The sequence below is a fragment of the Dermochelys coriacea genome, chromosome 6 (assembly GCF_009764565.3).
Source record: "Dermochelys coriacea isolate rDerCor1 chromosome 6, rDerCor1.pri.v4, whole genome shotgun sequence".
NCBI classification, from domain to species: domain Eukaryota; kingdom Metazoa; phylum Chordata; order Testudines; family Dermochelyidae; genus Dermochelys; species Dermochelys coriacea.
In genome coordinates, this window is record NC_050073.1 from 38,642,596 (window position 1) to 38,714,684 (window position 72,089).

At 40.4% G+C, this 72,089-nt stretch overlaps 1 long non-coding RNA gene across 1 annotated transcript; it reads right to left on the reverse strand.

Annotated features, from left to right (window-relative positions):
* Window positions 1-20,548: 20,548 nt before the first annotated feature.
* LOC122460695 lies at window positions 20,549-24,336 on the reverse strand. Its single transcript, XR_006282160.1, has 4 exons — window positions 24,220-24,336; window positions 22,241-22,397; window positions 21,278-21,436; window positions 20,549-20,611 (listed from the first exon to the last, which is right to left on the reverse strand). It is a non-coding gene; the product is annotated as an uncharacterized LOC122460695 (long non-coding RNA).
* Window positions 24,337-72,089: the final 47,753 nt, after the last annotated feature.

The following is a 72,089-nucleotide window of genomic DNA, read 5'->3' on the forward strand; positions in this document are numbered from 1 at the left end:
CAGCTGCCACCCTGTGACATGATTTCCACCTGGGACATTCCAATGGCTTGCACATTACTGCCAATATATATGAACTGACTCGCCTCTGGTATTCCTTTGCCTTCTTAGTGCTTGAGTTGGGAGTGACTGGGGTGCTCATTAAATCTGTGTTCTTCATAACTGATTATTAACCCCGTCTTTTTTTTATGATGCTGGACAGTCTTTCATTCTTTCATTCAGCTGTCATTTAGAACATCTCTGTCATTAGAAAAATCGAGATCTTCCAGTGTTGAGCCACTGGATGCCTGTGCTGTATCAGTCTACACTTTTTTCTCATAAGGTAGACTATGGCAGTGCTAAACAGGAGAGGTGAGAGAATGCATCCTTCTTTGACACCAGTGTCAATGTTAAACCATTCACTCAAGTATGTATTTACTTTAACTGTGTAAGCAGCACCTTGATATGGAGCCTTAATCATGCTAATTATTTTTACTGGCATACCATAACACTTCAAGGTATTCCAGAGTGAATTGCAATAGAGATTGTCAAATGTTTTACTGAAATCTATTAAGTTTATTATGAGTGTTTTTTTACCAGGATCAAATTTTGCTCTTATGTAATCAAATAAAATAATCAGAAGATTGGTATATATTTGTCTGAGTGAACTTCAAAAAGGTTCAGAGGATAGAATAGGTACGAAAATGTTAGGATACTTCTCTAAACCAATTAGGATCCCAGTCCTGAATTTCCTACTGAAATTAAAGGGAAATTTTGGCACACAAGGAATGAAGTTCAGGACTCTTCTTCTGGAAGTTAGGGCCTGTATCCTACTCCAGCTCCTACTGTAATCAATAGTAAAACTTCCATTGACTGCAGTGGTAAAGCCCTTAGAAGAAAGACGTACAAGAACATAACATTTTCTGGTTCCATGAGGAGCTGGCGATAATGGAGCCTCTTATTCTACACCTGTTTCTAGTCCTTGTAAAAACCAGTAAATGCAGATAGGTAAACATTTCAAAATCAAAATTTAACTGAAATGCTTTCATATCTCCTAAAGGGTTGGAATCTGTTTGGATAAAATTGAAGACTTCACTCAAAATTCATCTACATCTAGGGTCATATATTGCCTTTCATGCATGAACAGGACTGTCACTAACATCAATGGAAAATTCACACGGATCAAAGGAAGCATGTATCAGTCTCCAGAATACATCCTGAATAGCTTTCAGACGGCAATTGGCAAAAAAAAATTCTGTTAATAGATGGATAGTTCAATAGGTGATAAATGACTTTCCTTGCAAAAGGTCAGCTCTGTTACAAGAGGAGCCATGCAAAATCCAAAGGTTCACTTTGCAGGGGTCAAAGGGAACTTTTGCTTCTGTTTCGGTCTCTGTAGCCTCCTTGATATTTACCCTGAAGTTTGCTAGATTCTAATGAGTTCTGCTTTGAGTTTTTGAATGTGTTTCATTCTTAATTTTGGGAGCTTCTGGTAGACTTAATCTTATTGAACAACACTTTATGCCATGAGTGTGCTCGAGAGCATGATTAAGGTTTCTAGAAGCTGGCCTAAAGTGCTGGAGTGAAATAAACATTCGGGAAATGTTTCTTTATTCCATGAGAAAAGTGAGACAAAAATTAACAATGTTACACTGTTGTCAACATTTTTTTTTGAATTTTTTGTAGGTTTTGCCAAAAAAATCTGAAAACCAGATTCTTTACACATTTCAGCAACCAAAATGTGAAAAATATCAGCCAAACACAGTACATGTTCAATTTGAGAGGGTTGGGGTTTTCTCCCACGAAAACCATAAAATTTCTTTGCAAATAGACTTTTCCCACAGAAATTTCCATTTAAACAAAAAAAACAAAAAAACCGCCATTTTTGGTTCAAAAAGTTTGATGGAAAATTTTCAGCCAGCCTTAGAAAAAAATCCAAACATTTAGAATGAAATTCAGAAGAAACTTGCAAATTTCAGCCAATTTCAATTCAAAATGCTAAATCTACTCAAAACAGGGCCTAGATTTGGGAACCTCTCAGTGAACCTGGGCTGAGTTTCAAGACTGAAACAAAACACCAAGCAGACAAGTTCCACGTCATTTCGGATTTCATTGTGAACATTTCACACAGCTGGATTTACAAGACTGCTATCTTCCTGACCACTGTTTTCATTGCTTTGCTTACATCATCTAATACAGTTTGCACTATGATAAAGAAACTATCCTCACCATCACAGACTTTCATAGTGTTTCAAGATTCATCATGGCTGACTAGCTTGAAGCAGTTCTCTTCCATTTAGCTTTTATTTCCCACCAGGGTGGAACTATCTAATTAGAAACATCAATACAGGAGAATTTATTTTATCAAAACTGGTTGAAACATTTCACAAAGGTAGAAACATTGGTAAAATTGGTAAAAAGTTTATTTTCACACACCAAAAATCCCTTATTAATTCATCCTGCTCTTGTGAATTTCCTAAGTGCAATAAAGCCCCAGCTAGACTAAATAAAATATGCTATCACTGGGAATCAGGAGAGGAGTCAGGAGTGAAAGGATACAATTCACAGGACAAATCTTGTATCCCCTATTCAGTCTTTATTGATGGGTTTACCCAAGTAGGGAACACACCACTTGACTCTAGGTGTTCTCAAAGATAAGACTAATCAAATCACATGCTTCTATGTACAAGTTCATCACTTGCAGGGATTAGAAAGAAATGTTCTTCCCTCCCTACAACATACAGCACTGCACCATTAACTAGGTGCCAGACTAAATCCTGGACCCTGTGTGTGTTGGGAATGTCCCTGAGGATCAGAGGGAGGGTGTCAGCAAGCCCACAGTTGTTGCAAGCTCACACCTTCCCCATCAGACAATGAGTCTACATATTCTGGGATCCACTGAATTTCCAAGCACATCCTAAGATGTGCTCACCACAACTGTATGCAGTGGGTCCTTGTCTGGCTGGCTGGGAGAAATGGGGTTCTTGCCCCACAAAGAGCTACCTATGTAACTGGTTGCAGAGGAAAGAGGAAAAATTAGCCAGATGGAGCAGGTAGGGGCAGAAAGCAGTTGGCGACTGTCCTTCCAGCTGACCAGAAGATTGGGTTGGTAATTATACCACAGGCACTCTGGAAGAAGCTATCTTTGAAAAAAAAAAGGTAGGCAGAACTTGAGAGTTGGTGCAGGAAACCAGCAAGGAGCCCATTCAGGAAGCCTGGTTCTTTATTAACCAAGCTATGTAGGAAGAATGGGGTATACCTATTTAACTGGGAGAGAAATATATTTTTGTCTGCTATTAAGGAAGGAAACAATAAATATCTGAGAACCTAAAGAAGGATGCGGGGGGGGAAGGCAGCCAAGCTAAATTGCCGGTATCTCCTTGTGGAGGATGGCCAGTGCAGGTACTCATTATGGAAGGAATACAGTAATCTGATAAAATGGATTTAAGAGAAAACATCCATCAAGGGAGCTGAGGAAAGGGGGGTTCAAGGTTCCTATGTCTGGAACAACAGGCAACCAACCCCTTTCCTTTTATAGTCCTCTTAATCCCTAATATGAGAGGAAGGTGGCAGATTCCCAGTAAGAGGATGGCTGGGACCAGGGTGCTGTACAATTTATTGCCAGGTACTCCCAGATATTTTAAATGAATACAGTTGTGGCCTAATCAAACCACATCTGTTGCCTCCTGTCTTTCTTCTGGTGTGGCCACACAATACCAATGAAGACAGAGAAAACAGGAAGCTCCCAAAGATCTCCTTTACTCATCTTCACTGGAGTCCCTGTACATCTTTCTGGGGGAGCAATATTTGTCCCTATAAATGTTCCACCACTTTGTGTCTAGTCCAACCTACACAACAAACCAGGAGAGGTGGAACTAGAACAAGCATTTTTCTGAGGAAAATAGAAGTCCAGTTTCCCACATCCCTGATTGCTGCCAGGATGGCAAGAGGAAGGGAAGCCTCCTTGTGACTTCTGTTTCTCCTTCCAAAACTGTATAGGAGAAGCCACATCTACCCTTATGTGTCCATACACATTCTTTCCAGCAAAAATGCCTGCACAAGGCAAAGACATCACTTTGTCTCCACTACTGGTATAGTTCAGCCAAAATAGAAGTTCTTCATGGATCAAAAGATGCTCCAGTTGACAAATTTCAGGAGATAGCTTAGAAAAGCTGCTGCCTTGAACTCAAGAAGTAGCTGTGTTTCACATGTAGGTTAAGTGATCCCTGTACAGAAGTGATCGTCACTACACTTGCACAGCACTTTGAAACCCCTGAAGTGTACCACAGTACATTCACCAATAAACAACAACAGAGTCCAACTTAAAAAAAAAGAGTCTCACAACGTTTAATTTCCAGAAGGAATTGTAGGCTCCAAATTGCCCAAACCTCAGGACATAGGATAAAATTTTCAAAAGCTTCTAAATTATTTAGGTATCTAAGCTCCATTTTCATAAATGACTTAAGGTCAGATTTTTAAAGGTATTTAGGTGCCTAAAGATACAGATAATCATATTAGGATGCCTGACTTCCCATCTTTAGACATCTAATACCTTTAAAAATCTGCCCGTCAAACACTTGAGAGACTATAGGCATGTCTACACTTACCGGTAGATTGGCACTGCTGCAATCGATGCAGCAAGTGTCAATTTAGCGGGTTTGCTGAAGTTACTCTAAATCGATGGGAGAGCACCATAGACTTCTATGTAGCGCAGTGTAGCCACAATGGTAAGTGGATCTAACTACTTCGACTTCGTTACATTATTCACGTAACTGAAGTTGCGTAACTTAGTTTAGCATGGTAGTGTAGATCAGTATCACTTCAAATTGCCTTACTCACTTTTGAAAATGGAAGTGAGGTGCATTTGAAAATATTACCGATAGTATCCCCTTATTCCACACTGCAGGAATCCTAATGGGTTTGGATGATCTTGTGGTTAAGGTGCTAGACTAAGATTCAGAAATTCTGGGTTCAATTCCCAGCTTTTCTGAAGACTTCCTATATGACTTTGGGTGAGTTACTTAGCCTCTTTGTGACTCAGTTCCCCATCTGTAAAATGGTGATAAAACTTCCAGTCTTCCATGTCTTGTCTCTTTAATTCATAAACTCTTTGGGACAAGAACTGTCAATTACTATGGGGCCCAGATCTCCATTGGAATGTCTACATGATAATGGAATACAAGTAGTAGTAATTTCACATGAAAAACTTGGGAAGGATGCTAAGGTTCAGGACACATGGAAAAGTTTGCTATCTTTTGGGAATAGGAAATTTGCAGCCTTTATACATAATCTGTATTCATTCTAACCTCTTTCATGAGTGAAATCCCTGGAAAATCTGCTTAACTTTTAGGTAATGAAGGGGAACCCTAATCCGCATGGAATTTTACATTCTTTAATTAAACCAGCAAAATGCTACTTTAAAGCCATAGCTTCCAAGAAATAGATACCGCCCAACAAATCTACCAGGATGACATAACACTGCCAGTTTTAAATATCATTTGAAAAAGGCATTACAAAAATATCTAATGAACAAAAGAAAAAATAGTGTTTTTGAAACATAGGACCCTTTAACACTGAGTAAGCTTCTCTAAACTGAAATCTTTTATAGGTATAGTTTTCAGTAAGGGTCAGGAAAATTCATTCATCAGAATTACAGGAGATTAAAATTTTAATGTTCCTATAATATTTATAGGAAAAATGTCAGCAGTATAAAATGGATTTAAATCATATTCATTAATTATTCAACATTTCTCTACATTTCTTGAGTGAATTTTTTAATGGAATGAAATCTCCTCAACTGCAGTAACGTCACTGCTGTCTATTTATAGTTAAGTTGTCTTTGGGTATGGAAGTGCCTTTTCATGTTGGTATCAAAGCAAGTTTTCCCTTTGTAGCAAAATTTCTAATCTTAAATTAAAGTAATCCAGTACTTGGTGAACAAGAGAGAGAACTGAGAATGCCTACTGAATTTAATAGGATGCCAGGCATACATTTACAATACTATTGTTAAAACAAAGTCAAGATTGGGTGGAGGGATCCCCTAAAGGGATAATATACTCTTTTTATTTATATTTTTAAAGGTCTTATCAAGATCAGGAGAAATGGTGCCATGGGGTTTCTTCTTTTCCTTTGAGTTATTTCCCCTAGGCCAATACCATTAAGCACTTCAAGGGTCAAAGTCCTGAATGGGGCTGCATGAAATTATCCTTCCTTTACATTCAAGAAATACCTCAATCACCCACCAATCCTAATCCTAATGTTCAGTGTCTGTTTTGTGCATTTACCTGGTACATTCAATCCTGTCTCTGCAATTTCTTTAAAAATATTAACAAGAAATGGTGATACAGAAAATTAAGGAGATTCACCTTTCCAGCACAGTTATATGTACAGAAGGCCTGAAGCAATGACAACTGAAGTCAATGGAAAACTTCCATTGGACATTGGATTGAACCCATATTTTCCAGCAGTTTCATAGGGTCACTGCTTTGTGTGCATGCATATGTGTTTGCACATATAATACCGGCACTTGCACTTGGATACTGGGTAATTCCCTGTGGAAATGAGCAGTTAAAAGTATAGTGGACTGACAACTCAAATCATTTTCCTTACTTACAACTTGTCTTGAAGTTAAGAATGAATTTATTTTTTTTAATTTTCTCTGGTTTCTGTTTTATATATATAAGGAAGAGTACTTAAGGAAGAAGAGGGAGTAATTAAGGAGGAAGTCTAATGTGATTGTGACTGAAAAACACTATTGTAACACCACTGAGGTAGCAGGGGAAAAATCCCTTAGGTCTCTGGTCTTTTTACATACAAATATAATAAATAGTCTTAAGGTAGCAGTGTAAATAACTCTCTCTTTAAAACTCCATATTTCCTTGGGCTGGTCAGCTTTGGGTCTGCAGAAGCTGCCAATCACTAATTCTGCAACTATGTTCTTAAGGTTAAGGATATTCAATGGGACAACTCATGTGAACTAAACTTGTGTGTTAAGTCTTTGCAACACTGGGGCCTTATTACATACTTCAGGCTAAAAATTCAGTAGTCCTTTCAAAATGCACCCACGTATATCGTGCCCAGCTACCATGGGATTTGCTACTCCTAAAGAAACTCATGAGATTCCATCATGACTGCTGAGGCTAAAGGAGGTCCAGAAGAAAGCTATTCAGCACCAAGAAATCTACTGCAGTCTGAAATTAATGCTGAAATTTATAACAGAGAATAGAGAATCATCACCCGTAATATATACTAACATTTTGCTAGTACCAGTTTTATCATCATCCAATTTATCCACCGTTTTCAGCTTCACTGAATTAGTTATTGAAAGAGGTGGTGTTTGTTTCATTGTTTCTGTGTCCATATCAAAAAGTAAGAGCCAAAGGAGTCATAGCCATATCTGTACCAATGGGGTCCATCAAACCAGTTCCAGCATGGGGGCTGAAAATGCTGCTTCTTGGAATAGAAGGAGTGAAGTGGGGATGTTCAGAGAGAAAAAGACAGGGGACGGCCAAAAAAAGATTTTCCCCAGAAAGGTCTTCTGAGGCCTAGTATTATAGATCCTGAAAACTGAGCGGGGGGAAACAATTTGAAAAGAATCCCATTTAGTCTCTATTTTATCTTCAAGTTCTACAGAAAATCAAGAAAAATAAATACATAGTGTAAACTGAACACTTCTTCAAAGAGAGGCAGAGTAAATACAGAGCTGTTATGTAAGAAAGTGCGTTAGTACAATTCCTCTTGATTACGTATCTAGAGGATGAAGTCTGTTTTCAATGGAACAACACAATGGTAGCTTGGAAATGAAAATATAATGCAGCTCCTGCAGCATAACAAAACAACTGCAGCTTCAAATAAACTGCCAGAGGTAAAATTTCAGTTACCTCAGCTGGTGCTGTCTTCAAGAAATCCAGTTTTCATTCTGATCTCAGCATTTGTGTGCGTCAGCTCTTTCTGTACTATTTTTGTTCTCCTTCTCTCATCTAGTAATAGTGGGGTCCTTCAGAGATCTGTCTGGAAAAACTAAAGACTCACTTCCCCAACTTCTCTTTGGTCCACAGAGGTAGATGTAGCTGTGGTGTTAAACTGTAATGGATCAAGACCGCAATCAAACAAGTCTGACTGATGCCAGATTAAGATAATAAAGGGGAAAAAATCAGCACTTTCAAGGTGGAGAAAAACATAGACTGTGTTATTTTGTTATCTTTGAAAAGTTGTAAGGAGCTTAGTATTATTATTCATACCAATTAAAAATAAAATAACTACAATTCACTAACATTGAGACAAAGGGACATAATCATATCACACAAAGGGGAGACCTGCCCTACTAGGCCAGCCGGGAATCCCGTGTCCTGGCAAGCACTGGGTAGAAAAGCAGTCCCTAGGTGTATAACAGGAGAGCTATTTATGCTGGGGTCCACCTTTTTTCTTTACCACCCAGGTCCTGCACCAAGCTCATAAGATTCCAGGATCTTGTCCACTGGAGGGCTAGATTAGAACAGCAGATATCACTTTTAAAGCAGTTAAAAATGAGATACAACTAGCTTAGAAGGAGACTCATGCACTACCTCACACTTTTTTTTTTTAACCAAACACAATCAGCTATTACCTGGCAACAGTACAGCTGTTGCCGAAAATAAGTGGTGGTTCTGATCACCCCTTGCCATGTAACAGAGTGGCTCCTCCCTCCCCAAATCCCCTCTCTGTTGATACAAAAACCTCACCAACAGGCAGCACAAATAACCAGAGCCCTCCCCACCTCCACATGCACCTTCTCCCCCTCAAGTGGGCAGCAAAAACCCCCTTTTTGCTCCCAATGGCCAAAAGTCACCTTCCCTGGGCAGCATAGATGACACCCTCCTCCTGTAGTCCCATAGTCCCCGCCACTCAAAATCTCACTGACCCCTCTTCTCTCTGCATGGCAACAGAAACCTCTCCTCCCTCACTGGTTCACACATACATCAGGTAGCAGAGCCCCTGTACTGCTGAAAAGGCCCCCTCCCATCAGCTGAAGTATTTTTCTAGCGGGCAGCAGAGCACCACCAAGCCTCCATCAGTCACCAGATTCCTGCAGAGGTCCTTCCTTCCAGACTGGAGATTTATGAGGATTTATGAGGCCCAACTGGCCTGCAGGCCTCCCCTGGGCTATGGAACTCCCTAGACCAGCTTGATTCCTCTGCTCTTCAAATTCAAAGGATGGTGCTGACCAGCTCCTCTGCCTCATTCTCTCCCATAAATACTCCTTATATAGATACAGAAGTGTGGGTGGGGCACTCCACTGGGGCTACTCAGACTTTGGGGCAAGCCTGAGAAAACACACTGATCTTAGCCCTGCTTGTAATTTCAGTATGGGGAGAGTTCTCTTAAGGACTGGAAATCACAAGCCCCACCCTCTCCACACTGCACTCTTTGGTGCTGCAGCTTCACTTAAAGGGCTAGATATTGCCAACTCGTCTCTCTCTCTCTCTCTCTCTGGACTGCATTCAAAGGATTAAACACCATCTGCCCCACTAGCCACCTCCTCTTTCTTTCAACCCAGACTGCACTTGTGGAGGAGGTAGTTAGCAGAACCCTTTTTGTAAGGGGCGTAGCTGGTGGGGCTTGGCCCGATCAGTACCAGCCACCTCTGCCAGTCAGAGAAAGGTTGTGGAGCCTCAGTTAGTGTATGCTGTCATTAAAAGCAGTAGCAGCTGGCACCAAATAGGTACAACTTTTACCAATATGTAGCAGTGGGGTAAGAAGAGGATTGAAAGGAATCATACTCACTGCAATTCCTGTAAGTCGGCATCACATTTAGGGGGCATATTTGATGTATGTGTGCATTTAAGCAATATTAATGTCTAATATGGAATGCCTTGCTTGGCAGAAGGCGCTGAAAGCCTTAGTCAAAGCCAAAGGCATTTAGCCCAGCTAGTCAATGGGCCCTGTATTCATATCAAATAGGTCCATTTTAAAAAAATCCATAAAGTTGAAGGAGAAAATCCTTTCCTTACTATTAGGAAAGATGCAGAGTGAAAGGGAGTGGAGTTGTGCTGATCCAGATTCTGCAGACCTTCCTGGTAGTGAGTAATCTCTTATTCTGTGAGTGGTTGCATATATGTGGTCCAAGACCCATTTTGATGGCAGAGGGCAGAATGGCTCAGGGTGGGGCTGAAGGACCTGGTACTAGGTGCACCTTATTGAAGTTCTGAGGAGAAGCAGATTTACACTCTCTACTGCATCATGTACATGAGCCTGCTAGGGTCCTGGCCTTGCTTCTCAGCAGGTAGACCAGGCTCCCATTCCACTAAGTACTGCTGTTATTCTTAGCAAAATACAACAGGGACAAGTATTAATTTTACCATTAATATGACATAATGCGACAGCATTACCACAGGATTCTATGAGTTAACACTTGTTATCATAATTGGTTTTCAATATTAATATCACTTTCTCATTACTGCATTCAGGCATGATATAGGGTGTAATACCCACAACTTTTTGTGTGATTGGTGATAATACTCATAACTAATAGTGAGGGGAAATTTTGCAAAGAAACTCCTAACCACATGAAATAGACTTCCCCAGTTTCATGATTTGTTACAAACCCAAAACTCAGATTGCATTTCTGAAAAATATTCTCTAAGATGCTCCAGTCTTTTAGGTGAACGTGAGCCCAGTTTTGAGCAAACTTGGATGGATGTGTCACAAACTCAGTTTCGCAACTCAGCAATTTGAACACAGTAGTAACTTACAATTTTGGGTTTATGTGAGCCTGAAATTCTGTGGATGAGAACTCATGCTGATCAAAACACAAAGAAATGGTTTTCATTAATCCTTTTTAACTGAATCTGCTGAATTTCACATTGCTGTACTGATAATGCCAATAAACCATGGACAATCTTTATGCCATTTATTAGTGAATTGAGTCATGAGACTCATATAGCATACAAATCACAAGTGAGTTTTGAACTTTTATGCTTTAATAAATTGCCATTCTGAATAAGATGCTGATACTGGAATCCTACTAATATTGAAGCCCACTGCTATAAGCTTTAGTGCTGCAGTGTGGGTGCTGACACTGGAAATTTAAGAAAAATGATACCATTGACCAAATGCTTCCATGCACCAGCTACAAAATATGTATATTAGATGAAACAGTAATTCACCAGTAGGGGGAAGAAACACTTCACCAAACTATCAGGAGTTTAGCTTTCTATTTCCTAAAGTGAAACTGCCTGAAGTTTCCAAACTACATGCTTTGGTCTGTGAATGGAACACGACTGCATGATCTGCCCAATATAAATACAATTGGTAGAATGCCATCAGTCATGTCTCAAAGATACATGAAGCAGTACTGTTCCCAAACAGCCATGCCTAACCACATGAAAGACAAACAGAATTTAAACTGACACAAACATATGATGATAAAAAGGCTTTTTCAACCCCCTTTACAAAGGGAATTAAGTGTAATGTTTATACAAGCCATAGCGAAATAAGAAAGAAAAAGAGGTGACTGTTAAGGGCACATAAAAGGCCAGAAGGCTGACACACTTTCAGAGAAAAAGATAGAGAGCTGTGTATTTATAAATGCATTGTGTTGTTCTGATTTATCTCATGTCAGTCGAAGATGTGAGGATTTATAGGAAATCAGAGGCTTATGGAAACCTTTAGAACTTTTATAAAAGCTCGAGATGTTTGGCCCAACATTCTGGAACTACTACAGTTTAAAAAGCAAAAGAAAGAAAGAAAAACTAGAGCTGAATTCTGCACTCAAACTTTGGACACAGACATTGACTTAATGGGAGTTTTGCTATAGGAAGGACTTCAGGATTTTGACCAGGGCAAATTGTGTGTGTATATTTAAAATAAGAATTGGGCATATAGATTTTCAAGGGAAACTGAGATGAATGAGCCCAAAACATGGTTAAGTAACTTAGGGCCTGATCCAAGCCCCATTCAACTCAGTGGAAAGACTCCCGCTGACTGCAGAGGGCTTTGGATCAAGCCCTCAGTATATTACTTTACCGTCCTGTGGCAAGAAAATAATATAAAAATATAGTTAAAACTTTGTTTATAGATTTGTTAATTTTTGATGGGATAGACTCTGATTTATATATTCTTTTGTGGTTTTCTGGTTTTATCTCTTCATTGTCTCATTTCTTTTCATGTTTCATTAGGGCAGCTAGTATGGACGAGCTGCTCAGATAATAAACTAATAGTGTTTCCTGCTGTATATATTTTAGTGCTTTGTCCTGACCAATCATTTATACCCTAATTTTAGTGATGTGTCTTCCTTCCTTCATTTCCCTTGGGAGACTATTTCAGTCTAATGGTTAGTGGTGTTAGACATTTTTTCCTAATTTTTACCTTAAATTTTCCTTTGCTTAACTATATCTCATTACTCCTAGCTAAATGTTCTTGGGCCACCCTAAGAAATGATGTCCCATCTTAGCGTTTACACCTTTCATCTATTTTGTAGGGAGTTCTCATCTATATCCCTGTTAGCTGCTTTGTGGCCAAACTATACACTTTCTTGGATGAACAATATAGAATCCTGAGTGGATCAAAAGGACTATTCATCCACAAAGAAATTAGAAGAGGATTGTACAGAATGAGCTACGATGGTTGCAAATCTCCAGTTATGGAGATGTTACATAAGAAGGAGAAGGTACACATTTAGGTTTTTTGAGGCCTGATCCAATGTCCACGGAAGTCATGGAAAGCCTCCCATTGATCTCAATGGGATTTACATCAGGCCCTTAATCTCACCAAACAGATCAGTCCCTCTATACCTTTAAATCATGTTATTTTTTTTTCTCCTCTAAGGTCTGAAATGTCCAGATTTGAACACAGTGGAGGAGGAGTCTCAGCAAGTGCCCTACAGAGAGACCACAGTGCATTGTCTCTCTATATGCACCCTAAATCACATTAGCTCTTTTGCCACCATATGGCATAATAATATTCTTGTTTCATTCCCTCCATCATCTCTGTTTGCAATATTGCAAACTTATTTTGAATGTGATTTCCATAATTGGATTGGAAGGCAGGACAGGAATGCAAGAGTAAAACTGTATTTGTATTGCACTAGCAACTCAAGGTCCCAACCAAGATCGGGTTCTCATTGCGCTAGGCACTGTGGCCTGGAACCACAAAGGGACTTAGGCTATTCAACACTTAACTTTTAGGTGCCTAGAAAATCAATGAAACAGTAATGTGAGCCATAAAGCCTCACTTAGGCACTGCATTGGGAGAGTCAGATATCTTAGAACGTGAGCCACAAAAGCCAGCATGCTAGGTGAGGAGCCACTTAAGCTAGCTCATGGGAGATACTGAAACTATGGATTGAGTTCATTTTCAGTCTCAGGATTAGAGCTTTCAAAGTGACGAGGAGTTCAGTGGCACCTTAAAGACTAACAAATTTATTTGGGTATAAACTTTCGTGGGTAAAAAACTGAAGTGGGTTTTTTACCCACAAAAGCTTATGCCCAAATGAATTTGTTAGTCTTTAAGGTGCCACCAGACTCCTCGTTGTTTTTGTGGATACAAACTAACATGGCTAACCCTCTGAGCTTCTAAAGTAGGCACCATTGCTTATATGCATGAAACCTAGTTGTGTGTCCCAGCCAATGGAAGCGCGCACACATAATTCTTAAATCTGGCTGTTTTAAATGTGCCTTTAAGTATGTATGTGCCATCTTGTGTATCCCTAACAATGGGCATTTAGGGGCATAACTAAGACTATAATTACACACTGCTGCTAGCTGTTTTCCTCTGATGAATGTGTGATCCTGTGCTCACCCTTCCGGTTGAGATTATTGATGTATGTGGGGTTTTTTTTTCAAAGTCTGACAGTTTGCTGCATATTCATGCCTGCACATAGATTCCAAGTTCAGCAGAGACTATTGTGATCATCTATATATATATAACACAGGCCACAGAATTTTCGCAAAGTAATTCCTAGAGCATATTGTTTGGAAAAATATCCAATCTTGAGGGGTGTGTCTTAACTCAGGGAGTTAAATGTCCAAGTCTGGGTTGCAGGAAGGCACCTATCTCTACTAGCAGTCCACATATGGGAACCCCTCTCCAGAGTCCGACTGCTTAGAAGCCTAAAGCAATTCTTGCATGAATGAGTTAAGTGCCTGCCTGCCTTCCTCCACATACCAATGGCCAGAGGAGGAGGTAGTAGTGCCACCCACCTTGTAAATTTTATCCTGGTAGTTAACACACTCCCACTGGGATGTGGGAGACCCAGGCTCAATTCATCCCTCAAGCAGAGGAGAGAAAGGATTTGAACAGGGATCTCCTGCCTCTCTGGAAAGTGTTCTAACCACTGGACTGTGGGAGAATCTGATGTGAGAGGCCCTCAGTCTCTCCTTTTGAAGCTATTGTATTGTGTATAAATACTTGCAGTCACTGGGTCAGAAAGAGAGAGAGAAAGAGAGAGCCACTCTGCAGGCCAGTAGTCAGGGCACTGACCTGGGAAGTGGGAGATGCAGTCCTCTGCCTTCAATGAATCTTTATTTTTCCAAAGTGGAACAGGTTCAATAGGAGAGATTTCATAACTCAGGGGTGAGAGCATGTTTGTAAGTGGCAAGAACTCCCCTGCCCTGCATTCAAATACTTTCTCCTTCTCTGCCTGAGGGGGAAATTGAACCCAGTTCTCCCATATTCCAGGGGAATACTTTAACCACTGGGAATTAAAGCACAGAGAGATTAAGTGATTTCCCAAGGTCACCCAGGAATTCTTTTGTAGAGCCTAGAATTGAATCCAGATCTTCCAATTCCTGGTTTTCTGCCTTAGCCACAAATCCAACTTTCCTGATGAGGCATAATAAAGCAGAAAGCATGCCAACAGCCTCTGTTTACAAAGAATAGTTCTAATTCCTTAGCAAAATGTTACCATTCCTCAAAAACAGCCATCAAAATCAACAACCAAGTGACTAAATAAATAATTTCTCTTCTAGAAATCAACAGCTGATCAGTTTCTATGTTGATTATGTTGAAGACAAATTAAGAAAATTATGTACAAATCTGTTTATCATATGATATGCAGGTGTGCTTGATCAAATTATTAATATCCTACAGCTTTCCCATCTGTCCAATTCTGAAATCACCTCAACCGAGGGTTTGTTTATTACTAGATCAAAACATAAATCTTCAGTTTGAGGCTATGAAGGGTATGAAATGCACCGTGCATTGTGCCATTTCCATGAGAAATAAGAGTTCAACTTCCACCTGCAAACTGCACCAGAGTCCACTGAACATTTATAGTTTGGGGAAGGGGTGCTCCACTGCTATTTTTTCTTCCTTCTGCAATGTCACAGTAGAATTACACAGCACTTCTGGTCACAGCAGATGAAGACACAGAAAATGGTTCTCTTCAGCTCTCTGGCAATACACACAACTAATTAAGGTGCAAAGTCAGTTTTATTTTTTATGAGTGTCTTTTTTTTCTTCTGGCGTTGTTCAGGCTCCTGTAACAGGGTATGAGTTTAGAACCTGAGAAGTCAAGTAATAGGGAAAAAAAACCATTCAGGGGACAGAGAAAGCCAGAATTTTAAGTATCAGGTGGTAGCTGGTAGAAAATCAGAATTTTAAGTCATCGCTGCATGCAGAAAAGTTGCACACACCCAGAATGAGGGCACTCTTTTCAGAACCACCACCCCCAAGAAACTGCACATACACACACATACACACACACACCATTAACATAGCCATGCTTAAGATGAGTTGTGAATGCACCACTTAAAGCCAGCAGGGACACAGTGCTAGGGAGACAAGAAGGATGCTGATAAATTGCAGAGGGTTCAGAGAAGAGCCATGAGAATGATTAAAGGATTAGAAAATATGCCTTATAGTGACAAACCCAAAGAACTCAATCTACTCAGCCCAACAAACAGAAAGATATGGCATGATTTGATTATAGTCTAGAAGTACCTACATGGAAAACAAATATTTAATAATAGGCTCTTCAGTCTGGGAGAGAAATGTATATCATCCAATGGCTGGGAATTGACACTAGACAAATTTAGACTGGAAATAAGGCATAAAATTACAGTGAGAGTGATCAACCATTGGAACAATTTACCAAGTTTCATAGTAGATCCTCCATCATTGACAACTTTTAAAATCAAGATTAGGTGTTTTGCCAAATAATATGCTCTAGGAATTACTTTGGGGAAATTCTGAGGCCTGTGTTATACAGGAGGTCAGGCTAGATGATCACAATGTTCCCTGCTGGACTTGGAATCTATGTGCAGGCATGAATATGCAGCAAACTGTCAGACTTTGAAAAAAAACTTCGCACATTAATAATTTCAACCGGAAGGGTGAGCACAGGATCACACATTCATCAGAGGAAAACAGCTAGCAGTAGTGTATAATTATAGTCTTAGTTATGCTCCTAAATGATCATTGTTAGGGATACACATGATGGCACATACATACTGAGGCCCACTTAAGCCAGCCAGATTTGAGGACTGTGTGTGCTTCCATTGGCTGGGACACATGGCTGGATTTCATGCATGTAAGCAATGGTGCCTCTCAATCCATGGTCTTCTGTTTTGAAGGGGCATTTAGTTAAGGGTTCCAAAGACTAAGGCTTCTAAGAAGGTTCATTAAATGCCCCTTTTCCCTTCCCTAGGGGAGAATGTGCTATGGTAAGGATATCTTTGACAGCCTGTTAGTGTATAAAGCCTGGCCTTTCCAGAGACAGATTAGAGTGATACAAGATCTGTTGGTGGGGAAAGGTGAAGGCAACAAAGAAAACAAAAACCTAGCTTCAGTTCTTCAATTCTGCTGTTTGTTAATGGGCTGGGAGATGGTTGTTTGTTTCTTTTGATTTTTAATGAATCTTCAACTAGTGGGTCCGTTGCACATTTTTCAGGAGCTCTATCCAACACCATGTCACAGCTCCCTTTGCTTTATGCTCACTACTCTCAAGTGGTGCCTCATATTGTATGGATTACAGAGAAAATATGTCAAATATTCTAATAGCACTGAGCTCTTAGACCTTGAAAGGGCAATAAATAAATATAAATAAAGACTTCTCGGCAGACATAACTCTCTTTTCTCTCTCTATTCCAAAAGCCTTTCCACGGAGTCCAGTGCCCAGAGTACAATGATATTTAGGATTGTTAAAATTCTACACCTCTTTTGAAACAGCTTCATAAAATGGAAAATTCTGCAGAAAACTATAGATAATTCAAATATAATGCCCAGCGGACTACATCTCTCCTCAAAGAACTCATATAATTCCTAAAGATTTCCAATCATTTGTGGTATTTTCTGTCTGGCTATTTTAAAGGATGATTGTATACATTTGCCTCTCTGTTTTGTATAGTGGTTTTTTTAAAAAATAAAAAAAAAAGCCTTCATGCACATTTCCCTGAAAATTGTTGTAATTGTTTCAGTGCCACTACAAAATAACATGTTTATGCTCTTGTTATACATAAAAAAGGAATTAAGTATGCTATTTTCTCTCATCCAGAATATCTATTAAATGCTGAAGGCAGCTGTTTCTACACTGACAAAAGTACAGTAAAATGAACTGCTCCCATTAGAACTTGTGCTGTTCTAATTAAGGAGTTTTTACATAACATAGGAATTGTCATACTGTATCTGGCCCATGGTCCAACCAGTCCAGTATCTGTCTCTGACAGTGGTTAGTTTCAGAGGAAAGTGCAAGAACTCCCTCAACAGGCAGATGTGGGATAATCTGCCAAGTCATTAAGTCCCATCCTGGTCTCTGATAGGCAGAGATTGTCTGAAACTCAGAAGCACAAGGTTTAACAACCCTTCCAAAATGTCTGTTATTCATTATAACAACTCTGTATATCCTTGCAATTCATATAAATATCCAATCCTGTTTTGAATCTTATTAAATTCTTGTCCTCAATTACTTCCTGTGGCAATGAGTTCCACAGTTTAACAACACATTGTGTGAAAAAAATTATTTCCTTTTGTTAGTTTTGAATTTCACACCTTAAAATTGTGGTGCTTATAAATGTGACACAAGGAGAAAACTAGTTAGAGAATAGATACTGCGGAATAATTCCACACACAGTTCTGCTAGTCTACCTCAATCCTGACCTATTTGGTAATAGCTTTATAAACTGGACAAACATACACTAGGAAAAAGCACTAAAGTCATTTTTAATTAGGTGTGAAAGCATACTGCAAGCGCTTTCTGGTGGACTAAATATCAAGTCTGAAACATCTAGGTTCCCTGAAATCACATATTCAAATCCCAGCACATTCAGCTCAGCCCACCATCCTTACAAGGCAGATACCATGCAGTTTAATTTAATACATGTCAATCATTCAGATGACACTTTAAATTAGGTATCTTCAGCTCTGATTGGACACTAAAGAGCCCATGTCATTTTTTAAAAGAACAGAGATTTGTTCTTGTATCCTTCGGGAAAACTCTTTTGTCCCTCTCCTATCATGCAGATGGCTGTGAACTAACTAGCTGTTGTTCTCCGCCATATTTCAGTCGGTTGGTGTATGTATAGGGTTGGTGACGTTCTATATTAGTGTAACTTAGTCATTATTATTGTTAGTGAGCCAAACCCAAAAGTTCTCATTCAGTTTGATTTATTCAGCCTTTCCACAGATGAAGATTTTACTGACCTCAACAAGAGCTTTATCTTAGTAAGGACCAAGTAAGGATAATTATTTTGATATTCAGCGGTGAGAAAAATGGCATTCTCCTGTATCTGTGCTGCTGGAAACATTCATTTTGCACTAATGCTGGTACTGTATATTATATCAAATTTTAGATGGATGGCATGTAGATTAGTTAGCCATGTAATTATGGAAGTTACAGCTTTGTACAATTACTACAATTAACCTATTGTTTATTTAGGTCATTATTATACCTTGCCTAACAATTCCAGTACATCATTATGACTTAAATTGTGCCATTAGTGACAGCCCAGGGCAGTGTGGAGACGCAGCAAGAAAATTTTGCAGAACTTCCAGCTTACAAGAGGGAGTTCACTAAACCTTTGTGGCCTGTTCCTTATGCTGTATGCATCCCTCTTAGCAGGCCAGTGCAGAGGAAGCACCTTTGTCCTGCCCCTTAGAGTCACTGTGTAGCCCTCTGGGAGTAGGGGTGGAGCTTTATATGGATTAAATATAATAATACATGGTGCATTTGTCAACTGTCATGCAACAAAAATATTTATTCTTTACATATGAATGATTTTTATTGCACAATGGCTGCTTGTGATCCTATTATATGAACAAATCCTGAAGCATTCTCACTGTCATTTTATTAACAAAGACACTAAGTATGAGCTAACAATGTAAGACCTCTGTTCTGACAAATGCTTTACATGTCTCATAATGGATATTTTCAGTGGTTTCACATTAAAGATTTTCCTCCCTTACTAATGATTTGCCTATAATAATCCTGTTTCTTAGTGTTAATCTAAAATGTACCAAAGCAATGAAAAAGAAATGTTTACACAGATGTTTCTGTTTATTACCTTTTTCCCTTGTACAGTTATATGATTTCTCTGTCAACATAATGATAAAAGTTTTTGCCAAAGCTCAGTAAGACGTTATTACTGGAAGTGTTGATTTTGTTACACACAGTGCTTATCACAAGGGAAAGAAACCATTACATTGTACCTGAGTTCCATGTAGGACAATAAGCCAGCTGTGCTGTTGTCAAGGTATCAAGAACTAGATAGAGGAACACGTCAGAAACTTTAGCTGGAAGGAGCAGCCAAAGCAGGGACTGCTGCACTAGGGGGTGGGGGTGGGAGAGACAAGGGGTAAAATGGGGCCCAGCCAGGGCCACCCTTCCCCATGCACCTCATGGATCCAGAACTATGAAGGGGAGACCCTCAGAAAGTAGGAAACTAGGACTCAGCTCTCCTCCCCCATACCACATGACCTTGAGGAAAAATTTCAGAATAGAACCAGCCATACACTCCAGCCAGTAGGAGCAGCTGCTGAAGCAGGGACCTCTGAACATTCAGAGAACTTTCTATACTTTTCACTGGACTTTCTCTGCCCTGTGCTGATTGGCTATTTGCTCCAACCCTTTCCTTCCTCTTCCCCTCCCTCACAATCTCTTTACCTTAGCTTCATTCTACACAACCCCTTTTCTCCCCTGCCCTGTGCCCTTCACCCTTTCCCTTCAAAGTCCCATCTCCCTTTACTTTTCTTTCCATTTATTTTATCCCCTTCTTAAGCAAACCCATCCCAAAAAGAAATTGTGGAACTAACATGATGTTTGCTGCCATCCCATTGTTCAGTTTGCTTGTGTGTTAAACCCCCTTCCCCAACTCTGTGGCTGTTTTGTCTATTTAGATTGTACATTCTTCTGGGCAGGGACCATCTACTACTCTGTGTTCATACAGTGCCTGGCACAATGTGGTCCCATTCTTAGTGGGCCCTTAGACATTGTGTAATAAACATCATCATTGTTATTAATAAATAATAAATAATGATAATAATAATAATAAATACAAAACCTGTTTCAGTTTGTGACCAGTTTTTATGTCACTGAAAGTCCTGATTCAGAACATTTGCCTTACCCTAAGCACATGGGTAATCCCACTGAAGTTTAAAATTTCTTGCTCATCCAGGGCCCATCTTGCAAACACAACTCGTTCTATTGCAGGATGGAATATCATGCCTTAGGAAATGAAAAGAACTCAAACTACTATTCTTATCATACTAAAGGCATGTACCTTAATCTGAAGAGCTACATTTTGTGGATAGATATCAGGATGTTTTCTTAAGCAAAAAAAATTGGTTTGTATATAAATATCATTAGTTAAATCACAGATGGAAGTGTAATTTGGTAATAGGCTTTTAAGTATCTCTGTTGTTTGTGTGACAGTGCACCACTCCAGAAGACTGATATAAGATAGATGCTCGGATCATGTTGGAGTTGCTGTACTTCGCTTGCTACGCAGATGATACTAGAATCTAGTGAAGGTGTTACCAGCTGGTGTAATTTAGAGCCCTGAGGTTATTCTAAACTACACTGTGGGACACACTGGCCCCCAGCAGCTTAGTGAAATATTAATTATCCGCAAAAGAGAAGGATGTTGGCTGAGGGAACAATGTCTCTTTTTTGGGTAGAAGATGAGGCATTTGCAGGATACTCATTTATATTACTATGTTATATAAACTGGTTGTCAAATACAGGCACATAGTGATTAATCCACCTCTGAGATACAATTACTTTTGGCTAATTAAAGGAAGTTTAAATCAAAATTTTAGGGCGAAGGGGGGCTCTTTTTTTACCTTTGTGAGTTAAGTGGAGACCATAATAAAACTGATTAGACCAGCTTACCTTCACCTCTTCTCATCGATACTCTTTGCAGGAGGCAGCATCAGAGTCATCCAAAGCAATTTTCCATTTTCTCCAGTCTTATCATTCACCCCTCAACCACGTGCAAACAAATCAGTGATGCTTCATGGAAAGTGTGGCTTTTTAGCTGAATGACGGCAACTGCAGACAAACATAAAACATATTGCAAAACAGAAACAGAAAGTATCATCTATGAAATCAAGACAGGGAGACTCGCCCTTCTTTTGTAGAGTGTTTTGAGATGACAAGCACTATTTAAGAGCCAAACACGAATATCATCATCATCATATAAATATAACTGTTTTCAAACAAGTCTATCACACTTAGAGCTGGTCTCAAAATAGTATGTTCAATGATAAATTTCTTAAGAAATGAAAAATTTAATTTTTTTCAAACATTTTGAAGAATTTATTTTTCAATGAAATACCAACGGGGGGTGGGGGAGTTCACTGAAAATCCAGAAAAAATTGGAAAGAAACAAAATTTTAATGGTTTTTTTATTTTGAGAAAAGAACATTTTTTGTTAAAAAATATTTTTGAAAGAAAAGATTCAACCAACTCTAACTGATTCCTTTGCATTATGGTGAACATTCCTTATCCAGTTCTACAAAGAGATTATTTTTTGTTATTACCATATTTTTCTAGACTTTGAAGTTTCAGAGTGAAATAGATTTGTCAGTAAAGTTCTTGAAGTGAATAGATACTTTTCACATCTAGGAGTAGACTGGAATGGACTGCAGCAATAGCTGCTAGCAACGAATCTGTCAGCAATTCTATTATAAAGCCTGACTCTCAAGGGCTTATAATTATTCAAGCATGAAAATTTGTTCAGGAATAACATTTGGCCTACAGGACTCCTGTCTGAGATTTGGAGTATTTTCTTTCATTAAACAAATAATGGTAATTACTCGTGCATAAGAGGGGAGAAGAGAAATTTTATCCTACCCTACCTCCTCACATGCTGTTCTCAGCCCCCTGCACTGCCAGAAGACCTTAGGGCAAGCCTAGATTTCAACTCTTCAAGCTTCTGTGATGTTTGGATTCAAGGTTCCATATCAGCCCATTATAAATCCCAATGAAAAATTTAGATCCAAGTTGTGGTCTGAATTTTAAAAACAAATGCCCCAAAGTTTAGGAATGTTGAGATTATAGGTTCTTATGCACATTAAACTCTTATTTTCAACCCTCTGAAAAAAATCAAATAAATCCAAAAATATGTGAGTGAATTTTGCCTGTTTCATTAGAGTTGTAGTTTATGCCAGGCAAAGAAGAATATCATTGAAGGTTTATCTATGATTGAACTCAGTCAGCAAGAAGTTCCTGGCTCCAAAGTAACTTCTTTTAAAAGTTAATGAAATTAACATATTGTGTTTTTGTACCATCTTGTTCCAAGAGTAATCCCAGCAATGCAAAAATACTCATTGCTTGGGAAAGGAAACAAACACTATTTGACCACCAGTCTATGGCTTGAATTGAAATTCCTTAGAGATTAGGATATGTGACTTGAACATTAGTGTTCTAAATCACTACAGAGAGTGTGACAAGTTTTTCTTTGTCGCAGTTCTATAAAAATAGCCTTCATATTTCCACAAAATAGAAAAAAATATCAAATTTCTGCCTTTTGTTATATTTTGGAGACTTGAAATGAATTAGCATATTAATGAAGACATGCAAAATGTTCCATGCTTCTAAAAGTCTGTTAACATAAATTAATTTCATTTTCCCTCTTCTATTGAAGAACGTTGCAACATTTTATTATGAAGAGAAAATGGCAATGTGAAAGACTAACAGACAGCAAACTCCAGGTGGGTACATGTTCTTGCCCAACTGCATTTTTTTATTCATTGTTTAAAAAAACAAAGTGATGAGAAAAAGGATTGAGAATCTCAGTGTTCTTGTATTATTGAATGGACTGTCACACTTCACAGCAAAAAGATTATCATATCAATGGGCTGACCTTCTGGAGCTCAACAGTTTCCTACCTCATGTGCAGGTACAGACATGAAATTGGAAAATACAGTTCTTCAGGTTGTGTGGCTGTGAGTAACCACAACTTACCTAAAGAACTACAATGTCTAGTTTCACTCCTAATTTAAGTCCTTTCTATGGAGTGTAGACAACCACTAGGTTGCCAACCCTCCAGGATTGTCCTGTGATGAAACTTCCAGGAATTCGTCCCACCAAAGTTGGCAACCCTAACAACCACTGAACTATTGGGTCTGCTCATTTATATGATAATCCTTAGCATGTGAGGTGATAGTGCTAGAATCATAGAGTTTAAAGCCAGAAGGAATCACTAGATCACCTAGTCTGACTTCCTGTATATCAAAGGCCACCAATACCACCCAGAACCTGCACACTAAATGCAACAATGGAAGTTAGATCAGAGTATAACAGCCCTCAGGAGACTAGACAATTGTATGCCACAGGGCAGAGAACAGAAGGTTCTCAAGATCCTTTCATAAGCTTTCGTGAGCTACAGCTCACTTCATTGGAAGCATCCGAAGAAGTGAGCTGTAGCTCATGAAAGCTTATGCTCTAATAAATTTGTTAGTCTCTAAGGTGCCACAAATACTCCTTTTCTTTTTGCGAATACAGACTAACACGGCTGCTACTCTGAAAAAAGATCCTTTCAGTATGCCAGAGTGTAAGATTGATTAAACCTTTTTCTTTGTAATTTTCTTCCTGATTTGCCTGAGTAAAAACTCAAACTGCACATATCAGGTGGTGCTCTCAACACACTGGCAGAGCAGGTGAAGACCAGCTCACACTAACACTCAGGGATTGGTTTGGAATCTCTCATACAGCTTTGGAGAGAGCTACTAGCTCTCCCCGCCACAGAGGTATTATGCTATGCAGCTGCTGCTAGACTGGAAAGAGGTGTGCAACTTAGGAAGGAAACTATTCTCCTTGAAGAAGTGTACCTGAATATGACTTTAGCAAGCCCATTTACATTGCTTGGATCTTGGCAATGAAGGAGGAGAAGTTCCTCTGTGTGTTTTTCCTTCAGGACAGGATGATTATGGAATGGTATACAAGGTCTCTCTACCCTAAGCTGGTTTCTTCAGGCAACAGAATGAACAAGGGGAGGAAGACATACATCTCAGATGCTCAGTATCCCCAACAAGATACACATTAAAATGTTAAGTCAGATATCATTTCACTGGAAATCTCTTATTCATGGACATTATGTTACATTTTTAACACTTTTAGACAATTTTAAAACAAACTAATGTTTCAAGAATCCTTCTTCCCTCCATTACCAGTCCATGGGGTTACATGGGAATAAATTGGGCACATATTGGGCCCATAGCTGACATGAAGAGTAGAGAAGATGATTATTGAGTGGTTGACCCAACTGACACAAGGACTCATTTGTTGTCTGCAGACCACACCAAATTTTTTTTCCTCTATCCAGAGCAATTGTTGATGAATGAGTTGGGCAGGAACTTGCTATAAGACATTCCATAGGCTTACACACTCATGAATACCATGGAACTCTTCCGCTGACTAGAACCATAAAAGCTGTCTCCTGCCTTTGATCCATGCATGGAATTCTCTGGGATTTCACTGGAGTTCCATATTCAGATCAAGGGCAGAAGTTTGGACAGTATAATACAATTAAACAATTTTTAAAATTTATAAACTTTACTGGATGTTTTTGTACTTATGAAAGGTGGTGGTTAGCACCTCTGAAAAATAAGGTCCTCCTTGATTCACAGAACAAGTGCAGCTATGATACAAATAGCTCAAGCTTCCCCACATTGTCCCACCAATGTGACTATCTTTAGGAATGTAGAAATATTTGTAACATGCTTATTAAGGACCTGATCCAATGTCCATTGAAATAAATGGAAAGACTCATATTGGCTTTAATAGGTGTTGGATTACACCCTAAATCCTTGGCTGCTCTCTTTCAAATATTACAAGGTCGTCAATTGTAGAGTGACGTGAACATTTTGCCCATGGAGGACTGAACGGAGAACATCAAATGTCCATGTGAGAGACCATTTCCATGGAGACCATTTCACATCGGCCCCTGAGTCAGCAAGCATTTCACTGAGTTAGCTTTTTTTTTTTTTTACTTACTTTTAACAAGGATTCAAAAATATAGTTTATAAAGGAAGCTAACCATCAACTTTCAAGTATAATGGCCTGGTCCTTTTGGTAACTAATTATGCTGAGGATCTATGTGCTTTTTAAACTCTTTTTCAGTAACATTAAATACAAATTTTGAATACTTTATAAAATAATTCTTGCCCTAAATTAACATTGTTGTTTTTTTAAAAAAACTTTAAACAAGCTTGAGTCTATCTGTATTATATAAGAAGACAAATATACAGACAGCAGAATTATGCTGTCAACAAGTTTTGAAAACATCAACAGCCATGAAATCAAATGTTACTCAAAGTTCTTGAGGGAATGATGATGTCATTCCTTATATATGGTACAAATTCCACTGTATAGTTCCAGCATCACTTTATTAATGTGTTCACTCACAACAATGTAGGCTGTTTTCCATAGATTACAGAACACTAGCTGTGCAAGAAGTTCATAGAATTATATATGGGCATTAAGATGCTGGTAAAAAAGGTTTTGGGATTCACAATGGAATACATGTCCAAAAGCTCTGAACACTGTAAACAATAGCTTCATCCATAAAGAATGGAATCCAGAGCTGGCAGTTATGAACCCTTGCAAAGATTCTTGCTGCAAATTGGGCTGATCAGAAATATTAGAGAGAGAGAGAGAAAGAGAGAGAGAGAGAGAGAGATTTACTCAGCTCACAAAATGACAGGTTTCAGAGTAGCAGCTGTGTTAGTCTGTATTTGCAAAAAGAAAAGGAGTACTTGTGGCACCTTAGAGACTAACAAATTTATTTGAGCATAAGCTTTCGTGAGCTACATGAAGTGAGCTGTAGTTCACGAAAGCTTATGCTCAAATAAATTGGTTAATCTCTAAGGTGCCACAAGTACTCCTTTTCTTTCAGCTCACAAAGTATCCTGATTAGTAGAGCTTGCTGAAATTTTTCATTTGAAACTTTATTTGTCAAAAAATGATTTTTTATTTAAAAATGAACATTTTCTGCAAGAAATATTCATTTTTTTAAAAAATTCCAATTTTTCAACTAAAGAACAAAACAGATTAAAATAATTGTTTTCAAGTTTTATTTGTCTACTCCTCCCACTTTTCCCTCTTTCTCATTTTGCTCATTTTCCCCCGCTCCCCTTTTCCATTTTGCAACTGAAAGTGGAAGAGCAGACGAAATCAAAATCTGAAAAGCAAATAATTTGGGGTTTAGTTTTTGGTTTTCTTATTGGAAAAAAACAGAAAATTTTGAAATTTTTGAAAAAAATAGAAAATTTTCAAAATGTTTCATGTAACAAACTTAATTTTTCCATAAGCTCTACTAAGTTACTTTCTAACCCATTTATTCTGATTCAAGCAACACAGAAGGCCTTCTCTAAAGCATCCTGTCCCATCAAGAGATTCAACCCACTTGTTTTCGACTGTTCTTATTGTGTAATTAAAAACGAATAGGAAAAAAGAAAATTAGCTACCCAGAATTCTCAGACCAAGAATCAGACTAAAGCTTTTTGAATGATTAATTGCAAATAAATTATTCAATGAATTTAGCCCTTTTTTCTGCTTAAGAATCATTCAAAAAGACTTTCACATATACTATTGAAATTCCTTTTTAGAAATTGTATGATAAACTAACATGAACAAATTTCAGATTATGTGAACAAATGGGCTGTTTCTGATCTGTTCATTTCAACTGTCTTTGTTTTGCTGCTGCTGGAATATGGTTAGTTACCTAAGCCACATGATATTGTCTCTGCTCCTTGATGGGATGTTTTAGACAGCTGATTAAAAAATGATAAATAGCAAATGATGAACAACAAATATTCTTGTTTGCACATGGATACCATTGCTGGCATACCAAAATGGATATTTGTGTGAAGGTCATCCATTCCCCAAACATTTGTGTAAGATAAAATACTGGTTTTGTAGTATTTAAGCACCTCTGTTTTAGACTGTGACCTTGTCTATTTTGAGAAGAGATCCATGCTATCTACAGCTGTGACAATCTAATCTATCTATCCATGGCATTTGATTTGTAAAGCACCTGTCACTATAGTTAATAGGCACTTAAGTTGGACTTTTGGAACAGGATTTTTGCATGGCTTTTTATATAATGTTCACAGGGATATTTTTCAGAAAACAGTGCTATTCAAAGTATGTTATAGATTACTCCATGAGTCCATAATTTTTGAAAATATTTCCAGTTGTTCTTTAAACCTGGTCCAAGTTAGCAATGAAAACCATGGCAGAGCTCTGCACCCAGAAGCCATGTTTCTTCCCTATTAACTTTTTACACACACACACAAACTATACATAAACTTCTCATAATGTGTTAACCATTTGCTCTCTAATCTTAACTATACTCGTAACACGGGATTATATATAATATGCATAGTTAAAATATAAATCAAGTATTTCTATTACACAGTTTACAAACAGCCATGTTTAAGCACAATTGTAGATAATATATTGTAGTTCTGCTACAAGAATGGGCAGGACTTTGGTGAGAATATATTATGAAGAATTTGACTTCATGTCTCACTTATATGCTAATCCTATAAATTAAATCAATAAAGCTTAACTGCTTGCATATAGGATGAAAGTCTAAATGAGAAACAAGTGGAAATAGTCATGTCTCATCTCCTACAGGTTAGAGCCATCCAATCTCAGTCTTTCAATTACCTTAATCTTCGGCTCCACTTGCTTTGTGGATCTTTTTCAGAAAAGATGTTCAATATAGATTGCCATTTTCTAAAAACTTGGTATAAATCAAAACTTTGGAATATATGTAATGAACTGGATCCCCTATACTGCATGGAATCAGAACTGCATAGGTCTGTGCTGCTAAGAGTGAATGAAGATTCTCCTGAGGCCAAGTTTGAGGGCCCTGTTCTTTCAGGGCAAGATGATGACCTCACCGCACATTAAGTGGCAGGGTCTATTGTCTGGCTTGCTGGAAAAGGTGTGTGCCCCTTCAAGGGCTAGAGAGCCAAGGAGTGACTTTCTGCTGGAGCTGCAGACCAGGTCAATGTGGGGACTCTGACCCATCCTCCCCCAAGAAGACTGGAAGAAAGGGGGTACTATATAGGGCCATGCTAGTGCAGGAAAAGACCTCTTATCTGGACGAGGCAGAGCAGCACCCTTCTTCCACTCTTCCCTTCTTCCACTCTTGGAAATGGTGAAATACTGGGTTTTGTCAGGATCCACTGTGGGCATAGTGCTAGTTGCTCCTTTCATGAGCGGGTGGGTAGAGGGGCGCTGAGCCTCACCGCCAGATAAAAGATTCCTGCCCCTTGCCCCACCTTAATTCTCATTTGAGGAGGAAAGATGGTGAGGTCTCACCAGTGGGGTGGCTGGTGACCAGAATGGGTAAGGAGGAGGGCTGATGGAAGCCCCCCGTGTATATATTGAAAGGATTATGGCATTACCTTTGTACCTTTTTGTTTGCCTGTGCTCCCAGACATTTAAGAATAAAGTTGTGGCCTAATTAAACCACATCCAATCTCTCCTGTCCTTCTTCCAGCATAGCTGGACAATCTCAGTTATATTTCGGCTTTTGCTGTGCTTTTCCAAGGGGCCATGGCATGCAGCAGAGCAACAACCACAGGGATGTGCAGGCTCCTGCTTCCCGGGGCTCCTATTGGCCGAACCACGGCCTCTGGGAGCTGCAGGCAGCCATGCAAATGGAAAGGTATCACAGCCCACCAGTGGATTACTGTGATGGGCCGCATGCAGCCTGCGGGCCGCAGGTTGCCCACCACTGCTCTAGGTAGTGAGCTATGGTTATTACTATCTAATGGCCTACAATATATGAAATGACCTATTGGTTTTTGTCTTTCTATCCCTAGCAGAAAGATGTGCACATCACAAAGCCACCACCTCTGTAGGCGTGAATCGTTAGTCGTAGCAGAGGCCAAGGACAGAGTGGGCATATAGGCTGAAGCATCCTCACATTTCTAGTGACAGGGCTGAGGCATATTGACAGGCCAGCATGAAGCAGCTTAAACAGTCCCTGCCCTGTGCTGCACTTCTTCTGTAGATATGAAGAAGACTTTAGTCTCCAGGGCTCTTAATCCGGCACTTTTCAACAGGAACTAAAAATCCCTTTATAGACTGAAAAGAGAAGGGGTCTTGGGGCAGCACAAGGGTTATGGGGGCAGATTCTCAAAGAGGGTAAATGGTCATAGTTGCATTTACTGCAATGTACACCATCTCCAGATCGACCCTGGGGAGTTTAACTATTTCAGAACATCAGAAAATATTGCTGAAGCAACATAAACTAAGCCACCTTTACTTCATGCAGCTGAACCACAATATTACATCTGTCATATTACTCAAGCAAGGCCACTGTTGAAGTTCTTCCATATTCTATGCATTACAAGACTAGTTAAAGTGGCGACATATTCTTGCATGAGGATAAATCAATTGTTGCTCGTAGTTTGGTAATAAATAAGGAAATATTAATATTTATTATTTATTTATTAATCATATGGTATTTTCCTTTCTAGGTACTTATTTGGCTCCCATCACCATAGTATCTAAGCATGCCTGCTTACATAGTCAAAAGTAGTTACATAATAATATAGATGACTGCCTGCCAATATTTTCAAATCATTTTTAATTTATACTCTTCAAATTACTATTGTGTAAAAAAGCAAATAGCACTTGAAAACACAAATTCATATTAGTAAAAACTGTATCAAATTCAGAAAGATTAGATGATAGATATATACAAGTAGATTTTAAAACTCTATAACTTTAAATATTCATGTTATCAGTTTAACAGGAGCACTGAGTGCCTCCTATATGCACACAAACCACATGCCTAATCAGAAGCCTAAAAACCTAACCTGTGACAAATGTACATACTTTTAGGTGAGTCTTATTTAAGACAATGTAAAATTAACCAGATCTCAGACTAATCCTCCTGGACAAAGGGGGGAGGAATGTAAAGAGACTTTTAAAGTATTATCATATCATCTGACTAATTTCATTTCCACATAGAAAGTATCTCTGCACTTAGAAAATAACTGAAGACAAATACTGTCAGACAAACAAGGCTTGAGAAATGAATGCTGACATCTTCCATGGCACCCCAATAAAAAAACCTTGACAAGCTCATTCCTGCAAAACATTTCAATAGAACACAAATGCGATATTGACACCAGTTTATCAAAGAAAGGACAGAGGACAAAAAACAGGATAATTGAAAGAGCTTTGTGAGCCTGCATAACACAGTGGATTTAACAGAATCAGCTTGAAAAGGTGACGAATACTGAGTCTGTCACCATGCAAACTCTATGACATATGGCCAATAGGTTGTTGGTAAATATTTAATAAAGTGAAACATTAGTCTCTGACGCAAAACCTCTAGTATTACAAAGAAGTAAAAGTATTGCAACAAAGCATGTGCTCTCTTTTGACAGTGGTGCTGTGTTACTGGTTGCCCATATCTACAAACTAAAATTAAAACTCTGTCTGTTAACATACTGTAATACAATTTAGTGGAAGAAGTCTCTGTAGAGTTTCTTTTTAGTTAAACCTGTCTTCTATGGTTCAACAGCTTTACAGAAGAGTAAAATTATAGTTTTTGCTGGAACATCTGTCGTCCACAGAATGCATATTGCTGTTTCTCCTTTAAAATCCTTATTGTAAAAGCCATTAGAGCTGTTTATAATCATCACACTGATCCTGTTATGTGCATACCATATATATAAAACTGACACTTAGCAAAGGAATGGCGCTGTTACAGTAATACAAGACTACAAAAAGTATCCATGCTTAATAAGCAGAGCTACTGAGGAATGTCTGTGATTAGACACTGGACAGGGCAATGGGTTAATATAATAGTCTGTTACCTCTGGGGCTATGAGTTCAAATCTGGGTTACAAGTAAAAACGGGTTTGACAGCCTGAGTCACTAGTGGATCTCTAGCCATATGAGGCTGCATTATTGGCAGGTTTCAGTAAAGGAGAGACCTGAATTACTGGAGTGTGGGTTGCCAGGATTGAAGTGCATTGTGCCAGAGCTGAATGCAGTATTTCCAGCTCCAAACATTCAAAAGTCAGGAGAAAAGTCAGGCCTTAAAAAATCATGTGTTTGGTTTCAAAATCATGCCATTATTTAAAAATAATAAATGGGGTTTTTTTTATTTACTGTCTGGTAAATGATTCCCTGGGGTCACACTTGCTTTGCATATTCTAGCTTTCTTCTCCACATTCATGAAGGCTATAAACTTAATTTCTTTAGCAAGTGAAAGCTGAGATACTCATGCAATCTCTTGATTCCAACAGCTGAGAATTTGAAAAACATCAGATACTGTGAGATTAATGATGAAAGTCACGGGAATTGGTGATATAGAAATGCTAGAACAGTGCTTGCCAAGTGTGTAGGATGGACGTTCAGTTAATGAGCCATCAGACAAGAATGTTTGTTTCAGCTCACTTGCTACAGGTATGTCACTTGCATCTAGAAACATCAATGTGCAGAACCCAACACAGACAACCCAGCTGCTGAATGGCTACATGCACCAGTTAGCTAAGTCCATTCTAGTACCTGGCCATCAGTTGGCAGACACCATACAGCTGTCTCTGGCCAGAGCTGTTATCCAATAATGTACACAGGAGCACCAAATTCAGTCACACCGAAGCAGCTATATTGTTTCACTTGCAACCTTACAACTTTAACATTCCTGGAGCCTTAATGTTTCTCCTGGCCAGCAGGAAGGAGTGTATCTTTTTCTTTTAAAACAGGAATATGGTGGTTTTCAACTAAATTCTCGCTGCAGGACAGGTGGGATTCCAAGACTGTAAGTACAATAATGCATATAATATTTAATAATCCTTGAGAGACTCACACAGTGCTGTCTCATTAAGGTAGTACCAACTGTTTTCTGGTCAACTGATTGTTTCAGTGCCTCATTACTCAGAATTAAAAGTTCAGTCAAACTAGGAATAAATACATATGCACCACTCAGAAGCATTATGGATTCACTGTCAGACAGTAATAATGATTTGGAATATTTGTGATATAAATTTGTTTAATTCCTTTCAGATTAAGGCATGTAACAAGGCAACTTGTCTTATTCATCATCATGAGATCTTCCATTAGGTATGAAAAAATCAGATTAGATTAGCATCTTTCAAAGCATTTAAAGTTATGCCGTAATTCGATGTTCTTTTTCACTTCCATATTATATAATGTAAATGTCTATGTTGTACTATACACACACAAAGCAGTACGTAGAAAGGATGCAAAGGTTACAGGGTTAAGCACTGAAAAGCCAGAAATGCCAAAATGAAGGTTGCACATGCAACCTTAACTCTGCCTCCTTGTTCATATGCGTTGTGATACAGTGTTATTACATGATCACATATTGTTTCTCAAACAAAACAATATAATTTTTCTACTTTTTTTCCTTGTAGCCCTCTTCATTAAGGAGAAAGTAGGAAATTTTCTACAGATTTTTATTCAAAATGGGTGGACCTCATTTTTGCTCATACTTTAAAAAACAAAATTCACTTCAGGATGAGAGCTGATTAGGAAACTTTAGCCTGAAAGGTGAATGCTTTCAGCGAATGATCAGTGTCTAAAAACAGAGAGTTAGAAAAAAAAATGCCTTTGCATCTTTAACCATAATAGTCATGAGTGCTCCAATTATAACATGAAGGAAGTTTAGAGCATTCCCTATTGGCCATAGGTGAAATTGAATTATATTTAACTCTTCTACCCTGCTTTGTATTTTCAAAGTACTGTATAAACAGTAAGCAATTAATTGTCACAACACCTCTGAGGTGGGTAATCATTAGTTACATTTGACAGGTGTGAAAACAGAGACACTGAACTGTTAAGTGATGGCACACAATAGGGACAATAGGATTACAATTCAGGAAATCTTGGGGACGATCAGACCACTGGACCACAGTGCCTCTAAATTATATATTATAATTTATAAAGAAGGCTGCAGTCCTGGCTTGAACATTCAGCAAAGCTACATGTTAAAGTCATAAATGGTGTTGCTACCTTCTGTGTATTTACAGACCCCAGCCTTCTTTTAACACACACTAACATATGTATACAGGTGATGGATTCTAACATCTAAGCATGCAGTTAATATTCCAGGTCTCATGGTGGAACCCATGCAGATGAGCATTTATAGGAAAAGTTCCATGAAAGGGATTGAGACTCCTTTTGTGTGTAAACATTCACCGACATGAGAAAGTTTTCCATAGTCAGGCCCTTAATTTTTCAGATGGATCTTGCTCATGAAAATGTGTGCACCTCTTCATATAATTTTTAGAATCTATTAACTGTACTGAGGTGCACACGAAGTTATATGCACACAAATGAACCCTTGTAGGTTTCCCAGATAAGTCATCCTGCCTTCCCATGCCTATTATTATTCTCTATCACTGGTGACATTAGTTCTCTTTCTAGTATGACTGTAGCAGTGGTTATGGCAAGCTTACCACCCACATGATGTGTTTTCACTACACTCAGTAAATTGCTGAAAAGATCTTGTTTGGCAAGGTAATGTCTGCATTTATTTGATTTGTTTTAAATTTAACCCAAAAAAACGCAACAACCCCAAAACCTTTGCTAATTAATTAAACTGTAGAATAGAGTTCAATTTCTAGTCATTAGTGGAAAACTGTACATTTGAAAAGTTCATTATTTTAGGGCTAAAACAGCAAGAACAGATTATTTTTATTTTGTCAACAATTCCCCGGGAAACAATAATGTTAAATATTTAAACTGGAGAAAACCCATGGATGCTGAAGGTATTTTCCATGCACCTTGATCAGTAGAAATGAATAAAGAACCCATTAATTATAGAAGATACATTATTGAGATTTTTGTTAGTGAGTAATAACATTCATTGACAGCCCCAAATAGTGTAATCTGTCTTTGTGTCACAATTACAGCACTGGGACTGTGAGTTCAATTTGTTCTGTGCAAAAACACATCTTTGTAAAGTAATTCAGGATGCTGTAATCCTTAGAGAAGTGAGCAGGCACTAATACACCTATCTATAATGTTTTTTCAGATTCTAAAGGATTTATTAAAGCTGGTCATATCTGACTTTGCAGTTCAACCCACTTTGGAAAAATGCAAATTAGGATTGAAAAATGCACCTTTTTTCTCCCCTTCAAGCCAGACTGTGTTCAGATCTGAGGCTTTGGTTTTGCCCATTATTACAATACAAAATTTGGAGTTCATATCTGGGAATTTGTTTCAGGACCATGTCTAGTGCTAAAAGCACTCTAAAATGAACACTGACCACCCCATTTTTCTGCCCATTAGTCTATACTTGCAGTTAGCTCATTAGATGCTTAGGTAACTGATTACACCACAAATCAGTTATTTAGATATATAAATGGCACAAAGTGTGGGTGGAAAAAAGATGGATCAGATTTCACTCATAATTATTTCCATCTGCAAATGTCAGGTGCCAAAATTTAGTCCAGTGCTTCAAATTTTGTCTCGGTACGTATAGGCGGGATACTGTAAGTGTATGAGGTTAGTGGTCATTTATCTCCTGTAGGAAGAAGTTCCAAAATCTATATCTGGCTTCTATGAAAGTGCTATTTTCTGCATTAACATGCTTCTCGCTGTTGCTCAACAATATCACTGTTTCAGAGTGTAACTCAGTTATTGTGAAAGAACTTGGTCAAGGAGGGAGGGGAGATCTCTCAAGCATAAGTTAGCTCTAGGGTGAGCTTTGAGCATCAGGACAGAGACCTTGAATTAGACTTTGTATTTTTCACTATGCCTGTACATATAGCAAAGAACGGGACTGATGTGTTCATGACCAATTGTCTTCCTTACAAGGCAGGCTATTGCATTGGTACTAGATGAAGCTTTTTCAGAGTGTGTGGCTTCATTCCTAATTTTAATGAGTTTTAGTAATTGAATCTAAATGCATATATCACCATGATCAAAAATGGTCCAAGAGGATTGGAGCACATTTTTCTGGCCAGTACCAAGAGGAAAATGGTTCTTTTCACATCTCTAGTTAATTTGGCATCCAAAAGCATTGCAGCAGCATCCCCGCCTTCCCCCGGTCAACTGATTTTACAATCAATGGGAAGACACACAGAATAGAGGGGGATGTTTGGAAGAAGGCAATTTCTTCAAAATGTTTCCCTCTCTTTACAGCATCACCATTGTCCTACTTGAATTAAGCTTTAGAAAGCTGTTCTTCATCTCAGTGCCTATCTCTGCTAGGCAATGTGAGAGCTGGCCCTGTTTATATATGCTGTAAAAAGGGATGTAGATCAGAGAGTCATCTCTAAATTTCTGGCATTTCAGCCCATATCCTATCCACCTCCCCCTCTGGCTTCATGTACATGTTGAACAGGATGGGAGACAAGACTGAGCATTGTGGCACAAAAGGTGAGGGTTCTGGGAGCAGAGGATGTGTGTCTTCAGAGGGTTGGACTAGATGACCTCCTAAGGTCCCTTCCAACCCTGATATTCTATGATCTCTGAGTTCAAAACAAGAGGTAGGGCCTGAACCATTTCATGACATTCCCATTCACCCGTACTGCCTCCTGGAGGGAAGAAAAGCATCTTTGCTAATTGAGTATCACAGGCAGAGAAGCCGCAGTGAGATCCAGTTAGGGAATGGATATCATTTCTCTCTTAATGGGCAGAAAAAGATATTCCAACCAAGCAACAAATTGCTGCCTGTACCATGCCTTTGCCTGAACCCTGACTTGGAGGAATCCAGAGTCAACTGGATAGCATTTTAATCTGTTTTGCCTAGCTATTCAAGGAGCTTGCTTGGAAAATGTAGGTTTGACCCTGGGTGGTAACTAGCAAGGTCACCAACATCAAACACTCATCCCTTCATTAGCAGTCAGACTGTAGGTATGTTGGGGTAGAAGGTGAATTCTCTCTTCTAAAGATGTGTTAACTGTCTGTGTTAATAGGGTCCCAAATATCCTCTACGCTATTACTAGCCAGAAAAGGCAGCAGTCAGAGTTGGTTGTGGTGGCCTTCTCTGCCTTCCATGGTTCCGTACCTACCACCTGTGCAGAAATGCCTTCCAAAAGTTGGTCTCTTTGGCTTGTTGTTACTGGTAACCTGAAAGACCAGCCCTGATGTGATACGACTTCTCTGTGTGGTTTTAATTATCTTATTTCACTTGTTCCCTTCTCACATTTTTTTTTTACACTTTAAATATTTTTCAGCATGTTACTTATAACTTTTCAGCAAATGGATAGTAAAGTATGACTTTTCCTCTTGGAGAATGAGTCAGCTTTTATACCTTTGTGTTAGTCCTTCACCTTTGTTTTTTATAGTCCCCCATCACCATGACATCTTCATTTGCTACAATACTTTCTTGATCTTCTCTTAGATGCCTTCAAAATGTATTGAGCTCAGTTCACAGAAATCTCAATCCCTTTGAATCACGAAATTATAGCCTATTTAAAATGGAATGTCTCTAGCCACAAGGGTTTTATTATTATTGTAAAAGATGAGTTCAAGAAATACATTTGGCTGAGTTGACAATGATCGCTCTGATGCATTGACCTCAGAGGTTGCGCCTATGCAAGTACATGTGTTACATAAAGAAATGTGGCTTTAATAATCTTTATGATCTATGGATATGCAGTGAAGTACAGAAATAGCAGTGATGAGCAAACTGCAAGATACCTACCTAAGAAACACAGAGTTAAACAACAATATGTACAATATTTTTTCTAAAAAACCATAGCTGCTTGGCAACCAATTGAATGTAAAGAGAAAAACAGATGTTACCTTATTTAATTAAATATTTTCTTCTTTCCTAAAAATACAAATCTTATCAGAAACCTGCTTTCATGTTATGCAGTTTTCTGCCCTTCCGTCAACTACTTATAACCCACATTAACTTGAAGAATTTTCAATCACTATTTTTTGTTTGATTGTTTATTTTAATGCTTAACCAACAAGATAATTTGTTAATGCCAGAACACAATTAACTTTCCAATTGTCAAATAAAAACCCACCCTAACACAACTTAAGTAGTATGTTTTTAGTGTGGGAAGACCTTGGATTAAAGGATTTCAAAAATGCCCTGTAAATGCAGGAGTTTGTCAAAGGGATAGGTCCCCTGATAACTTTTATCACTCACATGCAATGCTGTCTGGGATTATTTTCAGCCCCCCCCCCAAAAAAAAGCAATGAAACGAATGAAAAAAAAAAACTCCAATATGGTCAAATCCACACTATTATCTTATTATTTTGGCCTCTGTTTAGCAAAGCATATATGTTTCACTTTAAGTCCTATTGAAGTCAAGGACTTGAACATATGTTTCATGCTTTGTTAAAAAGGAATGGACTTAAGCACAAGCTCGAGTGCTTTGTGGCAGGAAGGCTTCAGTTTCCATAAATAGAGCTGGCCAGAAACTGGAAATACCATTCCATGGAAAATTCTGAAATTATTCCAAAATGGAATCAAAAAAATGAAATGTTGATGTTTCCAATAGAATGGGAATTCCAAAAAAATTAATTTAAAAAAGGCAGAATGACCTTACGCTTTGACCTTTTCTAAACATTTCAAAGTCTCCCCAAATGGCCCAGAGCCTCGGCAGCTGATCAAGCAAGGAGCTGGGCAACCAGGAGACCCTGAAAGCACCAACTCTGAGGCAGCCTAACTGGTAGGCTGCCCCAGAGCCAGGATCATAGAAGTTCTGAGAGCCTAGGCTGCCAACATGCTGGAGTCTGGAAGCCCTGGAGGATTGGGCTGCCATAGAGCCGCAAACCCAAGAGTCACCTACATCTCCAGGCTCCCACCTCCACTTCAGCCCACCACCTGGCAGCAAGGAGCTGAGAGCCTGTGGAATCAGCCAGGTGAACTGGAGCCAGTATGGCTATATTGGAAAAAAATGTTCTGCGAGAAAATTTCCAACCAGCTGTATCCATAAGTGTATTGAGTACAAAGGGTACTCTTCTGGCTCTGTCAATCTGTTTCTTCACTTCAGCAAGGTGGGTATTGTAGTTGTAGGAATGCATGATAGAGATCTTGTAGGTGTTTGTCTCTGTCTGAGGGGTTGGAGCAAATGCGGTTATATCGTAGAGCTTGGCTGTAGACAATGGATCGTGTGGTATGATCTGGATGAAAGCTGAAGGCATGTAGGTAGGAATAGTAGGTCAGTAGGTTTCCGATATAGGGTGGTGTTTATGTGACCATCGCTTATTAGCACCATAGTGTCCAGGAAGTGGATCTCTTGTGTGGACTGGTCCAGGCTGAGGTTGATGGTGGGATGGAAATTGTTGAAATCCTGGTGGAATTCCTCAAGGGCTTCTTTTCCATGAGTCGAGATGATGAAGATGTCATCAATGTAGCGCAAGTAGAGTAGGGGCATTAGGGGACGAGAGCTGAGGAAGCGTTGTTCTAAGTCAGCCATAAAAATGTTGGCATACTGTGGGGCCATGCGGGTACCCATCGCAGTGCCGCTGATTTGAAGGTATACATTGTCCCCAAATGTGAAATAGTTATGGGTGAGGACAAAGTCACAAAGTTCAGCCACCAGGTTAGCCATGACATTATCAGGGATACTGTTCCTGACGGCTTGTAGTCCATCTTTGTGTGGAATGTTGGTGTAGAGGGCTTCTACATCCATAGTGGCTAGGATGGTGTTTTTAGGAAGATCACCAATGGACTGTAGTTTCCTCAGGAAGTCAGTAGTGTCTCAAAGATAGCTGGGAGTGCTGGTAACGTAGGGCCTGAGGAGGGAGTCTACATAGCCAGACAATCCTGCTGTCAGGGTGCCAATGCCTGAGATGATGGGGCGTCCAGGATTTCCAGGTTTATGGATCTTGGGTAGCAGATAGAATACCCCAGGTCAGGGTTCTATCATGCATTCCTACAACTACAATACCCACCTGCTGAAGTGAAGAAACAGATTGACAGAGCCAGAAGAGTACCCAGAAGTCACCTACTACAGGACAGGCCCATCAAAGAAAATAACAGAACGCCACTAGCCATCACCTTCAGCCCCCAACTAAAACCTCTCCAACGCATCATCAAGGATCTACAACCCATCCTGAAGGACGACCCATCACTCTCACAGATCTTGGGAGACAGGCCAGTCCTTGCTTACAGACAGGCCCCCAATCTGAAGCAAATACTCACCAGCAACCACACACCACACAACAGAACCACTAACCCAGGAACCTATCCTTGCAACAAAGCCCATTGCCAACTCTGCCCACATATCTATTCAGGGGACACCATCATAGGGCCTAATCACATCAGCCACACTATCAGAGGCTCGTTCACCTGCGCATCTACCAATGTGATGTATGCCATCATGTGCCAGCAATGCCCCTCTGCCATGTACATTGGTCAAACTGGACAGTCTCTATGTAAAAGAATAAATGGACACAAATCAGATGTCAAGAATTATAACATTCAAAAACCAATTGGAGAACACTTCAATCTCTCTGGTCTCTCGATTACAGACCTGAGGGTGGCTATTCTTCAAGAAAAAAACTTCAAAAACAGACTCCAACGAGAGACTGTGGAATTGGAATTAATTTGCAAACTGGATACAATTAACTTAGGCTTGAATAGAGACTGGGAATGGATGAGTCATTACACAAAGTAAAACTATTTCCCCATGTTATTTCTCCCCCAAACCCCACCCCCCACTGTTCCTCAGATGTTCTTGTTAACTGCTGGAAATAGTCTACCTTGCTTGTCACCATGAAAGACTTTCCTCCCTCCCCCCCTGCTGCTGGTGATGGTTCATCTTAAGTGATCACTCTCCTTACAGTGTGTATGATAAAACCCATTGTTTCATGTTCTCTGTGTGTGTGTATATAAATCTCCCCTCTGTATTTTCCACCAAATGCATCCGATGAAGTGAGCTGTAGCTCACGAACGCTTATGCTCAAATAAATTTGTTAGTCTCTAAGGTGCCACAAGTACTGCTTTTCTTTTTGCAAATACCGACTAACACAGCTGCTACTCTGATACCTATATTGAGTACTTTACAGATTTTATATATATATATATATACATATATATATATATATATATATATATATATATATATAAAAAGACAACCTGAAGAGATTACTTAAACTGCAGAAAAGTACATGAAACTTGGAACAAGAGGCAATCCTGGACAATATGTAACTGTCTGTTGACTCTACTTTTTTACTGATACTATTTTTAATTCAGACAGAGTTCTTTCTATTGAGAAAGACACATATTGCCAACCCTTTTGTCCTTGCCAGACAGCATTAGAGCTAACTAAAACCTTCCCCCTATCACCACCTAAAAAACTAGAAGTGTACAGCAAGGATATGAGTAAGCAGACAACAAAGGTACATTTTTAACTTCCTAAAGATATAGGAACTATTTCTACTTCATGAAGTGCAAGCTATTCCTTTATATTCTCCCTTCCTATACTGGCCACTGGCAAAGTTGCATTATTATCTTATGAGTCATTCTTCCTACAAAATATCTCTCTGGGTAGTACTCGTTAATTAAAAACTCTCTCTATTACAACTGTTGGCAACAGTCTTGTATCCTCTCCTTTGAATAGACATTTATATGTAATCTCCCTTTATTGTAATGGTAGGAAGGAATTACGTATCCTTTACTATGTGTGCCTGTTGATCATACAATCACTAATTATTTCAAGTATGCTAGTGAGCATTACTAGTGATTTAAATAGTACATTTTCTTCATCTGCTTAGGACAATGTCATCATTGTACAATATTTCTAGCTCACTCTTCAGTGGCATTTTAGTCAGTGAACTTGAAAAGTTCCTTAGTTTTATAAAGAAAAAATTGGAACATCTGTCTCTTTTCTCTTGATGTTTCTCTCTAGTGGCTAAAACAGTCTGCTTTTTTAAAATGGAGAGTATGAAACAAAAATGTTGTTTGACTATTCCTGGTAATAACTTGGCCTAGTGATAGCTATGTAGCCAAAAGAAGCACATCAGAATTATATTTAGTAAAAATATGTACATTATTTTCTTCATTAAATTTCTTAACAGTCAGGTAAAAAAGTAAATATTATTTCCATAGCAAGATATTCTACTGGTTTTTCAAGAAATCCTTGGCATTTCACTGCCAATAAAACAAAAGACATAAATATTTCAGGATGGCTCAGTCCTAGAAAATGACAATATCTATGAAGCAATTACAAAATATAACTGAAAGAGGTCTATTTAGTTACTACTTAGGCCAAGTGAACCAAACTTGTGATGTGACTCCAGTAAAGTCTGTGAAGTTACATCAAGAGTGAATTTGGGCCAGTCTTTCAAAAAATAATAATAATAAAATAAAATTTAAAAAAGGAGAATTTGGTCCTGATTTACATCTCTCATTCTTAGCATATCAGGCAGCATGGGAGAAGATCCAAAAATGAGGGTGTAACCGGGCACAGACTCACCATCAGCACCTCCTGCTGGCTGTCTCAGGGAATTAGTGTTCCAGCCTCCAAAGCATCCTCTTCAGGCCAGTGTCTCGCCTTGCTGCTGGCTGCTGTGTCCCTCCCAGGACTCCGGTGCCCCTTTCACTGTGTGCTGCCCCCTGGCAGTACCCCCCAGGTCTGTGTCTCTCCTACCCACTATCCCTACCTCACCTCAGTCATAGGCTCCTGCCAGTCACCAGCTCCCCACCACTCCCTGGGGCAAACTGCAGTATGAGCCATTCATCACAGGCAAGGTTGGGTTTGGACCTGCTGCCTCTGCCTATCCGTTGCTGCCCCTGCAACCCCCGTACTTAATAGACCTTACCAGGCCCGCAGCCTGGGGCTTTCCTAGGCCGGAGCTCCTAGGCTCCCTTGGCCTTTCCCCAGCCCTGCTCCAAACTGGGTCCTTGGTTAAGCCCCTGCAGGCAGGCCGGCCAGCCGCTCGCTCGCTCGCTTGGCAGAGAGAGACTCTCCCTGGGCTTCTGGCCCACAGCCTTTATAGAGCCAGCTGAGGCTGCTTCCCCAATCAGCCCCACTGCCTTCCTTCTACAACAGCCCTCTCTCCAACCAGCAGCTCCTTTATCTCCATCCGAGAGGTCTTCCACGAGACCTCTCCGGGCTGCTGGTCTTCTACCAGGACCTCCTCTGGACCTGGAAACTCTTTCCAACGACCAGGTCCGTGGCGGCCACCAAGAGGGCAGATCTCCTCACGGAGCCCATACTACACAACCCCCAGCTCTGTGTGCAGGTGGCGGAGTCCCGCTCGGTGCACCAGACGTTGGTCCTGGCAGAAGTCACAAGAGTCGGAGACCTCCTGGACTACGACCGGGGAGACTGGCTGGATCCCCTGACGCTCACTCAGCACATGGGGCTCTCCAGACCTTGTACTCCCTGGTGCATACTTCAGGAGGTGAAGGCCGCTTTGCCACCCGCTGCTCGAGTTTATCTTGACCGGGTCCAGTATGAGGGCATGCCCCACCCACCCTCTACCCCAGGCTGGCTGGACCTCTTAATTGGACCCCTGCCCCATGGACTCAACCAACCCCCTCACCCCTTCACTGTAAGCCGGCTGCACAAGATGCAGACGGTCTGCTTTCAAACCACACCAAGAAAACATCTATACATGCTTGTGCTCCACACCCTTCACGCCCTCACCCTCGTGTCCCGCTCCGATACAAAATGGCAGGACCTCCTGCCACCTTTGGAGGGTGAGAAGCCCGGGTGGGCCAGCCTATATTCCACCTTAGTCCCGAGGCCCGCCAGGGATGTCAGTTGGCAGCTCCTTCACGGAGCCGTAAGCATGGGCGTGTTCTTGGCGTCGTTCACCTCAATCCCAGACACCTGCCCCTTTTGTGGCATGAGGCAAACCCTGGCATATATATACTTGGAGTGTGCCAGGCTGCAGCCCCTATTCCGGCTCCTCACCAATATTTTATTACGCTTTTGGTTGCACTATTCCCCTCATCTTCTTGCTCTATGCATCTGATGAAGTGAGCTGTAGCTCACAAAAGCTTATGCTCTAATAAATTTGTTAGTCTCTAAGGTGCCACAAGTACTCCTTTTCTTTTTGCGAATACAGACTAACACGGCTGCTACTCTGTAACAGGTATCACAAAGCCTTTGTTTTTAAAGTATGCCATCCACTCTGTCAATGTACATCTATCTATTGTTTGGTTATGATTTGTTCCAGGCTGTTACTAGTAGTGTTATAGGGATCCCAACTAAGGTACCCCACCTGGGGACCTCAACTAAGATCAGGGCCCTGGTAGCCTAGGTTCTGTACAAACATGGAGTTAGAAATAGCCCCTGTTGTGCAGACCTTACAAGCTAAATAGAAAAGACAGATAAAGGGATCGAGACTGGAACTCAGACACAGTGACTTAAACAGGGCAACACAGAAAGTCTGTGGCAGAGTCAGGAACTGAACTTTAAACCCATTCAGTGCCTTAACCACAAAACCATCCTCACCCAAATCAGTATCAAGATAAAGATAACACCAAATCAATATCAAGATAAAGATAAGGCAATTAGACAATTACAACATGCCTAGGATGTTTGTTTGCCACCCTACACAATCATGTGTGGACATCAAATGTGTTTGTTGGGACTGGAGTTTTTAAGTTTTAAGCCAGCCTGTGAAACCAGTTGTCTATCCCCAAATTCACCATACAGATCTTTCATCAAATCTTCAGCACCGAGCTGGATTATCTTCAAATTTGAACAACAGTTTCCACTGTGAGCTACACCAAGGAAGCCTAACTCTGCTGAATGAGAAGCCATGTTTCTACACATAGTAAAGAGAGTTTCACTCCTTTATGGAGGAGGCTATGTAAAATTTCTGTTCTGCAAAGTCAGTCATCTCTCATTAAATATTCATCTGATCATCTGCTAAAAGAAGTAATTCTGGAAAACAAAAGTGATTTACATGTTTAATAAAGTAATAATTACATAGTTGGTTTATGCTTATATAATTTTAAGTTGGTTACACTCCAACTGGCTGTATTGCTTCCATGTTACAGTGGTAACAATCCCTTGAAATCCATGAACTGTCTTATGACTCTCTCAAATGTTTATTAGAAGATACTGGATGTCTCATTGGGGTTGTAATGAGATACTGAGCTTTTCCTCTCTAGACAGGCGTGGATACAGCCTATGTTTGTAACAAATGACTGAAAAACAACCAAAAGCAACTGATGGCTGATCAATGGCCTAAGTGAGATGAGTTGATGTTCTCAGTTCTATTTTTGATAGATAGAGGACTCCATCATGGAAACATCACATTATCAACATACAGTATTGGCAGATTCAGCATAGGCCAGAGCTGATGAGCATAAAGAGTAAACTATCCTATCACTCCACGATATCAGGAACAAAGTTAGTAAACCACTGTGGGGAGGCTTTTGCTACTATTGCTTATGTTATACTGGTCTGTGGATTAAACAGAAAGGACTTCAGTCTCCTGTTCTATTAATCTAGTATCTTCCATATGCATTGCGTGGGTCCTTTGAGATATTTGGTCTGAATAATACCCCCATAGGCTCTACAGGTATATAAAAATGTTTCCTTTTTCTAATATATATGATGTTTTCAATACTGCTTTCAGTCCCAATCCTGCTCACTGAAGCCAATAGCAAAATTCCTGTATGCAGATAAATAGCTGTATGAATATATATTGTGGAATGACTGCAAGATGACTGCATATTTACATTTATACCTCAGGAATAATACAGCATTATTTTTCTACATGTGGTCTATTCACTTAGCTTTTGGAAGTCATTAGTTGAAAATATGGTTTCAGATCGGATAGTAAGCCCTATTTACAAGGAAGGGAAATCTTACCTCTTCAGGGTCAATTTTCTATAAATTTGGAGCAAGAGAAAGATGAAGGTAAATATAGGTCCACAGTTAGAGGAGAGGGAGAGCTTGTAGGATATGACATCTAGAAGGCTGTGGTGTTTAATGCCTAATATGCTTCAATCTTCACAAAAAAATTAATTGTGACCAGATGCTTAAAGCAAGGGAGAAGAGCAAGCCACAATAGGGAAAGAACAGGTTAGAGTATATTTAGATAAGTTATATATATTCAAGTTGGCAGGGCCTGACAAACTCAACCCTAAGGTACTTAAGGAACTAACTGAAGCAATCTCAGAACCATTAGCAATTCTCTTCAAGAACTCCTGGGGAATGAGATCGCAAAGGACTGCAGAAAGGTAAATATAATACTTATCCTTAAAATGGGAAAAAAGAAGACCCAAGGAATTATATACCATTCAGACTAACTTCAATTCATGGAAAGATACTGTAACAAACTATTAAAGAGTCTATTTTTAAAGCACTTTTAGGATAATCGGGTAATAAGTGATACCCCACATGGATTTGCCAATAACACAACATGCCAATCCAACCTAATTACTTGCCTACTGGATGTGGGGAAGCAGGAGACATGATATTTCTTGATTTTAGTAAGGCTTCTGACACAGTCCCACCTGACATTCTCAAAAACGTAGTAGGTCTAGATGAAATTATTATAAAGGTGGGTGCATATTATAAAGGTGGTTGAAAGACTGTACACCAAGAGTAGTTTTCAATGATTCACTGTCAAACCAGGAGGACAGATCTAGTGGGGTCCCACAGGAATCTGTCGTGGTCCAGCACTACTCAATATTTTTTTTAAACTTGGATAACGGAGTGGAGCTTATGCTTATAAAATATGTGGATGACACTAAGCTGAGAGAGGTTGCAAGCACTTTGGAAGACAGGATTAGAATTGAAAATGACAAGATATTAGAGAATTGGTCTGAAATCATTATTGAAGTTCAATAAAGGTGATATCTCAAATAGACAAAAAATGTTTTTTCATCCTTCCAATGAACTAAATCACCCGCTCTTAAATGAAAATAATGTAAGACTTCCATCCCCCTGATGTAGGCTCTAAAGCAGCAATTGGATCCACATGGGAGAGCCATTAATGCTATCTCAGAACCCATTAAAGCCACCAGGTACAAGGGCTCGTACAGGTAGATCATTTTGCAGGATGCTGATGTCAGTCTTCATGGACTGAAACATGACCTTTGTTTCATGCTTGTGCAGGGGAAAAAGAAAGCATAAGAGTCCCCTTATGATCCTGTGCTTGTTGCCCATATCATAGGTAGCACTACAAGTTGGGGAGAGGAGCCATCACTCAGATGGTAAGCCTCCTCCATGCAGGTAGACAGTGAACAGACAGAGCCTTAGCCTTTTACACCAATACACCACCTAGTACAGCCATAGCAGAACAGAGGAGAAAGTAAGCTTGCTCCAGGAAAAGGGCCAGTGCAGATCACTTTATCTTAGATCCAGGGAGGAGCAGGGACCAAATTCTGTCATTCTGAATCACAATTCAGTCCCTGTTCTGTTCTTGCCACAAGGAAACGATGCACTGCCTCTCACTCAGGGTAAAAAGTAACATTACAATCAAGTCTTTCAAAATTACTACTTTTATAATTTATTTCTGAATCTATCATAGCAATATCCTCACACTGATAATAGTGATAGAGACAAACCTTGTTCAGAGAGACAGAGCAAATAAGCATTGAGTGAATGGACCAGAGCTGTAGGTGCCCTAATAAAATTACCCCCTGTGATGCTGGAGAAAGAAAAGGAGTTGGGAGAGAGAGGCTTTGGGAAGTATACACTAAAGGTCCCCGTCCCCACCCCCATTCATGTTGAAGATTCTAGCTTCACAGGCCCTTTATGGACCGTAGTCACAGGTACAGTCATCTCACACTGCAAAGTCAGCTCTGAAACATTACTGCTGTTGCCACCAGTCTGGTCTACTCCTGTCCCACAGATTCATTCCACATAGGATGAAGAGTCTCTAGGTGGAAGACAAAACAAAGACACTTCCCTTGGACCCAGTCCTTGCTCTGTGAGGTAGCACCCTTGGTCTCTAGGAAAGAACCCTTCTGACCTTCTTTCTGTTGAGCTTGGGTTTCAGTACCAAATCAAAGTCCTGCCAGTAAAGTCAGGGTGACCCACCTGCTCTCAGGCATATCTTGCACAATTCCTATGCCATGAGTACAATAATAATGATAATTAATAATTTATTGCCATTTACAAAATCAAAGCATAAACACATTCATACTAAAGCAACAAAACTCAGAGTTACAATTAAGCAACATTATAATTCATGCACAAGAGGCTGGCATTTCCCCTTCTTCCTTGTGGATGGAGCAGAGTTCCCTGCCTCTGAATCTTCTGGGCCGAGGCCTACATATCTTTTACTTCAAGATGCAGCATTTGTAAACTTTGACGGCAGATAAGGATGTTTTCAGTATGGATAGAAAACTCTTTTGAGGATTTGTTTCCCGTATACAGAGTCAAAACCTAAAATAAACAACAAGTTTATTGTTGTTGGAGAGAGGAAAAGTAATGTGAAGAAAGGATGCAGATGCAGAAAAACCTAGAAGAGAAAGGGAGAAGATATAGAGCATGGAAAGCAGGCTGGCAATGGAAAGGGCAGGGTCAGGAGGAGAATGAAGGAATGCAACGGAAGAGTGACTGAGCAAAGGAAGTGAGAAGAGATTAACGTAGGCTGGTAACTTGGTAGAAAGGAGACTTAGGCTATGTCAGTGGTTCTCAATCTCCCAATCAGCACACAGCTATGGCCCATGTGATATCCTCAGGGCCACAAAGGTAGTATATATATTGTATGGATGATGCCCGAATAACACATAGAGAGCTGCATATGCGGCCCACAAGGGTAAATCAATTGAGAACCACTGGGCTATGTGGACTACAGAGGTGTGAATAGCAGTGTGCACTAAAGTGCTGCACTATAATTCCCCCTTGTGGAGTTTCCTAGTTTGCACCAGTGTGGTCCTGTTTGAAGATTACTACGTTAACACATACTAGGAACTTTTTAGTTTGCACCTGCACCACTCAAACAGGGGAGTTACAGCACAACACTTAAGTGCATATCATTATTCACACCCCACCCCAGTCCCCATAATCCAATATGCAGGGCAGTGTAAACAGGCTCTTAACAATGTCAAAGCAGGGATTCCTCAAGTCCACAGACTGGAGACAAGGTAGTCAACCGCTCACCCAATCCAAGAAGTATCACTGAAGAATCTAACTTTATATGTGTGTAGTATCTGTATCTGTGGTTGTTTCTATTTTTATGTGTCTGTTCACACCAGGAGCTGCCCAATGCACTATAGCCTGAAAATGGAGATCAAGTGTAAGCTCTGGGCTAGTTCTCCTACCCAGGAAGGAACCAATGCCATGCCCAACTCTATTTCAGGCCTTTGCCTCAGGACACAATGTATGGATTGAATAGAAAACTCATTTCCCTGCCAAACATGGGCAAGTCCCCAGAGGCTTCCCTTGCCTCTCACAGCCCCAGGAAGGAGGACACACCCTTCCCTTAAATACCTGTTGCGTCTTGTGACAGGCAGATAGTTCTTAACTCTTACCTGGCTATTTTTTCCTGTCACACCATGATATAAAATAATGAGGCACTGCCTAATAATTGGGAGAATGACAGGCATGCTTGGGCCTCTGGAGCAGATTCTTGACCTTATGTCTGATACACAGACAAAATTAGGGTCTCAGGGAAATACATTTCTCCTTGTAAAACTGGGATATAATTGTATATACATATAAAATAATAATGAGACAGGCCCCAGGACTCAGAGGCAGGAGGGGAGAGTTCACAAAAGAACAGAGCGTCAGATTTTTAGGTGCCTAACTCCAATTGATTTTAATAGGAATTAGGCACTGAAATGCCTGTGAAGATCTAGGCCATAACGTATTAGGCCGTTGCCTACAAAAGTCTAGAGAGGTAGGGTGACCAGATGTCCCAATTTTATAGGGACAGTCCCAATATTTGGGGCTTTTTCTGATATAGGCGCCTATTAACCAGTTAGGGTGACCAGATAGCAAGTGTGAAAAATCAGGTTGGGGTTAATAGGTGCCTATATAAGAAAAAGCCCCAATATATAAATGATTATATATATATATATATATATCACCAGTGTATTATAGAAAAAGATCAATTAGGTGACTGGAGGCATTTCTTAAGAATCAAAATGGCCTTGAAAAAGTATATTGGGTTCATGCTACCCTCTTCAAGATCTCTTTGGGCTATGTTTAAACTCTCCAATCCATCCTGAATAGGTAGGCACCCTCAATATAGAATTCCAAAAATCCCATTCATCAGAGTAGTAAGTGTCTAGAGGCCAGAAAGAAAAAGGATAAATTTCACTTCTGTAATTCTGCCCTGATTAGCTGGGAAAATATGTCTGTAGCAGTCAGAGAAAATATGAATTTCTTAGATGTTCTTACTAATTGTGCACTCAGTAGTGTAAAGGTACAAAAATACTTAAAAATTCAAGGCTTTTCTACAAAGAAGTGGTGATTCAGAAAGTACCAAATACACAAAAACTGTTTTGAGTCTGAGTCATTTGGAGCAAAATGTACTACTGATTTTCGCCAAAGGCAATTGTAATAAGGTTTAAAAAGATTAAAATTTTAAATATTATTAACTCATTTAAAATCTATTTTGAAGCTTTAAATGAATGTGGTAGTACAAGAGAGAATTGGCAGTAACTCTGCATCATGCCAATTTCACGTTTAAAATCTCATTTATGTTTTGGGATTAGGGAGATGGGCTGAACTGGTTTCAAAATGTAGGTGGGCCCCAGAAGTGTTCATTTACCTATGGATATTGTTTTATAAAGTGCCTCCACAGGTCCTACCTCCTGTTTACCAGATAGTAATGTCAGACTATCTTTGAAGTTGGCAGGGAAGCAGGAATAGAAGGACAAAGAGAAATAGAAGCCTTTTTGTTTAGTAATTTAGTATCCTTATGACACACGAGTAGGAGTACTTCTTTTGTTCCAGATTTCCTGTGACCTTGGGCAAGTCACTTAGCTTCTCTGGGCCTCAGTTCTCCCCGCTATATATAGCACTTGGGTGGGTTTTGTGCAGACAGGTCCATTAAAGATTGTGAAGCACTTTTTAGATCTGATGATGAAAAGAGCTATACAAGAACTAGGTATTAATTATTATGTATGGTTTCTCTGTGAGAGGCCAGCTCCAATTGGTTATTCCAAAAAAATCAGATTAATGTATTATCTCATAGCACTCAAACTGATAGCCAGAACTACTCATTTGGGCTGCAACAGAGTAGGGTTGAAGGTGGTTTTATGTTTGTGGCTTTGTAGATATGAACAATACATTACAGTAATTCCTTATGAGACTTCTCTGATGGCATCATCTCCTCTTCAGAAGATATGATATTTTCTTTTACACTTGGCACAGGACTTCTCAAAGGAAGGCTCCTTCCTGAAAAGATAAGTACAAGGACTATAAAAAGGTGAAAAAATCCCAGTCACTTCTAAAGTCAGATATGTGTATATATCTAATTTTGGTAAAATATTAAAAGAAAATAATTACTGGTTGGAAAAATTGATAATTTGCAATTTATAAGAAACAGAATTGAGATACATGAAAAGAGTTCCTTACTTTCATGATTTCATCGTGAGTCTCACAATCTCATGTCTTTTTAAAAAGCTTCTTGTAAACTCTTGATTTTTGTTAGGAACCTTGTGAACGGTTCAAAATGTTTGCCGTTTTGTATTACTGTCAAAGGTACTGAAGACACAGACCGCTCTCAGACAAGATTTTCCTGCAATGTTTGCAAGTGGATTTGCAGCTGCCTCTAAAGAAGACAAGGGCACAGACTAAGCTGTCCTCATAGCTACTCATAATATGTGTTCTCAGAAGGCAGATAAAGGAATCTCCATTTTTCTGTTAAATTTAGAAACACACAGCCATATTTCTTTTCCTCTGGCCAAACCCCCTACTACAATGGGCTGCATGGAGGGGTTACACAGAGCAGCTACATTGCCTCTATGCCTCCTGAGAAGCCTCTGAACACTGGAGAAATTCCCAAGTGGCCAGATTTGCCAGGTTTATAGTCCAGTTGCGTAGGAAGAGTGAAGCAAAGGGGCCACATTGAAAACAAGTAGCAGATCCAAGTGTCAGGCCTTAGTATTCCAATGAAGATGAGGCTTGTACACCTTAAAAAATTAATTTGTTTAAATGATCATAAATTGTCAGCCTGTGTAAGTTAAATTCTTTATGTTAGAATTAGCAAATTTGTTTGCTTTCCAAAGGTGTCAGAAATAGAACTGTAGAATTGTCAGATCCACCATCCAGCCTTTCTGGGACTGACAAAGACATATTTGACCAGAGACTTAAAAGTACATTCAGTGAAACCTAGCCTTACTCAGATGAGTAGTCCCATTGCAGCCCTTGCCTCCTGATAAGATAAGAAAAAGAAGTAGGAGAAGATGGCAGAAAATACAATATAGGAAAATTATTATTTTAGTTCCTCTTTCTTTTTTATCTAATTTAGTTTTTATGACAATTGAGAGACTCAAGAAGCTCTTATGCAGTTTTCAGATTCTGTAAATTCTTAAATTATGTTCCCTCTGTGAACCTCTTTTCATATTTTCTTCAAGAGAAACAGCATAATGAGTATAATGATCATCTCTCAATTTCAAAAAGATTTCTCAGCAGGGTCAGGTGGTGCATGAGAGGACTTATAGGGGAAAGGGGTGACCTGATTTTCAAGTGGCTTCAGTAGAGGAAATATGTAAGATGGCTTTAGTCAAACACCTCTGAGTTTGGCAGAATTTTGCACCCATTTTTGACATTTTTGCATTATTTTCTTAGCCGACGATGTATTCTAAGCACTTGTCACATATTATACAATCTTGTTCTAATAGCTGTTTCAGAATATATCAATTAACACCCTGTGGCCATATTTTGGCTCATGTATTAATAGGGAAGCACCTTTCGGTTTTTGGAAAACTATGTCCTGAAATGTCAGATTTTGGGTGTAGTTGTGAAGTAACAAAGTTTTTTTTTTCAATAATTATCATAGTTTTCTTTATTTTAGAAAGCTACAAGAAAATGTACAACTGCAAATTCAATCAACTCATATGGAAAAGAGATTCACATTGTTTTGACACCATTAACACTGTTTCCTTTCTCAACAAAATCAGAACCAAAAGGTAATTTCTGCAGCTTTGTCCACTTTGATATTTTATATCTTGTATTCTCCTGAACACACACTGCAAAGTCATTTTACTATACGTTCTGCTATAGCTTTTTATAACTAATTGTGAGAAAGTAGCCTTAATTGATATAAAATATGATAGGCACTTTCAGTGGGTGACATTCACCCCGATTCAGAAGGTCAAGGCTTATGCACCACTCAAATATCACTTAAGCCCAGAGGGATGACCTCAACCCAGTATGATTTTAGATAAAATTCCCATGGAAGAACAAGACACTATTATTTCACAAGGTTTTGATTCAAAAATATGGATAGACTCAAATTCACTCTGGACTAGGCTAATGTTTATTTGAAAGGTACATAGTCCTTGCCAACCTTTTCTTAAGGGCAGGCCAAATTTAAATTCTGAATGTGGCCAAACTTTGGGAAAATTTACACCCAGATCAAACCTCAGCATTTGAGGGACATGAGACTGTAACAAAACCAGGTGAGTTTCGTCTGAGTTCAAGTTCTATAAATAACATGTTGCACAGCTTTAGGTACTGTATAAGAACTGACTTACCTTGCAGTGCCGTTAATAGGAGTCCATCCATTGACTTCAGTGGAGCTGGATCAAACCCTTACTGATGTGAGGGAGGAGCTCTAGCAATTTTACTACTAATCAATTTCACACTGTCACAAGTCTCATTATCCTACAGAATCATAGAACTGGAAGGGACCTTGAGAGGTCATCTAGTCCAGTCCCCTGCACTCGTGGCAGGACTAAGTGTTATCTAACCTTCCTGACAGGTGTTTGTCTAACCTGCTCTTAAAAATCTCCAATGATGGAGATTCCACAACCTCCCTAGGTAATTTATTCCAGTGCTTAACCACCCTGACTGTTAGGAAGTTTTTCCTAATGTCCAACCTAAACCTCCCTTGCTGCAATTTAAGCCCATTGTTTCTTGTCCTATCCTCAGAGGTTAAGAAAAACAATTTTTCTCCCCCGCCCCCCTTTGTAACAATCTTTTACATACTTGAAAACTGTCATCATATCCCACCTCAGTCTTCTCTTTTCCAAACTAAACAAACCCAATTTTTTTTCAATCTTCCCTCATAGGTCATGTTTTCTAGACCTTTAATCATTTTTGTCACTCTCCTTTGGACTCCCTCCAATTTGTCCACATCCTTCCTGAAATGTGGCACCCAGAACTAGACACAATACTCTAGTTGAGGCCTAATCAGCATGGAGTATAGCAGAAGAATTACTTCTTGTGATTTGCTTACAACACTCCTGCTACTACAGTCCAGAAGGATGTTCGCCTTTTTTGCAACAGCATTACATTGTTGACTCATATTTAGCTTGTGGTCCACTCTGACCCTCAGATCCCTTTCCATAGTACTCCTTCCTAGGCAGTCATTTCCCATTTTGTATGTGTGCAACTGATTTTTCTTTCCTAAATGGAGTACTTTGCATTTGTCCTTATTGAATTTCATTCTACTTACTTCAGATCATTTCTCCAGTTTGTCCAGATCATTTTGAATTTTAATCCTATCTTCCAAAGCACTTGCAACCCCTCCCAGCTTGGTATCGTCCACAAACTTTATAAGTGTACTCTGTATGCCATTATCTAAATCATTGATGAAGATATTGAACAGAACCAGACCCAGGACTGATCCTGCGGGACCCCACTCATTATGCCATTCCAGCATGACTGTGAACAACTGATAACTACTCTTTGGGAATGGTTTTCCAACCAGTTTTGCACCCACCTTATAGTAGCTCCATCTAAGCTGTATTTCCCTAGTTTGTTTATGAGAAAAACACACATGGGGAAAACCAGCCCCCCATCTTTACGGTACAGCAGCGAAGAAAGCCATAGCAATGGCTTGTCCAGAGAAGATAAAGAAAAATGAAATATTTTGATAGGTTGCTTGGAGGGCCAGGCAGTCTAGTGGTTAGCATATCTAACTTCCAGCTCCTTGCCTCTCTGTAGGAGCAGTAGAGGTGCCTGTTCCTGACCTTAAGTTAGGAACCTTCAGTTTTCCACCCACATCTGGGCCTCAGCCCTTAAGGGGATGTGGTAGGGTGACCCAGGTCCTCCCTCTCAGTTTGGCCCCAGATTAGGGCCCTGTGGAAAGCAATACTGACAGGGTCCTCCATGCAGTAAGTGTAAGTTCATATCCTTGGGCTACTTCCTACCAAGAGATCCCTTCAGTTTGGGGCATGGCCCCTACAGGCCAAACAATCAGTCACTCAAGAAATACAAAAAGAAAAGGAGGACTTGTGGCACCTTAGAGACTAACAGATTTATTACAGCATAAGCTTTCGTGAGCTACAACTCACTTCATCGGATGCATTTGGTGGAAAAAACAGAGGAGAGATTTATATATACACACACAGAGAACATGAAACAATGGGTTTATCATACACACTGTAAGGAGAGCGATCACTTAAGATAAGCCATCACCAGCAGCAGGGGGGGGAAAGGAGGAAAACCTTTCATGGTGACAAGCAAGGTAGGCTAATTCCAGCAGTTAACAAGAATATCAGAGGAACAGTGGGGGGTGGGGTGGGAGGGAGAAATACCATGGGAAAATAGTTTTACTTTGTGTAATGACTCATCCATTCCCAGTCTCTATTCAAGCCTAAATTAATTGTATCCAGTTTGCAAATTAATTCCAATTCAGCAGTCTCTCGTTGGAGTCTGTTTTTGAAGCTTTTTTGTTGAAATACAAGAATCTAAAGGAGCAGGCCCCTGCAGGGCTTACTGGGTTCTCATTGAATGTGGTGGTTGGAGGTTCTTACCCACTCTGTAGTCCATCTCAGGTGCCACCTTCTGTCTAGTTTCCTGCAGAAGGATTCCTCTCTCCTACAGCCTGTCTTCCACCCTTTGCCTGAGCTTGTGAACTCCCTTTAATCTGCTCTTCCAGTCAAAGGAGGTCTGGAGGTGTGGGACTACCTGTGTCCAGTATTGCCTTTTAACTGCTTTGGGCCCAATCTGAGGTTTTTATACCCTATCACATAGATAAATAGTCCAGTTCATTCCTAGTATAACTAAATTGCTGTGAACAGATCAATTTGACCCAGTGTTTTTTTAATAGCTAGACATGATGTAATTCAGGAATATGATTAGCTAGATTTTTGTATAAAGCTTTTGTGACCTGATTCAACTCCCACTAAAGTCAGTGGAAAAAGTCTCATTGACTTCAGTGGATAATGGCTCAGACTTTAAACCCTGATGCCGCAAAGTACTTAAACACGTGATTAACTTTAAGCGTGCTTGGCAGATTTGGGGCCTTAGTCACTGAAAATGTAAAACATAGATTGACATTTCGACACCAACTCTTTTATGGATGGCACATTCAATGAGAACTGCTGAAACTATTTTACATAAAATTAATAAATATACATTTAAAGACATATTTTTGTAGTTGCCAAAAATAGACATCAAAACAGCATGCTGCAGTGATGACAAATTTGATAAATAGCAGAGTTAGATGTCTGCGAATGAAATTTAAAGAGCTTTGAACCAGAGAAATAGAAAATATAGTAAACAAAATATCTATAGTTTCGGGGGGAAGGAAACATTATAAGGTTTTCAGATGGCCTTATTAGCAAAAAGAATTACATCAGGGATGAATCTGGATCCTAATGTATAAAACTGGAGCTTGTATCTGTATCATTGCTGTTATAACTACACTAGGCTTTCAGCTTGCATACAAGGCAAACACGATGGCTGGGTCTTCCATGTTAGTAAACTGTCCCCTAATAGAATAACTGCCTTCAATGCTAATCAAACATCCTAAGTAAATGTCTTATCCAAAGCCTTGAACTAAATGAGCATCTTTTCATTGGCTTCACTGGGCTTTCTATCAGGCCCTAAGATTACTAAACATCTAGTTTAAGGGCAAAAAAGTTCAGCTTGTCAAGAGGTATTAAAATTGTAATGCTTCATTACTTTTTTGTCTTTTCATCAAGATAAATCAATGCTAAGACAGTTTATTCTTTCTGGATCACAGAACATTGTGCAGTAACATGATTATCAAGAATATACTGTATATTTTCCCTCAAGGCTCCCTGTGGTTATCATAACCTCTGAAAAGAGAGAGAATCCTTCCCCCAAATTCCCAAACCCACCCACTCCTGTAGTTTCAAGGTGCACTCACCAATTTAAAGATTCATTTATGATAAATACATTGGACACTGACTCATAGCACTTCACTAGGAATAGGTTAGACATAATAGAGGTTAACTGGAATCAGACTACCTGTTACTTGACAGTACCATTAGGTACTCAAACACAATTTGCAGGTAACAAGGTTACCCAACCTGAAATTACACATAGAGGGACAGATTTTCAGCCCCAACTCCACCTGCTTTCTGCTGCCTAGCAGGCAGAAAACAATTTTAAAGAGACCACTGCAGTTATTTCAGCAGAAGAGAGTTCTCAGGTGGTGTTGGGTCAGAACAGTAGTCTCTTGGAAAGGTCACACCTATCCAACCCCTGTGTATTCAGATGTGCCATGCCTCTGTGCTGTGACTGAGTTCAAAAGAAGAATGGGTTATTCTGCACAGTACTTGTGCAGTGATAGCATTAAAATGCAAATGTGGAACACATGAAAAACAGAATCCATCCAAAATGTGGCATCATCTCAATTCACTGTATGTATATCCTTTACTGTTTTTTTACACTGCAACCTCAGTGGGTTCAAAGACTTTTCCAGCACAAACCCCATAATATTTAATCTGATCAATATGCTGCATAGGTGATAGTTCCATAGAATACCCCATCATAATTAATTGACCCTAGATGTTGCTTTTTATGTTCATTGTATTATATTTCTATGTATAGCACTTGTCTGGTCACCTAAAAGTTTCAAAATTCACTCCATCAGGTTGAGTTATTCCATGTTATTTAATGTTCTGATAATATTCTGTTTTGTGACAGAAAGTAAGATGTGCTGGTGGTTAAGACACTGGATTGGGACTTGTGAGATTTGGGCTCAACTCCTGGCTCTTCCACCAATTCCCCGGGTAAATTCCACAGGTAACTGTGGGCAAGTTAATTAACCTCTCTGTGCCTCAGTTCCCCATCTGTACAAATGGGGCTAATACTTTCTTTCTCTGTCTTATCTTTTTTCATAATATAGTCTCTTTGGGACAAGGCTGACTAAGTGTACAGCATCTAACACAGTGGATTCCTGAACTCAGTTGGGGCTTTTAGGCACCACTGTAATACAAACAATTGAATTAACGGAGCTCTGTAATGGTGCAGAAGTCTGCCTACTCAGATCCAGTTGCAGCATTGTCACTTTAGTGTGGAATTTGACAAGGTGAAAAATATCTCATCCCTCATTTCTAATTAATCCTCTTTCACCTCCAGCAACAACTTTGTTCTGTTTTGTTTTCCTACATGTTATTCATTTCACTTTGGAGTCTCTAAATGATACAGTAAAACAAATAAATAAATAAAATTAAATAATAATAATCAACACATTTTAATCTCATTGGGATAATTTTTTCAACCAGACCATTGCCATATGTAATATATGTTGGGCAACAACAAAAGTGCTTAGTGATGTACAGTATACCGAAATAGAGACGGTCCTTGTCCCACAGAGGCTATAATGTAAGGCACCGCTCCAGAAAATAGTTCCCCATGGGTGGCCCCTGCATCTGTGCAGGACCCACTGACCGTGGGGTTTCATATGGAGCTCCATATAGGGCTGGGACCAAAATGACAGACTGAGATGCAGTGCAGATCAATTATACATTCTGGTGAACCCAGAGGCAAGAGTAACTTCATAAATCTGGTTTCTTTCATAGTTTCCCCCAGCAAGAGAAGCTGCAATTCACTCTGTTTTTCTAAGAGCTGTCTTTTCCACAAGCTGTTTGGGCCACCACAGCATAGCTTTGTCACCATTATTTAGTAATTCTTGATGTGAAACTTTAACAAATGCATATTCCGGGCAATACCTCCTCCTCGTTGAATCACACGGGCTGTGTCCTAATCAAATTATATTTTTGAAGTGTTTCCTCACTGAATCCCACAAGGTTTTTTGTCTCTTATTTCCCCCCACACCTGCTTTTTAAACTAACCAGTCTACAACTGCCAGTAACGCCTCATGCCCCCCCACTCCCGACCCCCCCCCTTTTTTTTTAGCAATCGTGTTATGTTCATCACTTTCCAGTCCTCCACAATCTGACCTGTCACTGAGAACTTCTAAAAATATCAGTGACTACCATGCTTATTTCTGCCTTTTCAGACTTGTGCATGCACATTATCTAGTATAGGTCAGGTATTATCTACTGGTTAAAGGAAGTCATTCATGGTCAGGGTTCTGGGCAATAATCAATGTAATGAATGCTGTGGGTTCAGTGGACAGGAGCAGGAGGCAGCTTCAGCAACTATTGTGGGATCTCCTGTGTCAGTGTATTTGATTCTTTTGGGTGGAGGGCTTGTTGGAGGCTGTGGCAGCTGCGCAGTGGGATTAGGTTGCTAATTGGAGCCAGTGGTGTTGCGTGTTCATCTCCTATCTAGGCCGCATACATTCGCTGCCAGTGTGACAGCCTCATCATTCAGAGCTTGTACACAAGCTTAAGCCAGTGTTCTTGACTGCCCCATGACTATATCATTATTTCCATGGCCTTTGGTAAGTCAGTTAGGTCCTTGTCTGTTTTGTTTTAAAGTGGATCTATTTTCTCTTGTGCCTTATGTTAATGTTCAATATACGTACAAAACTCTTTGTTATGCATTGCAGTAGTCATGGGCACTCCTTTCCTCCTCAGATTAATTTGCAATGGGATATTGATTTCATTTGGGCCTAATAATTTTCTGCTACTAAAAACTCAGGCCCCAATGCCAGGCTTCAATCTGCTGCTATTCAGTCCTTTCATATCACTCCTGAGATATAAAAGGACTGGGCCACAGCTGGATCCCCCCACACTCTGCAATTTTCCCAGATCACCTCACAACTCCTGATATAATGGCATGCTTTGGGCATGCCCATGGACGGAGGGGACATATTGGGAGAGGTTGGGAGTGAGGCTTGTGTGCACTCCTAGTCTGAGATGCTGAATAGTTCCCTGAGGACCATTGCAGCCCCAGCATAAATTAAAGCATCCCCAGGGTTGTTTTTCTTATGCTGGGACCTGAACCAGTCCCAGAGGCCCCCTAACTCTGGAGGCTCAAAGGTGGTCAGTCTCCCTGGACTACATGAGCTGTAAGACACATCTCAGAACTATGGACCCACTCAAAAAAAAGCAAGTGAGAGCTGGTTCATGATTGCTACAGATGTCTAAAACTAAACAGCCAGTTCGCTTTAAATTGTTTCATCTCCATGCCCTGCCCTCCCCACAAATTAATACTATTTAGTGTGAACCCCACTCGGTAAGGATTCTCCCTAAGATTAGGTAGATGGATTGTATAGCACAGAGGGCTCATAGTGTCAAAGTACCAAAAAAAACCCAATGCTGATCTATATTTTCCCAGTATTTATACTGTGGCACACAAGTTAGCTGAAAAACTGCAGTATTGCTTTTCTAAAGATAGTCACCAAGCTGTCATTTGAAAGCTCTGATTGTTAAGGCCCAATACAAAAACTGAACTGGCACAAATGAACTTTGTTCTACACTGGAGACAGTTCAAAACAAGAAAGAAAGAAATCCATTGCTAGGATGAGACTGGGGAGTGGCCCGCAGCCTAATTGTCAAGTTTGTAGATTCTATATCAGTTACTCAAAAGCAAGCTGCACGAGAACTGAAACAGCCTAGAGAGTTTGGTTGCCACATTTGTTTTTTAAAAAGTCATCATCTAAGATTACAAATTAGACATGATGCTTGGATCAACTATTATTTCAAACTGGAGGACCTAGCTTGTAGCTGGAAATGTTTTTTGGAATTCAGCCTGAAGGATATAAATGGCAAAAAGCATAGGAAAATCCAGCTTGCTGCAGTGAAAAATGGGTATATTCAGTCCTATGATTTACATTGTCTAAGGCCAAATTACGGCATTTAGGCATTAGCATTGGGTGCAGCCTGCTTCTCCAGTGCACTTGGATCTGCTTCACATACTGCAGGCCTCCCAAGTGCAGGGACTGTGGTTGTGGATATGTCTATACTGGGATCAGATGTGTGTACGCACCAAGTGTAGGCATACCCAAGCAAGATTTAATCTTGCTAACTTGAGTATCAATAGCAGTGACGGCATAGGAGCATAAACTTCAGAGTGGGCTAATTGCCCAAATAAACACCCAGGGTCCCAAGTGGTCGTGTATTGTTTGTGCTGAAGCCCATGTTGCGGTGGTTTCCCTGCTATTGGTGCTCACACTAGATGGACTAAAGTTAACTCAGCTGTGTCTCCCATGTGCTGCAATCACACCTCCCATTACAGCGTAGACATTCCCTGTGACTGGCCTTTACATGGGGTACAGAGACTGGGGAGAAGGGTTCTGGCATATTCCCCATATGAAGCCACACAGGGGCCATCGCTGTGTGGTGCTAAGTGTCTGCTAAAGATTGCTGTGTGAGACATTTGTGGAAAGCCACTAGGAGCACAGTTTTGTAGCAGGACTCCTTTAACAAAGCATCCAGATTGCACATCAGGGTGCTAACATTTTCACTCAGGGTCTCTACACTGCAATTAAACACCCATGGCTGGACCGTGTCAGCCGAACTGCGCTTGCGTGGCTCAGGCTACAGGGCCATTTAATTGCAATGTAGACTGGACTGGAGCCTGGGCTCTGGGAACTTCCCTCCCATCTCAGTGTTGTAGCAGAGCCAGGATTAAAACTCATAGCTCACATACTCTGTCCACTATACTACACTGTCTCTCTCAGAGCTATATTACATCATTCTAGTTACACTCCACAAGGAAAATATTTTAATTAAACAAGCATTTCCATATTCTTATCCCATCTAAAAATACCTGTCAACATATGTGTATAAATACAGTACTGTGTCCTCCCACCTGCCCATCAGCCTCAGTCACCGCCCACCGCCTGAGCACTAATAGCACAATCCTGTATCACCTCCCACTCAGCCAAGCAATCCTGCGTTCGCTGCTTTAGCTACACTCACAGCTATATATATGCATGCACATGACAAAACACTTTTGCAAAATGAAGATAAATATATATGCAAGAATTACGATGCATTTTAGAGTTACTGTGGTGCTAGTTTAACTATACTGAAATATATATATATATATGTTTCTGGATCTCACCTGCTTTGAGAGACCCCCATGCCATTAAGATTGTAAATCACATTTCATCTATAATAATTTTATGTAAAATATTTAATTTTAGCATAAAGATTTAAACTCTCCTAATTCTCTATTAGCATTTTCGCTAAAAATCTGGCCAATGTTTTATTATATGGACATAGATTTATTAAAGCAATTCCTTTCTACTGTGAAAAGAGGCTCTTTTATTACTTGTATGATGCACTCCCTACATTCAATGACTAGGACACCAGAGTGACTAGGATTACTTTTGGTGCTAGGTCATCAGTCTATTGTATGTATGACTCAGGCTCAATCCCTATCATTATGGCCCTACCGAATTCATGGACCGTGAAATCTCGTGTCCCCTGTGAAATCTGGTACTTTTACCCTCTACTATACAGATTTCATGGGGGAGATCAGCATTTCTCAAACTGGGGGTCCTGACCCACAAGAGGGTCTGGTGGTTGCAAGGTTATTGTAGGGGGTCATGGTCATGCCACCCTTACTTCTGCGCTGCCTTCAGAGCTGGGTGGCCGGAGAGCGGTGGCTGCTGACTGAGGGCCCAGCTCTGAAGGCAGCAGCACAGAAGTAAGGGTGACAATACCATACCATGCCATCCTTACTTCTGCACTGCTGCTAGCAGTGGTGCTGCGGTCAGAGCTGGACTCGTGGCTAGCAGCTGCCGCTCTCCAGTCACCCAGTTCTGAGGACAGCGCTGCCACCAGCAGCAGCATAGAAGTAAGGGTAGCACTACTGCAACCCCCGTACAATAACCTTGAGACACCCCACTACCCCGCTGCCCTCTTTTGAGTCAGGAGCCCTACAGTTTCAACACCATGAAATTTCAGATTTAAATATCTGAAATCACGAAATGTATGATTTTTAAAACCCTATGAAATTGACCATGAAATTGACCAAAATGGACCTATCATATATTGTCCCATGAATTGTCTAGTTTAGTTTTCATATGGTGAAAGGGTTGAGCCTGCTTCTATTTTCTTTGGGAGGGTCTTCAACACTATAATAATATATCTCACTGGAGACGGGAGGCAGTATATAATGGGAGTTGTAGTCCAGCTGGGGAGCCCCGCCCATAATGGAGAATGGGCATAGGAGGCAACCAAATTATAACTGGAGCAGTGCAGCCCCAAATCAAAATGCAAAAATATTGCAGTTTTCAGCCAAAATATTTTGGTTTGGGGGCACTCTTTTTGACCGCCAAAAAATCAGTTTTTCCCACAGAAAGCAGATACTTTTAATGAAAAGTTTTGATTCATCAAACACCCGTTTCCACTCAGAAATGTTGACCAGCCCTCTGTGAAGCTCTATAATCAATAATCTCTACCTCTTACACAGCCTTTGCATTATCAGATCTTGAAGCACTTTACAAAGCTCAGTATCATCATCCCCATTCTACAGATGTGGAACTGAGGCACTGGGTGTGAAGTGATTGGCTTGAAATCACCCAGCAAAGCAGAACCAGGTACCCTGATAAACATTTTCACTTTCACTCCATTTAGCCTGTACTTCAATACTCCCTGTTTAAGCTTCCTTGTGCTTTAGAATCTGATGAAGGGCCTCTTCCAATCAGGTCAATTCCATGGGTTTATCAAACTGAAAGTCCTGTAGGGAGCTGAATTTTTCTTCAAATACTGAATGAGAAGCTATCAGAATAAGAAAACAGTGTTGTCCCTAAAGCTACTCTATGTTTCTAAGTAGCAGCTATGTTAGTCTATATTCACAAAAAGAAAAGGAGTACTTGTAGCACCTCAGAGACTAACAAATTTATTTAAGCATAAGCTTTCATGAGCTACAGCTACTGAATGCATCCGATGAAGTGAGCTGTAGCTCACGAAAGCTTATGCTCAAATAAACTTGTTAGTTTCTAAGGTGCCACAAGTACTCCTTTTCTTTCTGTGTTTCTAACTCTACTTCACTGTAGAGCTTCTGCCTAGAACCTTTCCCAATCCCCTCCTTCTTTTCATCTAGAGATTTAAAGAAACAGTACACATACTCAGCTGAGAGACATAAAATATATACAATTAACATAATCAGTATACATATTTTACATGTTCCAAAATGTTCATATTAGGTGACAAATTAGAGCAAGAAAGAGAGAGCGTGAGAGAGCACTAGTATACACTTTGAAATAAATCAAATTAACTTTCTGTTCCTTATTATAATAATTCAAAGATTGCATAAATCCTTCACATTCAGTGAATGGGTACGTAGCCATGCCCAGAATTCCACATACACCCCTCTAACAAGATCTGAGAATGTTTGTAAACATAACAAACAAGCAATCAGTCAGACTTCAGTAACACACACAGCTGCAGAAGGCAGTGAGAAAGCCAGTATCAGCTTTCAGTAGAGAGCATTGAGACAAATGCCAGGGATGTGAAAGGTGTCGCTGGGATTACCAATGACGTGCTAATGGTTGTTCAAGCAATCTCTATGCCTCCTTCTCTCTGACTCACTGTCTCCCTTTGGAGGCTTCTCTCACGTCATTGAGGGACTGAGGGTTATTCACAGATCACTGAATAAAGACAAGCTTTAGTTTTCAACTTGCATCCCCTGGTCATTTGAAAAGGACTGAGGTCACTGGTAAGCAACTTTTGAGTTTTTTATCAATAGATCCAATGAAGAAGAGAAGAAAAAAACTTGAGCACTCCCTTATTTCACCATTTTTAGAAGCTTTTTGGGGGATTTTTGCAGTTATTTTTGCAAATTAGGACTTGCCTCTTTTTTCAGTGGGTTGTAAATTCCCTTGCTTGCAACAAAGTTATAACTTGTAGACTCTAATAAAAACTCTTTTCAGAGGTTTTTGACTGGTAATTAAAAAGAGAAAAGAAAAGCAAACTTTTATATTAGGAGCCTGTATTAGAAATATGGTATTTTCTACTATTAGAAAGGACCAAGTAACGAGTCAACCAATACCTTAACTATTTCATTCATTTCTGCTTATTATTAATTGTACATGTTCCCTGTAAGCAACAAAGGTGCAATTGACCCCACTGCAGAGTATTGTTGCAAATGCTGATGGAGGATAGGTCCATCAATGGCTATTAGCCAGGATGGGCAGGGATGGCGTCCTTAGCCTCTGTTTGCCAGAAGTTGGCAATGGGCGACAGGTGACTTGATGATTACCTGCTCTGTTCATTCCCTCTGGGGCACCTGTCACTGGCCACTGTCAGAAGACAAAAAGAAACGGAGAACTTGTGGCACCTTAGAGACTAACAAATTTATTAGAGCATAAGCTTTCGTGAGCTACAGCTCACTTCATCGGATGCATTTGGTGGAAAAAACAGAGGAGAGATTTATATACACACACACAGAGAACATGAAACAATGGGTTTATCATACACACTGTAAGGAGAGTGATCACTTAAGATAAGCCATCACCAACAGCAGGGGGGGGAAGGAGGAAAACCTTTCATGGTGACAAGCAGGTAGGCTAATTCCAGCAGTTAACAAGAATATCAGAGGAACAGTGGGGGGTGGGGTGGGAGGGAGAAATACCATGGGGAAATAGTTTTACTTTGTGTAATGACTCATCCATTCCCAGTCTCTATTCAAGCCTAAGTTAATTGTATCCAGTTTGCAAATTAATTCCAATTCAGCAGTCTCTCGTTGGAGTCTGTTTTTGAAGCTTTTTTGTTGAAGTATAGCCACTCTTAGGTCTGTGATCGAGTGACCAGAGAGATTGAAGTGTTCTCCAACTGGTTTTTGAATGTTATAATTCTTGACGTCTGATTTGTGTCCATTCATTCTTTTACGTAGAGACTGTCCAGTTTGGCCAATGTACATGGCAGAGGGGCATTGCTGGCACATGATGGCATATATCACATTGGTAGATGCGCAGGTGAACGAGCCTCTGATAGTGTGGCTGATGTGATTAGGCCCTATGATGGTATCCCCTGAATAGATATGTGGACAGAGTTGGCAACGGGCTTTGTTGCAAGGATAGGTTCCTGGGTTAGTGGTTCTGTTGTGTGGTGTGTGGTTGCTGGTGAGTATTTGCTTCAGATTGGGGGGCTGTCTGTAAGCAAGGACTGGTCTGTCTCCCAAGATCTGAGAGAGCGATGGCTCGTCCTTCAGGATAGGTTGTAGATCCTTGATGATGCGTTGGAGGGGTTTTAGTTGGGGGCTGAAGGTGATGGCTAGTGGCGTTCTGTTGTTTTCTTTGTTGGGCCTGTCCTGTAGTAGGTGACTTCTGGGTACTCTTCTGGCTCTGTCAATCTGTTTCTTCACTTCAGCAGGTGGGTACTGTAGTTGTAGGAATGCATGATAGAGATCTTGTAGGTGTTTGTCTCTGTCTGAGGGGTTGGAGCAAATGCGGTTATATCGTAGCGCTTGGCTGTAGACAATGGATCGAGTGGTATGATCTGGATGAAAGCTAGAGGCATGTAGGTAGGAATAGCGGTCAGTAGGTTTCCGATATAGGGTGGTGTTTATGTGACCATCGCTTATTAGCACCGTAGTGTCCAGGAAGTGGATCTCTTGTGTGGACTGGTCCAGGCTGAGGTTGATGGTGGGATGGAAATTGTTGAAATCATGGTGGAATTCCTCAAGAGCTTCTTTTCCATGGGTCCAGATGATGAAGATGTCATCAATGTAGCGCAAGTAGAGTAGGGGCATTAGGGAACGAGAGCTGAGGAAGCGTTGTTCTAAGTCAGCCATAAAAATGTTGGCATACTGTGGGGCCATGCGGGTACCCATCGCAGTGCCGCTGATTTGAAGGTATACATTGTCACCAAATGTGAAATAGTTATGGGTCAGGACAAAGTCACAAAGTTCTGCCACCAGGTTAGCCGTGACAGTATCGGGGATACTGTTCCTGACGGCTTGTAGTCCATCTTTGTGTGGAATGTTGGTGTAGAGGGCTTCTACATCCATAGTGGCTAGGATGGTGTTTTTAGGAAGATCACCAATGGACTGTAGTTTCCTCAGGAAATCGGTGGTGTCTCGAAGATAGCTGGGAGTGCTGGTAACGAAGGGCCTGAGGAGGGAGTCTACATAGCCAGACAATCCTGCTGTCAGGGTGCCAATGCCTGAGATGATGGGGCGTCCAGGATTTCCAGGTTTATGGATCTTGGGTAGCAGATAGAATACCCCAGGTCCTGGCTCCAGGGGTGTGTCTGTGCGGATTTGTTCTTGTGCTTTTTCAGGGAGTTTCTTGAGCAAATGCTGTAGTTTCTTTTGGTAACTCTCAGTGGGATCAGAGGGTAATGGCTTGTAGAAAGTGGTGTTGGAGAGCTGCTTAGTAGCCTCTTGTTCATACTCTGACCTATTCATGATGACGACAGCACCTCCTTTGTCAGCCTTTTTGATTATGATGTCAGAGTTGTTTCTGAGGCTGTGGATGGCACTGTGTTCTGCATGGCTGAGGTTATGGGGTAAGCGATGCTGCTTTTCCACAATTTCAGCTCGTGCACGTCGGCGGAAGCAGTCTATGTAGAAATCCAGGCTGCTGTTTCGACCTTCAGGAGGAGTCCACCTAGAATCCTTCTTTTTGTAGTGTTGGCAGGAAGGTCTCTGTGGGTTAATATGTTGGTCAGAGGTGTGTTGGAAATATTCCTTGAGTCTGAGACGTCGAAAATAGGATTCTAGGTCACCACAGAACTGTATCATGTTCGTGGGGGTGGAGGGGCAAAAGGAGAGGCCCCGAGATAGGACAGATTCTTCCGCTGGGCTAAGAGTATAGTTGGATAGATTAACAATATTGCTGGGTGGGTTATGGGAACCATTGTTGTGGCCCCTTGTGGCATATAGTAGTTTAGATAGCTTAGTGTCCTTTTTCTTTTGTAGAGAATCAAAGTGTGTTTTGTAAATGGCTTGTCTAGTTTTTGTAAAGTCCAGCCACGAGGAAGTTTGTGTGGAAGGTTGGTTCTTTATGAGAGTATCCAGTTTTGAGAGCTCATTCTTAATCTTTCCCTGTTTGCTGTAGAGGATGTTGATCAGGTGGTTCCGCAGTTTCCTTGAGAGTGTGTGGCACAAGCTGTCAGCATAGTCTGTGTGGTATGTAGATTGTAATGGATTTTTTACCTTCAGTCCTTTCGGTATGATGTCCATCTGTTTGCATTTGGAGAGGAAGATGATGTCTGTCTGTATCTGTGCGAGTTTTTTCATGAAGTTGACAGATTTCCACTCTATACGGCTAAATTCAGTGCCTTGCATAATCACAGGTTTCAGAGTAGCAGCCGTGTTAGTCTGTATTCGCAAAAAGAAACGGAGAACTTGTGGCACCTTAGAGACTAACAAATTTATTAGAGCATAAGCTTTCGTGAGCTACAGCTCACTTCATCGGATGCATTTGGTGGAAAAAACAGAGGAGAGATTTATATACACACACACAGAGAACATGAAACAATGGGTTTATCATACACACTGTAAGGAGAGTGATCACTTAAGATAAGCCATCACCAACAGCAGGGGGGGGAAGGAGGAAAACCTTTCATGGTGACAAGCAGGTAGGCTAATTCCAGCAGTTAACAAGAATATCAGAGGAACAGTGGGGGGTGGGGTGGGAGGGAGAAATACCATGGGGAAATAGTTTTACTTTGTGTAATGACTCATCCATTCCCAGTCTCTATTCAAGCCTAAGTTAATTGTATCCAGTTTGCAAATTAATTCCAATTCAGCAGTCTCTCGTTGGAGTCTGTTTTTGAAGCTTTTTTGTTGAAGTATAGCCACTCTTAGGTCTGTGATCGAGTGACCAGAGAGATTGAAGTGTTCTCCAACTGGTTTTTGAATGTTATAATTCTTGACGTCTGATTTGTGTCCATTCATTCTTTTACGTAGAGACTGTCCAGTTTGGCCAATGTACATGGCAGAGGGGCATTGCTGGCACATGATGGCATATATCACATTGGTAGATGCGCAGGTGAACGAGCCTCTGATAGTGTGGCTGATGTGATTAGGCCCTATGATGGTATCCCCTGAATAGATATGTGGACAGAGTTGGCAACGGGCTTTGTTGCAAGGATAGGTTCCTGGGTTAGTGGTTCTGTTGTGTGGTGTGTGGTTGCTGGTGAGTATTTGCTTCAGATTGGGGGGCTGTCTGTAAGCAAGGACTGGTCTGTCTCCCAAGATCTGAGAGAGCGATGGCTCGTCCTTCAGGATAGGTTGTAGATCCTTGATGATGCGTTGGAGGGGTTTTAGTTGGGGGCTGAAGGTGATGGCTAGTGGCGTTCTGTTGTTTTCTTTGTTGGGCCTGTCCTGTAGTAGGTGACTTCTGGGTACTCTTCTGGCTCTGTCAATCTGTTTCTTCACTTCAGCAGGTGGGTACTGTAGTTGTAGGAATGCATGATAGAGATCTTGTAGGTGTTTGTCTCTGTCTGAGGGGTTGGAGCAAATGCGGTTATATCGTAGCGCTTGGCTGTAGACAATGGATCGAGTGGTATGATCTGGATGAAAGCTAGAGGCATGTAGGTAGGAATAGCGGTCAGTAGGTTTCCGATATAGGGTGGTGTTTATGTGACCATCGCTTATTAGCACCGTAGTGTCCAGGAAGTGGATCTCTTGTGTGGACTGGTCCAGGCTGAGGTTGATGGTGGGATGGAAATTGTTGAAATCATGGTGGAATTCCTCAAGAGCTTCTTTTCCATGGGTCCAGATGATGAAGATGTCATCAATGTAGCGCAAGTAGAGTAGGGGCATTAGGGAACGAGAGCTGAGGAAGCGTTGTTCTAAGTCAGCCATAAAAATGTTGGCATACTGTGGGGCCATGCGGGTACCCATCGCAGTGCCGCTGATTTGAAGGTATACATTGTCACCAAATGTGAAATAGTTATGGGTCAGGACAAAGTCACAAAGTTCTGCCACCAGGTTAGCCGTGACAGTATCGGGGATACTGTTCCTGACGGCTTGTAGTCCATCTTTGTGTGGAATGTTGGTGTAGAGGGCTTCTACATCCATAGTGGCTAGGATGGTGTTTTTAGGAAGATCACCAATGGACTGTAGTTTCCTCAGGAAATCGGTGGTGTCTCGAAGATAGCTGGGAGTGCTGGTAACGAAGGGCCTGAGGAGGGAGTCTACATAGCCAGACAATCCTGCTGTCAGGGTGCCAATGCCTGAGATGATGGGGCGTCCAGGATTTCCAGGTTTATGGATCTTGGGTAGCAGATAGAATACCCCAGGTCCTGGCTCCAGGGGTGTGTCTGTGCGGATTTGTTCTTGTGCTTTTTCAGGGAGTTTCTTGAGCAAATGCTGTAGTTTCTTTTGGTAACTCTCAGTGGGATCAGAGGGTAATGGCTTGTAGAAAGTGGTGTTGGAGAGCTGCTTAGTAGCCTCTTGTTCATACTCTGACCTATTCATGATGACGACAGCACCTCCTTTGTCAGCCTTTTTGATTATGATGTCAGAGTTGTTTCTGAGGCTGTGGATGGCACTGTGTTCTGCATGGCCCCCACTGTTCCTCTGATATTCTTGTTAACTGCTGGAATTAGCCTACCTGCTTGTCACCATGAAAGGTTTTCCTCCTTCCCCCCCCTGCTGTTGGTGATGGCTTATCTTAAGTGATCACTCTCCTTACAGTGTGTATGATAAACCCATTGTTTCATGTTCTCTGTGTGTGTGTATATAAATCTCTCCTCTGTTTTTTCCACCAAATGCATCCGATGAAGTGAGCTGTAGCTCACGAAAGCTTATGCTCTAATAAATTTGTTAGTCTCTAAGGTGCCACAAGTTCTCCGTTTCTTTTTGCGAATACAGACTAACACGGCTGCTACTCTGAAACCTGTGATTATGCAAGGCACTGAATTTAGCCGTATAGAGTGGAAATCTGTCAACTTCATGAAAAAACTCGCACAGATACAGACAGACATCATCTTCCTCTCCAAATGCAAACAGATGGACATCATACCGAAAGGACTGAAGGTAAAAAATCCATTACAATCTACATACCACACAGACTATGCTGACAGCTTGTGCCACACACTCTCAAGGAAACTGCGGAACCACCTGATCAACATCCTCTACAGCAAACAGGGAAAGATTAAGAATGAGCTCTCAAAACTGGATACTCTCATAAAGAACCAACCTTCCACACAAACTTCCTCGTGGCTGGACTTTACAAAAACTAGACAAGCCATTTACAAAACACACTTTGATTCTCTACAAAAGAAAAAGGACACTAAGCTATCTAAACTACTATATGCCACAAGGGGCCACAACAATGGTTCCCATAACCCACCCAGCAATATTGTTAATCTATCCAACTATACTCTTAGCCCAGCGGAAGAATCTGTCCTATCTCGGGGCCTCTCCTTTTGCCCCTCCACCCCCACGAACATGATACAGTTCTGTGGTGACCTAGAATCCTATTTTCGACGTCTCAGACTCAAGGAATATTTCCAACACACCTCTGACCAACATATTAACCCACAGAGACCTTCCTGCCAACACTACAAAAAGAAGGATTCTAGGTGGACTCCTCCTGAAGGTCGAAACAGCAGCCTGGATTTCTACATAGACTGCTTCCGCCGACGTGCACGAGCTGAAATTGTGGAAAAGCAGCATCGCTTACCCCATAACCTCAGCCATGCAGAACACAGTGCCATCCACAGCCTCAGAAACAACTCTGACATCATAATCAAAAAGGCTGACAAAGGAGGTGCTGTCGTCATCATGAATAGGTCAGAGTATGAACAAGAGGCTACTAAGCAGCTCTCCAACACCACTTTCTACAAGCCATTACCCTCTGATCCCACTGAGAGTTACCAAAAGAAACTACAGCATTTGCTCAAGAAACTCCCTGAAAAAGCACAAGAACAAATCCGCACAGACACACCCCTGGAGCCAGGACCTGGGGTATTCTATCTGCTACCCAAGATCCATAAACCTGGAAATCCTGGACGCCCCATCATCTCAGGCATTGGCACCCTGACAGCAGGATTGTCTGGCTATGTAGACTCCCTCCTCAGGCCCTTCGTTACCAGCACTCCCAGCTATCTTCGAGACACCACCGATTTCCTGAGGAAACTACAGTCCATTGGTGATCTTCCTAAAAACACCATCCTAGCCACTATGGATGTAGAAGCCCTCTACACCAACATTCCACACAAAGATGGACTACAAGCCGTCAGGAACAGTATCCCCGATACTGTCACGGCTAACCTGGTGGCAGAACTTTGTGACTTTGTCCTGACCCATAACTATTTCACATTTGGTGACAATGTATACCTTCAAATCAGCGGCACTGCGATGGGTACCCGCATGGCCCCACAGTATGCCAACATTTTTATGGCTGACTTAGAACAACGCTTCCTCAGCTCTCGTTCCCTAATGCCCCTACTCTACTTGCGCTACATTGATGACATCTTCATCATCTGGACCCATGGAAAAGAAGCTCTTGAGGAATTCCACCATGATTTCAACAATTTCCATCCCACCATCAACCTCAGCCTGGACCAGTCCACACAAGAGATCCACTTCCTGGACACTACGGTGCTAATAAGCGATGGTCACATAAACACCACCCTATATCGGAAACCTACTGACCGCTATTCCTA